Below are 72,089 nucleotides of genomic sequence, written 5' to 3' on the forward strand. Positions count from 1 at the left end.
AAGAAAATAGAATGCATCCCACCCGAAAGTTTTTTTTGTTTTTTTTGTTTTTTTTGTTTTTTTTTTTAAAAGTAAACTTCATTCACAAACAGCCGGCCCAAATCGAGCCGACCAAACAAAAGCTACAAGAAAATTACATATTTACAAAGGACACCCACTCCTCCCAGGAAATACCTTTGTACTTAGATCTATTTGAAAACCATAAGAACCCTAGAGACTTTATTTCACTAAAAATACCATCAATTTTGACCAGAGTATTGGAAAAAATCAGCTTGTTCCTAGTCTGCCAAAGGCTCCAGCAGGTAATGATTATTAAACCTTGAACCGCCTCCTTCTTCTTATCTTAGCCGAAGCCGAAAGATCCTTATGAAGACAAAGAAGATCCTTTATAGAAAACGCATAGATGCCAGGGATCCTACACCACTCGCTAACCAAATTCCAAACAATTGAAGAGACATAGCAAGCCGTATATAAGTGCTCCGCGGACTCATCTGTCACACCCCAACCGATGGCGGAAACATCGGGATGAGACGAACAAATTGCTCAAAACAACATAACACTATTGTGACGATAAATATTAAATTCATTTCATAAATTGTAAAGTGGGGTACATAGTTTCAAATAAATAAACATAACATTCACGATAATCAAAATGCTAAGTGGGTTTCTAATGTCCATCCTAGCTTGATTCTTGTTTTCTTGATCATTCAACCTGCAATATGTATTAAAATAAAATCAACAAAAGCATGTTGGCGAGTATACAAGTTTTCATACATAGCATAATACGTGTTTAAAATGTTGCTCATATCCAAATGTGAAATACAATATCATGTCAACAGTATACTCGAAACGATGTTACTCTATATGTCCAAACCAAAGTTTAACGCAATTAACGTGTCCAACCCAAAAGTGTACGGGTGGTTTTTAACATAGTTTAACCTAACAATACCCGTTAATATAACGGGAGGGGCGTTTCTCAACCTATAGCGCTACCATTGTTAGGGGAGGCTTGTACGAAGTTAATGAACACATAGTCATGAGTGTTTACAATAGCATAACATGTCTAACATGATTAAAATGTGTAACACCCCAAAAATGGTAAATAATAAGTAAAGGTAAATAGTAAACTTAACATAGTTAAGTATGTATGGTAAGATGGTAGCTAAATGTGGGTTAACATTATGAATTGTAATTAGTAATTAAGTCTAAGGGGGTTATGTGTTAAATGATTAAATGTAACACCCCAAAATTTTATGACAAAAATTATATTGAATAGTTAAATGTTTTCATGATTAAATAAGATATTACAAATAATGAAACTTAAAAGAGAAAGGGAAGAAATATATATGTGATGTACCAGAATGAAAAACACAAGTAACTTGAGGGGCTGAACTGTAACTTCATTACTAACAAAATTAAAAATAAAAGAACCCAGTGTGTGGGTGTCTGGGGTCGCGCACAAGAGAGAAGGGAAGGGAAAACCTTTCTTCAACCCTAGTTCATCAAAAATCTAAGAATTGGATGTGTTTATGGGTCAAATTCGAATGCATGTGATGAAATTTCCAACCATCTAACCGTTTTCTACATAGGGTAAGTAAGATTTTGTGATTTAATGATAGTTAGTGAACAAGAGTTTTGATTAATCAGTAAATTAGTATGAAATTATGCTTGTGTATGAATTAGAATCATTGTTAAAAGGTGTTTTATGCTTGATTTCGTTGTATTGAAGGTTTGAATGAAAACCCAAATTGTTTTAGTAGTATGATAGCATTGAAGTTAGATAATTGAGTAGTTTTTGGATTGATTAATGGATATGTATCTGAAAATTTATAAAGTATTATGTTGTAGAATGAATAAGTTGTGTAAATTTTAGTCGATTAAAGAGTTATGAATATTGCTAGTGGGTTAATACATTGGGTACATGTACATAAAGCCTAAAGTGTTGTATGCACACCTTGTGTTCGTTAAAATGCCTCAATGAAAAACTATGAAATTTTTATATGAGTTGGAAGGTGTTGAATGGTATAATTAGGATATAGTTTTGATGGATTTCGAGATATGAAATGGAATGTGATCGATGCGTGAATGCGATGATTATGTAGTGGATGAAACAAACTAAATAAGAATGAATTATGTGTAGGAGTGAAAGAAGAAGAAGCTAGTTCCGGTTCACAAACAAAGGCTCAAGATCGAGGTAAGTTCTTATGAACTTCGTTTTACTCTACTAGTGGATTTATGAATAATATTAATGTTAATATGAATTCGTACTATTTCTCCGTTGTGGATTAAAATTGATTTAGATGTAAGGAATTATATCGAAGAGGGTTTAGAAGTTATGTTGTAATGAATGCGAAATAGCAAATCCATTGCGGATTTGGTTATGCTAACGAAGGTTACGATAAGCTATGCGAGTCGACCGGTTCTAGTTGAACTAGTCGAATAAGAATAATGCTACCATCCGTTTCGAATGGGTGGTTTTGAATGCTATAACGAATGCTAGAAGTTTAATCCGTTATACGGATAGAAAGAAGAATTTATGTTGAAAGCAAATAACCCAACTAAACGAGTCGAATGTGTATGCTTAACTCTCTCATTGAGAGTGTTTATGCCATACCCAAGTATTTGGGTAGTCGAATGTGTAAAAAGGATGAAAGCTCATATGCGGATGGAACTAAAATGAAGGAACTATAATTAACAAGTGTGATGACTAACTCTTAAATATTGTTGTTGAATGTAGGTAAATCCTCAACTTAGGCGACCCGGCGAAATGGAGCGAGCACGTGTCCATGTCATGTTATACCAAATGCTTCCGCTAGCTTAGGTTCATATTTATGGTCCATGACTTGTTATTTGTCCAACTTTGTTAGTAGTCGTACATTTGTAAAGCTTGTCGTCTTGCTTTGAGTAGTTTAATGTCAAACGGATCGTAGTATGTTGTTTAGTTTATTATGTTAAAACAGGGGGCACGTTCGTTTTACGAACGGGTCATGCCGAATTTTTGTAAAAATTTTACTTTGTATCAAAGTTGGTATTTTTGATGCCTTTAAATTACTCTTGTACATAAATTACTATTTATGGAAAAGCGGACGTTACAAAATGTATCACATAGTGTAATGGATAGAGTGTGCATAAAATGTTTGATGTGATTGTGATGTTTGATATAGAATACATATTGCACCCAAAAGTGAAAAATAGAAAATGGGTCATGTATACTCACATTGATTGCGTTGCGATTTCTTGTAATAACGCACGAGTAAAGATGGAGAATCCAAGAGTACGTTCGAGATACGTTTATCCTAGATACAATGATCTCGTTAAATCAAGTTCCAATATTTAAGGTTTACGGGTTGCTTAATTAGATATCTCATTATTTATCTTTTTAGAGTAACAAGAAATTATAATAAATTATTAATTATTTATGTTGGTATTAAATTTAATGGTAAAATAAATAAATAAATAAATAAAACCAAGTGTTAAAAGAATTTTAAAAGAAATAGTAAAAATAAAAGGAATTTTAATTTAGAAAGTGGTTAATTAATTGAAAATAATAGAATTTATATTTATATTAAAAGAAAAGGGCAGTGCCTTGTTCATCAAATTGTAGCATTATTTGAGTTTAATGTGATTTACACTATTCTTGTCAGACCCAAAACCGAACCAATCTCAATATCCCAAAACTATAATATGTTTTATAATTATTAAAGAACAAAGAACTAAGGGTGTTATTAATCAAAATGAACAGATGGAGGAGGTTATACCGAAATGGTGACAACCCGAGTCCGATGAAAGACGTGGATCCGACGTAAGCTTCGACGCCGATACGCGTTCTCCGGCGAGATTGCCATCTTCTTCTTCCGGCTAGTTATTATCAAAACAGAAAGGGTGCGTAAAAACTAAGATTTTAACAAAATTTTAATCCAGAAGCATAAGGTGACGGAAAGGTATACCGTAATGATGAAAAAAAAAGGTGTTTCCCGTCGTGAACTCGTAACGTTTTTCAGCGAACCCGATCTCCGGCAAACTTCGAACTTTTCGGCGACGATTGGATTCTCCGATTTGTTCTCCAATCTCCGGCGAGTTACGAATGCTCCGACGTGTTCCAAAGAGTTCCGACGGCAGACGTGGTTGCATGGGGTATCACAGTTGAGTGTCGAGAATTTGTTTAGAGGGTGATGAGATGTGTGTGAGGTATCGAGAATAGACTGAAGGTTGTGGACAACACGGTGAAGAAGGCTTCGGTTCTTATAGGCACTCGCATGACTCGTAAGTTTGGTAACCGAAGTGCGATTGATCGAGGAAGAGGAAAAGGGAAAACGCGTAATCATTCAGTCAATCCCGACAAATCAGTTCGATTAACAGGAAAGGAAAGAAGACAGCAAGATGTTTGCTGTGTTTGGGCGGCAAATATAAAAGAAGCAATCCAATTTGTCGCGTGTTTAAAATTTAAAGGTTATAAAGTTCTCTCAATGTCAAGGTCACAGTGAAGCGGTTAAGTTGTTTTGTGTTGTACGTGAGGTGTCGGGTCCGAATCTGGGCAGCGCCCATTTTTGTTCCCTTTTTTTATTCATTCAAATTTGTTTTATAAATGCACAAATAGCCCCTGTTGTTAGTAAACGTGCCACCAGGTCCCCAAAACATCTAAACACAAAAGGGTTGTTATTATTTCAATTCCAGTTTCAATAGATGTCATAATAAGCCCCTCACATCTAAACACAAAAGGGTTGTTATTATTTCCTAAAGCTAACCATATTAACTTTTTAACATAGTTTAATTAAGTTATTTTTTATTTTTTTATAAAAGTAAAAACTTTTAATAATAATATTAATTAGTTTAATTATTTAAACGAATAATAACCATCGACTTAAATAAAATCTTTATTTCGCGAAAGATTTCCGTGGTTTTAAAGATTAGGATCCAAAATTCAAAACCGGTCGGATTTTGGAAATCCATTTTTGACGAATGTTACAGTCTCCCCTACTTTAGGAGATTTCGTCCTCGAAATCTAAGAGAAAGTCTTCTAAGGATTTAAAAGAATAAATAAGACTTTGATCAGAATGTTTTGTTTAGGAAAAATTGTTTTCATGAAAGAGTCACATAGCACGTAGTTTCACATAGCATATAAAATGTTCAATTAGATTCACATAGCATATAAAAGGTCCAACTAGTTTCACATAGCATAAACATGATTTCGCATAGATAATGAAGACATCATAAATTTAGTTCGTTCACGTGAGATTATTATTAATTGTTTTAGATTGCGAAGATAGTGTGTAACGTGTCTTCAACTTGAAATGAAAGTAGCGTTCAAATATAAAGTTTAATTGATAACGAAAAAGAGTTGGCAACTACCTCTGAGGTAAGGAAATCACCCCTAGCTCATTGGTGAAGTTGAAAATTGAGCGAAGCTCGTTGTCAAGGTAAGGAAATCACTCCTATCTTGATGATAAGCTTCCATTTTTGGGAAATATGAGTATTAGCATAAAAATTTAGAACAATCTACATCACATGTCTAACATGATTAAAATGTATCACATAGTGTAATGGATAGAGTGTGCATAAAATATTTGATGTGATTGTGATGTTTGATATAGAATACATATTGCACCCAAAAGTGAAAAATAGAAAATGGGTCATGTATACTCACATTGATTGCGTTGCGATTTCTTGTAATAACGCACGAGTAAAGATGGAGAATCCAAGAGTACGTTCGAGATACGTTTATCCTAGATACAATGATCTCGTTAAATCAAGTTCCAATATTTAAGGTTTACAGGTTGCTTAATTAGATATCTCATTATTTATCTTTTTAGAGTAACAAGAAATTATAATAAATTATTAATTATTTATGTTGGTATTAAATTTAATGGTAAAATAAATAAATAAATAAATAAATAAATAAATAAAACCAAGTGTTAAAAGAATTTTAAAAGAAATAGTAAAAATAAAAGGAATTTTAATTTAGAAAGTGGTTAATTAATTGAAAATAATAGAATTTATATTTATATTAAAAGAAAAGGGCAGTGCCTTGTTCATCAAATTGTTAGCATTATTTGAGTTTAATGTGATTTACACTATTCTTGTCAGACCCAAAACCGAACCAATCTCAATATCCCAAAATCATAATATGTTTTATAATTATTAAAGAACAAAGAACTAAGGGTGTTATTAATCAAAATGAACAGATGGAGGAGGTTATACCGAAATGGTGACAACCCGAGTCCGATGAAAGACGTGGATCCGACGTAAGCTTCGACGCCGATACGCGTTCTCCGGCGAGATTGCCATCTTCTTCTTCCGGCTAGTTATTATCGAAACAGAAAGGGTGCGTAAAAACTAAGATTTTAACAAAAGTTTAATCGAGAAGCATAAGGTGACGGAAAGGTATACCGTAATGATGAAAAAAAAAGGTGTTTCCCGTCGTGAACTCGTAACGTTTTTCAGCGAACCCGATCTCCGGCAAACTTCGAACTTTTCGGCGACGACTGGATTCTCCGATTTGTTCTCCAATCTCCGGCGAGTTACGAATGCTCCGACGTGTTCCAAAGAGTTCCGACGGCAGACGTGGTTGCATGGGGTATCACAGTTGAGTGTCGAGAATTTGTTTAGAGGGTGATGAGATGTGTGTGAGGTATCGAGAATAGACTCAAGGTTGTGGACAACACGGTGAAGAAGGCTTCGGTTCTTAGACCATGTGTAGTGGTGAAGAATTATAATGCCCCCACCATGGGGCATTATCCGACACGTGTCATTCCAGTCAGCATGGGGCATTATAGCAAAAGTGGTGTAGTGGGCATAATGCCTAATAATGCCCCTTCCAATTATTAAAAAGGATTAAAAAAAATAAAAAAAAAAACCTTATTCATAGTCATCCACTAATATGTTTTCCTATTGGTGAGTCAAAGTTCAACCCTCATCCCTTTGTTTGCTTTGAGCGTTATAAAGAAAACGCCGAACGAAAATTTTTTCCAAAATTTAGAAAAGTAACGCCCCATGTAATGGTGGGGTAGGCGTTATAGGGCGTTTTTTTTGAATTTTTTTTTAAAGAAAACGCCCCACTACACATGGTCTTATAGGCACTCGCATGACTCGTAAGTTTGGTAACCGAAGTGCGATTGATCGAGGAAAAGGGAAAACGCGTAATCATTCAGTCAATCCCGACAAATCAGTTCGATTAACAGGAAATGAAAGAAGACAGCAAGATGTTTGCTGTGTTTGGGCGGCAAATATAAAAGAAGCAATCCAATTTGTCGCGTGTTTAAAATTTAAAGGTTATAAAGTTCTCTCAATGTCAAGGTCACAGTGAAGCGGTTAAGTTGTTTTGTGTTGTACGTGAGGTGTCGGGTCCGAATCTGGGCAGCGCCCATTTTTGTTCCCTTTTTTGATTCATTCAAATTTGTTTTATAAATGCACAAATAGCCCCTGTTGTTAGTAAACGTGCCACCAGGTCCCCAAAACATCTAAACATAAAAGGGTTGTTATTATTTCAATTCCAGTTTCAATAGATGTCATAATAAGCCCCTCACATTTAACTTTGTCAACTTTTTAATTTGATTATTTCCTAAAGCTAACCATATTAACTTTTTAACATAGTTTAATTAAGTTATTTTTTATTTTTTTATAAAAGTAAAAACTTTTAATGATAATATTTATTAGTTTAATTATTTAAACGAATAATAACCATCGACTTAAATAAAATCTTTATTTCGCGAAAGATTTCCGTGGTTTTAAAGATTAGGATCCAAAATTCAAAACGGGTCGGATTTTGGAAATCCATTTTTGACGAATGTTACATCATCAACAGAAGAACACAACATACAAGTCGGCTCACCTTGCAAGATATTTCTCTTCCTTAATGCGACCTTGGACGGGATTTTTTCCATTTCCGCTCTCCACACATGAATATTGCATTTATCAGGAACCCAATCACACCAATCCATAACAACACTATGTCTCACAAACCTGTCCAAATAACACAGACCCTTGACGGACTTAACCGAAAAAATACCTTCGTTATGGGGAGACCATCGCCACTTGTCTTGTCTGTCAATGATCAGGACCGAGCCAAGAATACCGAGGAGCTGCTGCAGATCCGAAATCAGCACTGAATCAGTCAAGGCCGATTTCCAATGCCAGAGAAACTCCGGACCCATACCAAAATTTTTGACTCTATCAGCTATAAAACATTTTTTTCTCAGCCTCCAAGCACCCCACCCGAAAGTTTTAAAACCAAATCTGGACATGAAGCACTCTATCAGAATTTAGAAACATAGAGTACTTCTCACGAAGCTAAACAATAGAAAACAGAAATAAAAATATAGTATTAATAAGGTACCAATCAATGTTTTAAAAACCAGTTTTTAAATCATACCGGGATGACCTTAAAAATGGTTCAACCGGTACAACCAGGTTGTACCGGGGGGTTCAACCGGATGAACTAGTTAACTCTATAACTTAATAGAGATACATACGTACATTAATTATATTGACATAACTTATCAGTTTTTTCACTAACATAATAAATTATAACATAACTATTATCATGTCCGCTTTCTTTTTCAAGTTTCAAAATACAATCTTTCACATAACATTGCTTTACCCGTATAGACATACATATATTTGGAGAGAGAGAGATACATCGAATTGCTTCAAGTGTTTCACTTTTTGACCCACTTGTGGATCTATTTACTCTAAGATTATTTTACTGAAATAAGTAAAACTACCGATGAAGATGGAACTGGAAGCATGATGAAGATGGAGCTGGATCTTGTGGATGAAGTGATGAACCGTAATTGATGATGGTTTTGAATGTCAATCGATGGTATATGTATTTGATGAAACTCTAGAATACTAAAAATCCAAACCAAAATAACCATAGGCCGGTACCGGTATTACGGTTCAAACCGGTATACCGGATTTTACCGCCGGTACGAATCTTATACCGTTTCACTTATTTACCGGGGTGTTTCGTACCGGATTTGCATCCGAAACCGGTAATACCGGTATAACCGGCCGGTTTTACCGGTTTTTAAAACACTGGTACCAATAACAAAAATGAAACTGTAAAATATATAATAATAATAAATAAATAAATAAATAAATAAATAAATAAAACATCGCATTAAGACATGATAAATACTTGAATTTAAAAAAAAAAAACTATTTCTTAACCTTACTAAAAACTACCTTTTTTAATTTTATGATATGATGTAAAAAAGTTATAATGTATATAAACATTACTAAAGATAAAAACACTTAGTAAAATGAGATTCAATTAAAAAGTTAACAATAACAACCAAAGAGTCATAGCCTGAGAATATGAGGGTATATATGTGTTAGGGGCCGTTTGGCAACATTTGAATGGTTAAGTGCTGAATCAGTAAGAGGTCTGAATCATTAAGTTCTGAACAGTAAGAGGTTTGAACCACTAAGAGCCTATATAATGCTAACCGTTCAGAGGCAAATGTCTGACCAATTCAGATTAGAGGTCTTAACCATTCAGACTCTGTATAAATCTTAATCATTCAGAGGCAAATGTCTGAACCATTCAAACATCTGCTCGTGAAACAAACAGTCTAAACCATTAAGTGTTGAACCAGTAAGAGGTCTGAACCATTAAAAGCCTCATTAAGAGGTAAACAAACAACCCCTTAGTCGGTAAAGAAATCTTAACAATAACAAATGTATTTGTACCAACTAAATAAATTGATTTAATTTAATTTTTTTAAGCGTAAATTTGGATAACTGAAGGACCACTAGAGTATTATCGTGTCATCAGCGGAACCATCCAATCATATCCATCTCCACTATGCATGATGCCTATACACTAATTCAAAATGAAACCCAATAAATATGAAAAAACCCCTTTATGTGAATTAAACCTAGAACCTATTGGACCCCTAAGACCATGTGTAGTGGTAATGCCCCTACCCTTGGGCGTTTTACGTCATGTGGCAGCCCAGCAAGCAATGGGGCATTATAGGACGTTTTCTAAAATGGATGTAGTGGAGATGTGGGCATTATGTTAAAAGATGTGTAATAAAATTAAATAAAAAGAAAACCCTCAAAAAATCTTATTGGACAAACAAAAGAAAGATTAATGGTGATTGGCCAAAACCAATGAAGCAAGGCGTGGAAAAAACACGCCAAAAGCAAATTTCTTGGAAAAAAACGCCCCTAAGGGTGGAATTTGGGTGTGGTGGGGCGGTTTTTAGAGAAAAAAACGCCCCAAAAACTCTACTACGGATGGTCTAAGATCCTAAGATGTTCCTGGACTATAAATCCATGACACTAAATTGATTTAATTAGTAACTCAAATTTTATCAAACTAATTTTTTTAAGCCATTTCATCAGTCTTCTCATCGGGATTGTGAAAATTATGTTATCATTTTTATATCGACTAATTACAATGAAATCGGCAAAAGTACCATCACACATTATGTTGTCATACTCTCTTGAACAACCAACAATATTATTTTGACCACCGTTTTCCACAGATGAAAACGACAAATATGACATCCTACTTTTTCTTTACAAAATAGACGCAACTTTTAACAATATTTTTAAAACTTAAACATCTTTAATTTTAAAAAAGCATCCCACTTTATTCATTACTCAGACCTCAGCTCATTACGCCATTAATCAACTTTTGTCTTCAAAACCGTACTTTATGCACCACATGTTGTACATTTTCACTCTATATATATTCCTACTTTCTCCCACACCATAACTCACAACACACAACACAAAACTCATAATATTGGGGTAAAACTTAAAAGGGACGGCACCCTGGTAAATTTTATAAAAACGTATAATGGGATCGTCCGAAGCGTCGTTGTGGAGCTTCGATTCGCCAATGATATATCTCTTCGGAGGAATATTTGTAATACTTGGTCTGATAACCGCGTCGTTGATAATTCTCGTGTGTTCTCAACGAAAGCGACGATTGGGTGGCGATGGTGGCAGAGACATCGAAAGAGGTGATGATGAGAAGGCTGCAACGGTGGCGTACAACGGTGGTGATTGTTCAGATGTCCGCCCCAAACTGGTGGTTATCATGGCCGGAGATGAAGTTCCGACATATTTAGCGACACCATCTGATGTTGTCACCGGAGATACTCATGTTTGTTAGAATCTAGTTGTTCTGTTGGTGTTCGTGGATTCCGAGGAACATAAATTCTGGGCTTGAGAGTTGAGTCCCCCAATTTTGTTTTTTGTTTTTTATTTTCGGGATTATAATTTAGATATGTGAGTTATCAAATATCAATCAGCTTGAATGAATGAGAATTTTGAGATCAGTTACGTAATTCTGTATATGTTATATTTTTTTAAGAACCACAACTCACACATTCTCTAATTTTATTGCTAACTATCATTTTTTGTCCGCTACGAAAATTGAACCCTCACTATATTGTTTTGTTATGTTATAATTCGTTGAGAAAACATTATCACGGCGAGTGAACAAGTTTAGTGGTGGAGGCACAAGCAAATATATATATTTAAAAGTAGGGAACATCTTTAAACAAATGTGTGACATAAAATAAATCACATAAAGCAATGTGGGGATAACAACACAATAAATTATAAATGTATATTATATGTTTTAACATCAAAATTATTCTAACTACTCAGTTGATCTAGAGATTTTTTTTTACCATGTCGCTTTTCGAATTATTTTATAAATGGATGTCACTCAAGTATCAAATACGTATCACTTATGTAGTGAATTGGGTATCAGTTTAAGTTTGCCTTTTTTAGGCTATATGGAGTGGGACGGCATGAAGAGAGGCCCCCACGCCAGTGAAAAATATCTCGCCCTTACCAGTACGCCACCTCACGGGCGTGTTCCCAGTGTGGCGGAGCCACCACGTCACTTTTCCACGTACGTCTACTCCGTGTGATCTTATGTACAACTTTTTAATGGCAATTTACATGCGATCATTTTCTTGCGGACCGGTCCCTGGTCATAGACTTTCCGTTCTCAACTCTTGTTCACGCCTGTTGCCTCTCTCCTCTACCTCGCCGCCTGAAGCTTCTAGAGTTCTAGAAAATAAATGTAAAATTGAAAATATTATGGGAATATTTTTTTGAGGTTTTAAGTTAATTGAAATTAAGGGAATATTCTTTTGAGGTTTAAAGCATAGAGAAGGGGGTTGTTTGAAATTTTGGGGAACCAGAGATGAAGCACATCGTAAACGTATTAATAATGTCGGTGCGACGCAGCTATTCGACACCGCTTTCTCAGCATCATCTGTTTTCTGCTGTGCACAGCTGGCATCCACAAGCCTCTCTCATGTCAAATATAGATTCCATATTAAATATTTAGATATCGGTTATCGAGAGGTTATTTTTACCCAACAACAATAAATAAAGTAACGTATAAATAGACACGTATATTAAATTTTGATTCATTTAATGTTTATGTAAACTTACTTGTTTTTTATTTTATATATAAATTTTACCTCTTTTAATTTTAATTACCTATTAGCTTGGTGGATGTGGTATAAAGCCCTTATGGGCTTTATCATAGCGTATCAGCACCGTATCACATAGAAGCCTTTAAAACCCTTCTCTTTAACTTGCATTCAATAGTTTAAATTCCTCATCATTATTACCTAATTATTACTTTTTATTTAAATTTAAATATTATTTAATTTTGATATATTAATTTAAATTTAAATAACATGAAAAAAATATAAAACTCATAATGTTCAAATAAAAAAATAAAGTGTCACTAAAAAAATACAATGCTTAAAAGGTTAAACTAGGTTAAACTAAAAATAAATATCTTCACTCGTCGTCTCCTCCATGTTCACGATCAAACCACAGGTGCTTGGTCAGATCAGCTCGAAGGTTAAGGTGTGTGTCCCTATCACGTATCCTCGCTTGGATAACTTCTTTTTGAGCGTATGTGAGTAGTGGGTTCGTCGCTTGGTTACTTTCATTATAACTCTCTGCACAATGTCACACCCCATTCTGCGACGGAAGCACGAGGTGTGATCATGAAAGGTTCTCATTGCATACGAAAGGTAAACATACTACATGCTCAAAATAACTTCAAACATTACATTACTGAAAACATATGTCAAGTGTTTACAACACAAGATAACATGTTGTCCTAAAAGTTACAACTTTATTTAACGATAAACAAAGCGACATCCACGAGCACTAGTGAGACCACGCGCACATCCATCCTAGTTACCTGAAATACATGTGAGTTTTGGAAAAAAAACGTCAACATAATGTTGGTGAGAATTCATGCAGTTTTTGTATTTCACGTTTGTATACTTTGTATGAAAACATAGTTTGTGTCATATATAAACCAAGTTTTCATATATAAATCAAGTTTTCATGTGTACCCCACGTACTCATGTATAATTCAGGTTTACTTGTGTACCCCACGTACCCATGTTTAAATCAAGTTTTAGTATGGTATGAATTTTTATGTAAATAAAGTATTCCTGTAAGTATCAGGATTGTTAATGGGTTGCAAAGCCATTAACATGTGACACGACATAGGAAGTCACCAAACCTTAGGCATTTTTCTAGTTGGCATATTCTGAGACACAAAAGAACTATTCGATTCTCGCCCTCACCGAGAGTGTGGCTGCCCGGCACCCGTTAGATCTAACATTTTGTTCTGCGGTCTAGGTATATTGTTGATTAATGGTGCTTATGGTACCCTGTTCGTGACACGATTTCTCGTATCATTTCTCATATCACATAATACTTGGTTCTCGTCCTCACCAAGTGTGTTTCTTGTTATCATACCACTTAAAAACATAGTAATATTTGTACATGTATTTCACCCCCGAAGTTATAAAACTGAAAACAGTTAAAGAAAAGGGGGAGCATGAACTCACAACTTTGCGTTCCTGTGCGTCGTAAACTTCACCGGATTTGCTTAATTAACGTCGTGACCTATGCGCGTTTTCTTAACGTTAGTCACTAGACTTGCGTCGCACAAGTACAGTCACTCTCTTTTGTATTCGTATTGTTATGTTAAAAATATTTTATATTTTTAACTAAGTATCTTACTTATATTATTTTCTCAAAAATTAATATAAGTATCTCGTGTTTTGCACTTTGCACCCGAATTATGTGTCTTGTATATTGTAAGTGTATTTTTATGTTTATACTCCTCATGAGTCTTTGGTGTATTTTTAAGTCTTAATACACTAGCACGTATAACACATACTATATACACTTAGCACAAAAGTTGGTGATCAAATAATATATATTCTAGATATATATTTAACAAGTTTCGTTTACGAAAACCCACCTCCGACACTTGGAAATTTTGTAACAAAGTCATGGCGAGATTTATTTGGAAAAGCAAGTTAAAATATATTCATAACACTTGTCGTAAAAATATTTCCAAGTGTTATATTTCTGGAAAAATTTCGCCAGAGTTTCCTCTGTAACTGGAGGTGGCCACGCTTTCTAGCGTATCATTTTCTTTTCAAAATTTAATCAATAATTTTCCCAACATCAACAAACAATATTTCAACATCAACTAGTCAAAATATACATAAATCGCAAACATATGAACTTGTGGGTTATGTAAAAGTGTGTAGTAACTTTCCATTATTTTTAGTAGATCTTTCCATCTTTATAAATAAAGTCGGTTCCTTGTGATCTTTATTCTTGAAGAAAATACATTTTTACAACTTCTAGGTCAAATATTACAAAAATAATTCTTTGATAAAACCTTCGTTACACAAGTGCCTACACACTTGTTTGTTCACAAAAAACATCTTTTGTTTATAAAAGATCCGGCCTTAAAACATGATTTCATCATACACTTGGTTCTTCCAAAATACCACTTGTAGATCTTTAGATCTACTAGTTTAGAACTTCATTTTACAAGAAAAATTACTTTTACATAAGTTCATGTTATTATGTAGTAGTGTTCATCATCTAGCCCCTTTCATACTTTAACATACACTAGTCCATGTTCTATGAACATGACTTAGCCGGGTTAGATGACGTTCCGAACTACTACTAGCAACTAACAACACAAAATAATCATAACAAAACAAGTTTAACAAGTTTTACACCAATATTCATTCTTTAACCACTTTGTTCATCATTTTACAAGACTTTTAGTTTTGTTCTTGAGTGTTTATGATTTTCAACCGACAATTCTCTTATTAACCACTTTAGACAAGATCAAGAAGGTGATTAGAAGCACTTACAACTAGTTCAAGGCTAGGGAAGAAACTAGACGAAAAACGGGTGGTTAATAGCGTTGTGGTGAAGTCCTTGGCAAACCGTAAGCACCGAGATTCCTTATACGTGATCCTTCACCCTCGTATGTGCTTGAAATAGCAAGATCGAAATCGAAAAGTGGTGGTGGTGGTGCCTATGGTTTCGGCCGAAAGTTCAAGAGAAAGGAGAGAGATGATCAAGTTTTGTTAAGTGTTGTGAATGTTATGGAACTCTTACCCTCCAAGTTACTTATAGGATTAGTTAGTGGTTTTAACCACTATATAACATGTTTCCTAGATATTAAGATCCCAAATATAATATTTAAAAATTGTTGGGTGGTGTCCCCTCATTCTGACCGAGTTCGGTTATGGGGGGTGGGTTAATAGTTGGTTTCCAAGTAAATGATTAAGTTAGTTAGTTAAGTTAGAGATTTAAAAAATGGTTACTAGCATGTAGTGTCTTGTGACAGGTGTTAGGGTATTCGGGGACCCTAACTAGCTCAGAAAAAGAAAAACAAAGTTATTGACATTATTTTTATGTTCCGGGTAGAGTCCGGTTGTTCGGTTGGATACTGATCCGTTAAAGTGCTTAATAAGCATTTAAAGTGTCGCTAGTGTTATTTTTAGTGACACAAGGAATTTCCGTCACTTAGGGAAATATTCTGGATGATAAAACGACATTTCTGCACAATATTTATGTTGTTAAAAGCTGAATTGTGCTGAATTTAATAAAATTCTGCACTTAAAGTGCGTTTCGGGTGCCTTTTACTGCGTATTTTAGCTTTCGTAACGTTTATACATAAACCCTTCTTGGGTTTTAATGTATTCTTGTCGTTGGACCTACACCTAGGCCCTAATTCTAATGTCTGACTGCTTTCTGCAGTTTTATTGACACATTGTGTCTTACCGGTGAGTTTACTAGTATTTCTGACGCAACGCTCTCGATATTCTTAAAGCAATACTTAGTAGTATACAACGTGCATGAATTCACTTGCTTAGCATGTATTCAGTCGATACTGACATTTAAGCACATAATTGCAGTCACTAAATAAGAATTAAAGTGTACGGAAATTACCGGTTTTGTGCCAGTTGTCACAGTCTCCCCCCGTTAAAAGAATTTCGTCCCGAAATTCAGGCTGAACTAACTCTCGCAGGAGTCTTCTTGAATAGGTGGGGATACTTTTCTTTGAACTGGTCTTCACGTTCCCATGTGTACTCGGGTCCATGCTTAGAGCTCCAACGTACTTTGACAAGTTTAACAGTGCTCCTCCAGGTCTTATTGACTTTCCAGTCGGTAACCTCCACGGGTTGTTCCGTAAATCGGAGGGCGTCATCAATATGCACTTCATCCACTGGGATGATCACGTTTTCTTGTGTTGGGCTCTTCTTGAGATTGGATACATGGAACATATCATGTACTCCATTAAGTTCTTCCGGTAACTCCAACTTGTATGCCATGGTACCAATTCTTTCTAGAATCTTGAATGGTCCGATGTATCGTGGATTTCAGCTTTCCACGTTTTCCAAATCTTACTACGCCCTTCCAAGGTGAGACCTTTAACAACATTTTGTCTCCCACCTCGAATTCTACTGGTTTTCTTTTCAGATCAACGTAGCTCTTTTGTCGATCTCGAGTCGCCTTAGTGCGCTCTTGGATCTGCGCAATCTTGTCGGTTGTCTCTTGTACAAGTTCAGGACCAACCATACGTTTATCTCCAGCGTCTGCCCAACATAAGGGCGATCGGCACTTGCGGCCATACAGAGCTTCGAATGGCGCGGCCTTTATGCTTGTATGGTGACTGTTATTGTAGGAAAACTCAACTAAAGGTAGGTGAGTATCCCAGCTGCCGCCTAGATCCATGACACATGCGCGAATCATATCTTCTAATGTTTGTATAGTCCGTTCGCTTTGGCCGTCTGTTTGAGGATGGAATGTCGTGCTTAGATCTAACTGGGATCCAAAGGCTTCCTGAAATGATTGCCAGATTCTTGAGACAAAGCGTCCATCTCTGTCTGAAATAATTGAGATTGGCACTCCACGTCGTGCCACAATTTCTCTTAAGTATATCTCTGCAAGCTTTCCAGTGCTGTCTTTTTCTCGGATCGGTGGGAAGTGCGCAGACTTCGTTAACCGATCGACTATCACCCATATCATATTGGGCCCTCTCGGGGTCCTGGGTAATTTCGCTATGAAATCCATCGAGATTTGTTCCTACTTCCACATGGGTATCTCTGGTTGTTGTAGTAGGCCAGACGGTTTCTGATATTCAGCCTTAACCTTAGCACAGGTTAGGCATTTTCCAACATGAACAGCAACATCGCTTTTGAGTCTTGGCCACCAATAGTATTCTCTTAAGTCTTGATACATCTTGTCCGATCCTGGATGGATTGAGTATCTTGATTTATGCGCTTCATCAAGGATGACTTCTCGTAGGCCACCATAGAGCGAAACCCAAATACGCTTCTTAAAGTGTAAGGCTCCCTCTTCATTTGGCGCCATGTACTTTAATGCACCCCGGAGGTATTCAGCTTTGCGGTTTTCCACCTTAAGGGCTTCTTGTTGTGCGTCACGAATACGTGAAGTGAGGTTCGTTCGGATAGTCATTTCCAATGCTCGAACCCTTAGGGTCTTAACCCTCTCTTTCCGACTTAAAGCGTCCGCTACAACGTTTGCCTTTCCAGGATGGTACTTAATCTCACAGTCGTAATCATTTAGCAGCTCGACCCATCGCCGTTGGCGCATGTTCAGTTCCTTCTGATCAAGTATGTGTTGCAGGCTTTTGTGATCTGTGAAGATTGTACATCGAGTACCATATAGATAGTGTCGCCAGATCTTCAAGGCAAATACCACCGCGCCCAGCTCCAGGTCGTGGGTGGTATAGTTTCTTTCGTGCACCTTCAATTGCCTTGAAGCGTAAGCGATGACTTTCTGGCGTTGCATGAGCACGCAACCCAAACCTTGTCGTGAAGCGTCGCAATATACCACGAAGTCATCTGTGCCTTCGAGTAATGATAGTATTGGTGCATCGCATAGCTTGTTTTTGAGTAGCTGAAAGGCTTCTTCCTGTTTAACACCCCAGTCGTACTTCTTGTCTTTCTGTGTAAGGGCAGTTAGCGGCTGAGCTATTTTTGAGAAATTCTCGATGAATCGCCGGTAATAGCCCGCTAAGCCCAAAAATTGCCGAACTTCAGTCGGGGTTTTGGGAGCTTCCCAATTCTTTATGGCTTCAATCTTGGACGGGTCTACATGAATGCCCTTCTCATTCACCACGTGACCAAGAAATTGTACTTCGCGAATCCAGAATTCGCACTTTGAGAACTTTGCATACAGTTTCTCTTTCTTCAGTAGTTCCAGTATGGTTCTGAGGTGTTGCTCGTGTTCTTCTTTCGTCCGCGAGTAGATCAGGATATCATCGAGAAATACAATCATGAATTTATCGAGATATGGTTTGCATACGCGGTTCATCAGATCCATAAAGACCGCTGGAGCGTTCGTCAATCCGAATGGCATCATAAGAAACTCGTAATGCCCATAGCGTGTTCTGAATGCAGTCTTTGGTGCGCTTTCTTCTTGTATCCTTAACTGATGATATCCAGATCGAAGGTCAATCTTGGAGTAGTAGCTTGATCCTTGCAACTGATCCAATAAGTCGTCAATCCTCGGTAGTGGGTACCGATTCTTGATAGTGAGCTTGTTCAGTTCTCTGTAATCGATACACATCCGCAGAGTTCCATCCTTTTTCTTCACGAACAATACTGGAGCTCCCCAAGGCGAAAAGCTTGGCCTTATGAACCCTTTATCCAACAGCTCCTGGAGTTGTGTAGATAATTCTTGCATCTCGGATGGTGCAAGTCAATAGGGTGCCTTGGCTACAGGGGTAGCTCCTGGGACCAAGTCTATACGGAATTCGACTTGACGCTGCGGAGGTAGTCCTGGCAGATCTTCGGGAAAAACCTCAGGGAATTCCTTCACCACAGGAATGTCTTCGAGTTTTGGCTCCTCAGCCTTCTTGTCTATAACATGTGCCAGGAAAGCGACACATCCTTTCCTTAAGCACTTCTGCGCCTTCATGCAACTGATGATTCGAAGAGGCGCGTCTTGTTTTTCTCCATGCACAATGAGAGTTTCATCGTTCGCTAAAGGGACGCAAATGATTTTCTCATGACAAATAACTTCAGCTTTGTTCTTGGACAACCAGTCCATTCCTACCACTACATCGAAGCTACCCAATTGGATAGGTAAGAGGTCGATGCTAAACCTTTGTTCAGCAAGTTCTAGTGTGCATCCTCTAACAACTTCGCTCGACTCAACAATTTTACCATTGGCTAATTCTATGGAGTATGGAATATCCAATCTACTAGACTCTATCCCAAGCGTACGTTTAAATTCCACAGACATGAAACTATAATCGGCACCAGTGTCAAATAACATGGATGCAAAGTGATTGTTAATGAGAAACGTACCGGTGACCACGTTAGGGTCCTCGCGTGCGTCCTTTGCTCCAATCACAAATGCTCGAGCCTGAGCATTGTCTTTCTTTGGGCAGTCTTTCATGAAATGATCATTGCTTCCACAATGGAAGCATCCTTGGTTCCGCCCCTTCCCATTACCGTTCTTGTTACCAGCACCGTTTCCATTTCGATTCTTTCCCTTACCCCAACAGTCTTCCGTTTGATGACCCAATCTACCACATTTGTCGCACCTTGGAATGCGGCAAGCTCCATCATGATGATACTTACATTTTTGGCAATTAGGCATGGTGCCTTGGTACCCTTTGGCTGCAGTATTTGCCTCCTTAGGGGGGTTGGTGTCACGTTTCTTGTTGGAACCCTTGTTGTTGCGAGTTGCTTGATTCAGGTTTGCATGTTTCCTTTTCTTGTCCCCAGACGACTCAGAATTGCGTCTCGGTGTTTTCTGTTGGGTTCAGTGATAGCTTCTGCATGCGAACACAGTCTTCAGTAAGGCTGACAGCCAGAGTTACAGCCTCAGTGATTGTTTGGGGTTTGGCTGAAGTCACCATGCCGTGAAATTCCGGGGCCAGTCCCCAAATATAGCGTTCAACGCACTTAAATTCCGGAGTTACCATGTAAGGAATCACCCTAGACAAATCATGGAACCTTCGAGTATACCCAGTGATGTCAGCACCTACCATAGTCAAGTGCCAGAACTCTGTCTCCAACCTTTGGAGTTCGGCACGAGAGCAGTACTTTTCTCTCATTTTCTCCTTCAGTTCATCCCAATTCATGCCATACGCGGCATCATCACCCAGCGTTTGAACTTGCAAATTCCACCATGTCAGTGCTTCATTGACAAACAGCCCAGTAGCAAAGGTGACTTGTTGATCCGCGGTACACTTGCTCATGCGGATTGTGGCTTCAGTCTTTTCCGTCCAACGCACAAATGCTACTGCTCCTCCAGTGCCATCACAGTTCGTTGGTTTGTAGTCGAGGAACTGTTTGAAGGTGCAGCTTGTAATTAACCCAACCAATTCAGATATGAGCAATCGAAGAAACAATTAAACAAGGACCGTTCATAAATTTCTCCATGCTTGGTAAATTGTCTTAAGGTTACCTTGAGCTGCATTTCCTCCAGACGAATCTCCATGTCCGTTACGTCTAGCATTGCTTGGTCCTCCACTGTCTTGAGTACGGTTCGCCTCGTACTGGGCGATAGCAGCAGAGATCCTTTCTTCCAGTAGAGCGTTCAGCTCTTCAGTAGTTTTCGGCAGTGGGGGAGGAGGAGGTTGATCTTGAGCGTTCACAGCTCTTCTTGGTGCCATGTTCTGAAGGAACACAACACAATAGGGTTAGACATTTGTTTGATATCGTCATACGAGACAGTAGTAGTATATGTATATGCAGGCATATACCACATAAGTGACATCAAACAATCCGCGCAATACATGAATCCATTCATACATCAACAAGCATGTATAATTGGGTAAACACCTTAGTTTACATTGGCGGTTCTTGTCTTTATACCCTAAGTCATTACTCCAAAAAGTGTATGTTTGACCTTTTTCATTCACTGAGGGAATGTATACGCGACCAGACTTGCTGTGGTATCTGTGCACTGAGTTCCATAATTATGTATGCATCCATAATTACGTAACTCCTTGCACAGTCCGCACAGTTCGTTTCATCCTCGTATTTCTTCCTTCAGTTAGGCCATTGTTTTTCAGGTAAAGTCATGTATACTAGTGGTATTCTACATCTAGTACATGTATATGCTAATTATCTCACATAATTGCAAGTAATCCTTAATCATAGACAAGTGCTACCCCAGTGCACCCTAAGTCACGTAGTGTCTTTTCTAGACCCATGTAAACAGTTTCAGGCAGTGGATGTCGCGGGAAGTTTTATGCAATGAAAACTTTTTGAAAAATCGTTTTCGTGATAGGATCCTAGAGATTGTAGACTAGACTCGAGAAGGAATCCTGGTTCACTACAATCGCAGCTCTGATACCAATCTGTCACACCCCATTCTGCGGCGGAAGCACGAGGTGTGATCATGAAAGGTTCTCATTGCATACGAAAGGTAAACATACTACATGCTCAAAAATAACTTCAAACATTACATTACTGAAAACATATGTCAAGTGTTTACAACACAAGATAACATATTGTCTTAAAAGTTACAACTTTATTTAACGATAAACAAAGCGACATCCACGAGCACTAGTGAGGCCACGCGCACATCCATCCTAGATACCTGAAATACATGTGAGTTTTGGAAAAAAATGTCAACATAATGTTGGTGTGAATTCATGCAGTTTTTGTATTTCACGTTTGTATACTTTGTATGAAAACATAGTTTGTGTCATGTATAAACCAAGTTTTCATATATAAATCAAGTTTTCATGTGTACCCCATGAGTATAATTCAAGTTTACTTGTGTACCCCACGTACCCATGTTTAAATCAAGTTTTAGTATGGTATGAAATTTTATGTAAATAAAGTATTCCTGTAAGTATCAGGATTGTGAATGGGTTGCTAAGCCATTAACATGTGACACGACATAGGAAGTCACCAAACCTTAGGCATTTTTCTAGTTGGCATATTCTGAGACACAAAAGCACTACTCGATTCTCGCCCTCACCGAGAGTGAGGCTGCCCGGCACCCGTTAGATCTAACCTTTTGTTCTGCGGTCTAGGTATATTGTTGATTAATGGTGCTTATGGTACCCTATTCGTGACACGATTTCTCGTATCATTTCTCATATCACATCATACTTGGTTCTCGTCCTCACCAAGTGTGTTTCTTGTTATCATACCATTTATAAACATAGTAATATTTGTACATGTATTTCACCCCCGAAGTTATAAAACTGAAAACAATTAAAGAAAAAGGGGAGCATGAACTCACAACTTTGCGTTCCTGTGCCTCGTAAACTTCACCGGATTTGCTTAATTAACGTCGTGACCTATACGCGTTTTCTTAACGTTAGTCACTAGACTTGCGTCGCACAAGTACAGTCACTCTCTTTTGTATTCGTATTGTTGTGTTAAAAATATTTTATATTTTTAACTAAGTATCTTACTTATATTATTTTCTCAAAAATTAATATAAGTATCTCGTGTTTTGCACTTTGCACCCGAATTATGTGTCTTGTATATTGTAAGTGTATTTTTATGTTTATACTCTTCATGAGTATTTGGTGTATTTTTAGGTCTTAATACACTAGCACGTATAACACAAACTATATACACTTAGCACAAAAGTTGGTGATCAAATAATATATATTCTAGATATATATTTAACAAGTTTCGTTTACGAAAACCCACCTCCGACACTTGGAAATTTTGTAACAAAGTCATGGCGAGATTTATTTGGAAAAGCAAGTTAAAATATATTCATAACACTTGTCGTAAAAATATTTCCAAGTGTTATATTTCTAGAAAAATTTCGCCAGAGTTTCCTCTGTAACTGGAGGTGGCCATGCTTTCTAGCGTATCATTTTCTTTTCAAAATTTAATCAATAATTTTCCCAACATCAACAAACAATATTTCAACATCAACTAGTTAAAATATACATAAATCGCAAACATATGAACTTGTGGGTTATGTAAAAGTGTGTAGTAACTTTCCATTATTTTTAGTAGATCTTTCCATCTTTATAAATAAAGTCGGTTCCTTTGATCTTTATTCTTGAAGAAAATACATTTTTACAACTTCTAGGTCAAATATTACAAAAATAATTCTTTGATAAAACCTTCGTTACACAAGTGCCTACACACTTGTTTGTTCACAAAAACATCTTTTGTTTATGAAAGATCCGGCCTTAAAACATGATTTCATCATATACTTATACTTGGTTCTTCGAAAATACCACTTGTAGATCTTTAGATCTACTAGTTTAGAACTTCTTTTTACAAGAAAAATTACTTTTACACAAGTTCATGTTATTATGTAGTAGTGTTCATCATCTAGCCCCTTTCATACTTTAACATACACTAGTCCATGTTCTATGAACATGACTTAGCCGGGTTAGATGACGATCCGAACTACTACTAGCAACTAACAACACAAAATGATCATAACAAAACAAGTTTAACAAGTTTTACACCAATATTCATTCTTTAACCACTTTGTTCATCATTTTACAAGACTTTTAGTTTTGTTCTTGAGTGTTTATGATTTTCAACCGACAATTCTCTTATTAACCACTTTAGACAAGATCAAGAAGGTGATTAGAAGCACTTACAACTAGCTCAAGGCTAGGGAAGAAACTAGACGAAAAACAGGTGGTTAATAGCGTTGTGGTGAGGTCCTTGGCAAACCGTAAGCACCGAGCTTCCTTATACATGATCCTTCACCCTCGTATGTGCTTGAAATAGCAAAATCAAAATCGAAAAGTGGTGGTGGTGGTGCCTATGGTTTCGGCCGAAAGTTCAAGAGAAAGGAGAGAGATGATCAAGTTTTGTTACGTGTTGTGAATGTTATGGAACTCTTACCCTCCAAGTTACTTATAGGACTAGTTAGTGGTTTTAACCACTATATAACATGTTTCCTAGATATTAAGCATCCCAAATATAATATTCAAAAATTGTGGGGTGGTGTCCCCTCATTCTAACCGAGTTCGGTTATGGGGGGTGAGTTAATAGTTGGTTTCCAACTAAATGATTAAGTTAGTTAGTTAAGTTAGAGATTTAAAAATTGGTTACTAGCATGTAGTGTCTTGTGACAGGTGTTAGGGTATTCGGGGACCCTAACTAGCTCAGAAAAAGAAAACAATGTTATTGACATTATTTTTATGTTTCGGGTAGAGTCCGGTTGTTCGGTTGGATACTGATCCGTTAAAGTGCTTAATAAGCATTTAAAGTGTCGTTAGTGTTATTTTTAGTGACACAAGGAATTCCCATCACTTAGGGAAATATTCTGGATGATAAAACGACATTTCCGCACAATATTTACGTTGTTAAAAGCTGAGTTGTGCTGAATTTAATAAAATTCTGCACTTAAAGTGCGTTTCGGGTGCCTTTTAGTGCGTATTTTAGCTTTCGTAACGTTTATACATAAACCCTTCTTGGGTTTTAATGTATTCTTGTCGTTGGACCTACACCTAGGCCCTAATTCTAATGTCTGACTGCTTTCTGCAGTTTTGTTGACACATTGTGTCTTACCGGTGAGTTTACTAGTATTTCTGACGCAACGCTCTCGATATGCTTAAAGCAATACTTAGTAGTATACAACGTGCATGAATTCACTTGCTTAGCATGTATTCAGTCGATACTGACATTTAAGCACACAATTGCAGTCACTAAATAAGAATTAAAGTGTACGGAAATTACCGGTTTTGTGCCAGTTGTCACACACAAAACGCTCTTCCCGAGTCCTCAAATATCATGTTATGCAAGATGATGCACGTATACATGACGTTTCTCATTTTACTCTTTTCAAGTATCCTCGACGGTTGGGCAATGATAAACCATCTCTTTTTTAATACACCGAAAGCTCGCTCGATATCTTTTCTTGCTGACTCTTGTTTCTTTTTGTAATACACCCTTTTCTCGTCATCTGGACACGAAAGAGTTTACACCTACGTCGCCCACCCCGGATAAATACCGTCGACAAGATAGTACCCATACTTATACTCTACGTCGTTTTCATAGAATGAAGTATTTGGTGCAACACCATCTATGACATCGTCGAAAAGACTAGAAGATTGTAAAACAACGTTGTCATTGTTTGCACCGGCTATGCCAAGGTATGCATGCCAAATCCATAAATTTTGAGACGCGACCGCTTGTAGTATTAGGTTAGGACCCTCGTGGTCACCACGATGGTGTTGCCCTTTCCAAACGGTTGGACATGCCTTCCACTCCCAGTGCGTGCAATCAAGACTACCCAACATCCCAGAAAACTCGTGTATCCGCTGATGGGCCTCGTATAAAAATGGAACGTCGGTAGCGGTCGACATCCTCAAATATTTCCTCCCGTAAAGAAAATTAACACCTAATATAATAGTGTTAATAAACTACAAATGAACATAATAATAATAATAATAATAATAATAATAATAATAATAATATCTTCACAAAAATTTTCAAGACAGTCAAGACAGTCAAGACAACTTCTGGCTGACATCCTTATATATTCGTCCCACGCATCACTCGCTGTGCCGTATGCAAGTTGCCTAATTGCGGCAGTACACTTTTGTATTCCATAGAAACCAATTTTGCGACTACCACTTTCTCTTTGTGTGAAAAATGGATATTGGGCCGCAAGATCATTAGAAATTCTTAAGAAAAGACGACGGCTCATACGAAACCGACGCCTAACTGTGCATCGTCGTACAAAAGATTTTCATCAAAGTAATCACGCATTAAACGTTCATGAGCACCTAACCGATCTCATTCAAGAGGCGCTTGTCTGGTACGCATTGTAGACGATTCGACTTCTTTTCGCAAATACTGAATTGCCTTCTGTGTCCCTGCGATAAGCATATCGTCGATCATTCCGCTAGATGAAGAGCTGGATGAATCAGATGAAGAATGGGATGGAATTTTTGTTATACAAATGATTGGAGAGAATGTGTATGTTTTAGTGATTGGTGGTGTCTTCATGGGAAGATTGTGGTGTCTTCAATCTTAAGGTATCTTCATCTTGTGGCGTCTACATGAAAGATTGTATTTAGGCTTTCATGAGGAATCGATTGGAAGAGGAAGAAGAAGGCCATGGCCATCGCGATGAGTAACGGAAGATGAATTGGCGTTGGTAGGGTTTCTGATGGAGTAGATATTGGGTTTGGGTTTGAATTTTGAAAGATGGGACTCTGGATATATGAAAGATAGAAGAATTGAAGCTCGATGGCATTAAATACAAATTACATATCTCTGTAAGTTTTAAATTTCAAATTACCCTCCATTTTAATGAAACATCAGAAGTTTGAAATTTGAATGAATCTTTGAACTTTGAATGTGGGCCAGACCTTTGAAATTTGAATGTAGGGCAGTGGTTTGAAATTTAAAGTGATTTTAAATTAAGACTTATGATGCAATAATGACATAAGAAAAGCATTGTTGGACAGCCACTATGGCTGCCACATCAGCTTTTCTTATGTCATGGGATTTCTCCTATTATAGAAAGTATAGATAGATAATAGATGTGCATTTGTATGTGTACGCTCAAATACATACATATTTACGATAATCACCCAAAAATGTACATTTTTAAACTACTTAAAAGCGACAATTTCTTAACTAGTTAAGTTATCTGATTGTCATGAACTTAATGATCTAACGATGAAAATTGATTGCGTGAGACAATACGGTGTGGATGTCGTTTCTCGGCGTTCTTGTCAGTCAACGCCCACCTTCCCACACCATCCCTCACGGTGTGCACGACTGTGACAACTCGACCTTTTGACTCGTATTTAATGCACGTTGACTTTGACCATTGACCTTGACTGTTTGACTTGCTTGACTTGTAATATGGATAATGTGCACTTGATGTAATATGAATGATATGGGTATGAACTTGTTTAGAAAACTTAGACTTAAACTATAGAACCCATTAAGGATCCATATGTGTTTTGCCGTACAACACCCCGACGAATCAGATTATGATTCGCCAAGAACCATTCGACGAAACAGGTAACCTGTTTCGCCAATCCTGTTTCGCCGGCCCAATCAGTTTCGCCAAGGCCCAGTTCGGCCCAGTAGGGTGAAACGCGTATATACACACGCACAGACCTATGTTCGATACTTTTTGGCAAAACAGAAACCCTAGAACTCCTGTGCGCAGACGGCAATTGTGTGTGTGTTCCCGAAACCCGCTAGCGATTTACTCATCTTTCCCTCTACTCGGTTAGTTATCTATGTGTTCATGATTCCTTGATTCATGTTACATCTATGCTTGATTTCCTGGATTTCTCTATACATATTGGGTATGCTTGATTTACAATCGGATGTGAGTACATGTACTAGATAATATTGCTTCGTATGCATGACTAGTCGGTTACGTATTTCTATGCGAATTATGATGTTGATTTAGGAATACTATTAACTGATCGGATTGATATGATTACGTGATGGGTAGATCTAGAACTAACGATGTTCATGCCGGTTTAATGTCGTTAAACTTTGTTGATTATGATTTCTGGGTTACGATAGTTGTACGTTTATCTGATGATAGTATGATGATTGTTCTTGAAGGTGTTCTAGGCGGCTGCTAGAATGATTAGGGTTTCCATGATTGATTGCATGATTTTCCGTAACTGACATGTTGACGTAACTGATACCTTAACGAATCTGAATGTTTGTCGAATCAGAATGTTGACGTAACTGAATGCTTGACGAATGTGAATGATTGACGAATGTGATTGTTTGGCGAATTAGAAGTCTTGGCGAAACAGAATTAGTTTCGCCAAGGATGATTGACGAATTTGAAAATGTGTTTCGCCAAAGGAGGTTTGACGAAACAGAATGTGTTTCGCCAACCCTGTGTTTCGCCAATTGATGTGTTTCGCCGAACTGGATAACCTGCACAGTAATCTGATGTAATTCTGATGTAATTCTGTTGAGTGTTCACTGAGTTAACTAACTGATGTTAAACGCTATGCATGACTGGTGTAATGTTGAATAGTGATGTGTACTACTTGATGATCATTGTTGATGCTTATACGTGAACTATATGAAATCAAACTGATTTGAATACGTGCATACTCTAGGACGTGATTGACTTTCTTTGAGCACATACTTAGCATACCGAGCAAACCCCAGGTGAGTTCACACAGCCAAGGCATGGGTTCCCGGGTGGGGAATGGGATTTGATAGATTGATGTGCATACTCAGATGGTAGAACTTAACGAATACGAACCTACTAGACTAGTAACACTTATTGAACTGATCTTCGCACACCTGCCACGGGTTGGCCGCGATACTATGACATCTTCGCACACCTGCCTTTGGAAGGCCGCGAACTAAACTTACTAACCTTCGCACACCTGCCTGGGAGGCCGCGATACAAATAAACCTAGTCTAGAATAATTGGGATGAACATCCCGTAATATCTTCGCACACCTGCCTGGGAGGCCGCGATGGAAATATGATACATGATATAAACGAACGAACTTGCTATTACTCATACCATACTATTATTGAACTGTTATCTGTGAACTCGCTCAACTAGTTGTTGACTCTCTGCTGCATGCCTTGCAGGACCTTAGGTATTTATGGAGCTTGCACTGGAGGAGCGGGTCGTTGTGGGAAATGGATCATGAACACTATGTTTAATACTTCGAATATTTGAACTTATGATTTTATTTGGGTTATTTACTTATGCTTCCGCTATTGATACTACGCTTGGTTTGGAACATCAATTGTATTGAATGGGGTTTACGAACTATTTACTTATATTATGCTATGTTCAATATGATTGATGGCTTGATTCTGGTCAGTCACGCTCCCAAGCGGTGGTACTCCGCGTGTGGATTTTGGGGGTGTGACAGATTGGTATCAGAGCCATTGGTTATAGAGAACTTGGTTTTAATATGGGAAAACATTTTTATTAAAACCAGACTATAACCAGAACAGTGCTCTCAACGATCCACAACGACACTTCGCTCCACGTGCAAGACTCGACATACTAGGTAATAAGGTTTATGTTTATTACCTGCTTGCTAGAACTGCTTAGAACTTTGCTCGTAGTATGCTTACCCTACTATTGCTCGCTATCTGTTACTGTTTGAGAACACTTATGTGCTTACACTCTTCTGTCATCGCACTATTCGCGAACCTTTCTCACTTATGTTGCCTTTGATGTGAAGATCAATGGCCGCACGAATTAACATGACTCAAGCCCAGCTAGAGGCTCTCGTTGCTGCGGCAGTTGCAGCCGCTCAAGCAGGTCAACACGCGCAGCAACCTGTCTGCACATTCAAGAACTTCATGGACTGTCCTCCAAATTCTTTCAGTGGCACCGAGGGGGCAGTGGGACTCCTCCATTGGTTTGAAAAGCTAGAGTCAGTATTCGAAATGTGCGAGTGCCCTGAGGCTCGCAAGGTCAAGTATGCAACTGGCACCTTGGAGGGAATAGCGCTAACCTGGTGGAACGCGCAGGTGCAAATTCTGGGGTTGGCAGCTGCTAACGCCACACCCTGGAACGATTTTAAGGAACTTATCAAGAGAGAGTATTGCACGCGTGAAGATATTCACAAACTGGAAGACGAGCTGTATAACCTGAAAATGACTGGGTCAGAGATTGAAGCATATACTAAACGGTCAAATGAGCTGGCCGTGCTGTGTCCAACTATGGTGGACCCTCCATACAAGCGTATTGAGTTGTATCTCAAAGGTTTGGCGCCAGAAATCCAGAGCCACGTAACATCGGCTAATCTTGACGACATTCAGGCTATTCAGCGCCTCGCTCACCGCATCACAGATCAGGCAGTGGATCAGAACAGACTGCCAAAACGCATCAGTGCTACCACTACTGCTACTACTACTCCAGCTGCTACTACTTCTGCCACAACCAGCGAGAACAAAAGAAAGTGGGATGGGGATTCCAGCAAGGGATCAGCTTCGGTTCAGTCCCAAACTCAGCAGCGTCGCACCAACGATTATCAGAGCCCGAATCAGCAATCATCGGGCAACCAGGGGCAGAGTGGTTATAGGGGAACTCACCCGTGGTGTAACAGGTGCAACAAACACCACAGTGGAAGATGTCGCAGGGAACGTTGTCAAAGATGCCACAAGCCGGGCCATGAGGCTAAAGATTGTAGAAGCTCGCGACCAGCAAACCAAAACCAGCAACTCCCACCGCCAGCTCCACAGAACCAGCAGCAGCAGCCACAGCGTGGAAACCGGGGATGTTTCCAGTGTGGGGCTGAAGGCCACTACAAACGCGATTGCCCACAGTTGAACCAGAATCGCAACAACAACAACAATCAGGGCAACGGGAACAATAACAACAACAACAACGGGGGAAACAACAACAATGGCAACGAAGCTCGGGGTCGTGCTTTTGTGCTAGGTCGGGGTGACGCAGTGAATGATCCCAACGTGGTTATGGGTAAGTTTCTTCTCGACGATATTTACGTTACTGTCTTATTTGATTCGGGTGCTGATACAAGCTATATGTCATTGAAAATGAGTAAATTGTTAAAACGTACACCAACACCCCTAAACACCAAACACGTCGTAGAACTGGCAAATGGTAAAAGTGTAGAAGCGGCACATGTAATCAAGGGTTGTAACATCGTTCTAGCTGGTCAGACTTTCTCGATTGATCTTATACCCATAGTTTTGGGTAGTTTCGACGTTGTCATCGGTATGGATTGGTTATCCCAACATCACGCAGGGATTTTATGCAAGGAGAAGGTTATTCGTATTCCTCGCTCTAGTCAGGAACCTCTCGAAGTCCACGGCGACAAGAGTGGTGCTGTGGTTGGCATCATTTCTTTCTTGAAAGCTCAGAAATGTTTACGAAAGGGGCACACTGCCATTCTGGCACTTGTCACTGACGCATCAGCTAAGGAAAAGAAACTGGAGGATATTCCAGTTGTACGCGACTTTCCTCAGGTGTTTCCTGAAGACTTGCCTGGTTTACCGCCTCATCGCCAAGTCGAGTTTCAGATTGAGTTAGCTCCTGGAGCAGCACCAATAGCCCGCGCACCGTATCGTTTAGCTCCAACCGAACTGGAAGAACTGTCGAAGCAGCTACAAGAGCTCTTGGAAAAGGGATTTATTCGTCCAAGCTCTTCGCCTTGGGGAGCTCCAGTACTTTTTGTGAAGAAGAAAGACGGTACGTTCAGAATGTGCATCGACTACCGTGAACTAAACAAGGTGACGGTGAAGAACCGTTATCCTCTTCCGCGTATAGACGACTTATTCGACCAGTTGCAGGGGTCGAGTTACTACTCCAAGATAGACTTGAGGTCAGGGTATCATCAGCTGAGAGTCCGGGATGAGGACGTCTCCAAAACCGCATTCAGAACTCGTTACGGCCACTACGAGTTTCTTGTCATGCCATTCGGGTTAACGAACGCGCCAGCCGTATTTATGGACCTCATGAACAGGGTGTGCAAGCCGTACTTAGACAAGTTCGTCATTGTTTTCATCGACGACATCTTGATTTACTCCAAGAGTCAAGAGGAGCACGAACAACACCTACGATTGATCCTGGAACTTCTTAGAAAAGAGCAATTGTACGCCAAGTTTTCTAAATGTGACTTCTGGCTTCGTGAAGTCCACTTCTTAGGCCATGTGGTGAACAGGGATGGGATCCATGTCGATCCATCCAAGGTAGATTCGATCAGGAACTGGCCTGCACCGCGTACACCAACGGAAATACGCCAATTCTTGGGTTTGGCGGGTTACTATCGGTGATTCATCAAAGACTTTTCAAAGATCGCTCAACCGCTTACACTGCTGACACAGAAGGGTGTCACCTATCGCTGGGGAGAGTCCCAGGAAACCGCCTTTCAGTACTTAAAGGATAGGCTTTGCAGTGCGCCTATTCTCTCGTTGCCAGAGGGCACGGAAGATTTCGTGGTTTATTGTGACGCATCAATACAGGGTCTTGGTTGCGTATTGATGCAGCGGGATAAAGTGATTGCCTACGCCTCTCGTCAACTCAAGGTTCACGAACGGAACTACACGACGCACGATTTAGAGCTGGGAGCAGTTGTTTTCGCGCTTAAGATATGGCGACACTACCTGTACGGTACCAGGTGCACGATTTACACCGATCACAGGAGTCTCGAGCATATCCTTAAGCAGAAGGATTTGAACATGCGTCAACGAAGATGGGTGGAACTACTGAATGATTATGAATGCGCTATCAAGTACCATCCAGGCAAAGCCAATGTTGTGGCTGACGCCCTTAGTCGGAAAGACACTATACCTAGACGCGTACGAGCTTTGCAGCTCACTATTCAGTCTAGTCTTCCTGCACAGATACGAGATGCTCAGGTGGGAGCATTGAAACCGGAAAATGTAAAGGCTGAAGCCTTACGTGGTTCAAGGCAACAAATGGAACAAAAGGAAGACGGCGCCTACTATGTAACGGGGCGTATTTGGGTCCCACTGTATGGCGGTCTACGCGAACTTGTGATGGACGAAGCACACAAGTCTCGCTACTCGGTACATCCAGGGTCAGATAAAATGTACCACGACATCAAGACAACATATTGGTGGCCTAGCATGAAGGCCCACATCGCTACTTACGTCGGCAAGTGTTTGACATGTGCAAGGGTCAAAGTGGAATATCAGAAACCAGCGGGTCTACTTCAGCAACCCAAGATACCGCAATGGAAATGGGAAGAAATTTCCATGGATTTCGTTACAGGCTTACCTAGATCCCAGCGCGGAAACGATACCATATGGGTGATCGTGGATCGACTCACCAAGTCTGCACACTTTCTGGCTATAAAAGAAACAGATAAGTTCTCCACTCTCGCAGACGTTTATCTCAAAGAAGTTGTTTCGAGGCACGGGGTGCCCATCTCTATCATTTCGGATCGCGATGCACGATTCACATCAGAGCTATGGCAAGCGATGCACAAATCTTTCGGCTCAAAGTTAGACATGAGCACGGCATATCACCCTCAGATGGACGGGCAGTCTGAGCGAACGATTCAAACTCTTGAAGACATGCTTCGAGCATGTGTCATCGACTTCGGCAACGGCTGGGAAAAGCACCTCCCTTTAGTGGAGTTCTCATACAATAACAGTTATCACACCAGCATTCAAGCCGCTCCATTCGAGGCATTGTACGGGCGTAAATGCCGGTCACCTCTCTGTTGGGCAGAGGTGGGGGATAGTCAAATTACTGGTCCAGAGATCGTAGTGGACGCCACGGAAAAGATCGCACAGATACGACAACGCATGGCGGCAGCACGCGACCGTCAGAAAGCCTAAGCGGACAAGCGTAGAAAGCCATTGGAATTTCAGGTCGGGGACCGGGTTTTATTGAAAGTTTCACCCTGGAAGGGTGTGGTACGTTTTGGCAAACGGGGCAAACTGAATCCGCGATATGTTGGACCATTCGAGATCATTGAGAAAATCGGCAAGGTAGCCTACAGATTGAACTTACCAGCTGAACTCGGGGCAGTTCACAATGTCTTTCATGTATCGAACTTAAAGAAGTGCTTATCAGATGAAACCCTCATAATTCCTTTTAAAGAACTCACTATCGACGAGCGATTGCAGTTCGTCGAGGAACCTGTTGAAATTACGGACCGGGATGTGAAGGTCCTCAAACATAAGAGAATCCCTCTTGTTCGAGTTCGTTGGAACTCCCGACGTGGCCCAGAGTACACCTGGGAACGCGAAGACCAAATGAAAGAAAAGTATCCCCAGTTATTCGAAACCAATACAACCACTGCTGAGGCTGAAGCTACTACCACGGAATTTCGGGACGAAATTCCAGATCAACGGGGGGAGGATGTGACACCCCAGGAAAACCAGTGAACGATGCAACCTATCTAGCTTTCTCAGTAAGTACGTACCAAATTTCGGGACGAAATTTCTTTCAAGTTGGGGATAATGTGACAACTCGACCTTTTGACTCGTATTTAATGCACGTTGACTTTGACCATTGACCTTGACTGTTTGACTTGCTTGACTTGTAATATGGATAATGTGCACTTGATGTAATATGAATGATATGGGTATGAACTTGTTTAAAACTTAGACTTAAACTATAGAACCCATTAAGGATCCATATGTGTTTTGCCGTACAACACCCCGACGAATCAGATTATGATTCGCCAAGAACCATTCGACGAAACAGGTAACCTGTTTCGCCAATCCTGTTTCGCCGGCCCAATCAGTTTCGCCAAGGCCCAGTTCGGCCCAGTAGGGTGAAACGCGTATATACACACGCACAGACCTATGTTCGATACTTTTTGGCAAAACAGAAACCCTAGAACTCCTGTGCGCAGACGGCAATTGTGTGTGTGTTCCCGAAACCCGCTAGCGATTTACTCATCTTTCCCTCTACTCGGTTAGTTATCTATGTGTTCATGATTCCTTGATTCATGTTACATCTATGCTTGATTTCCTGGATTTCTCTATACATATTGGGTATGCTTGATTTACAATTGGATGTGAGTACATGTACTAGATAATATTGCTTCGTATGCATGACTAGTCGGTTACGTATTTCTATGCGAATTATGATGTTGATTTAGGAATACTATTAACTGATCGGATTGATATGATTACGTGATGGGTAGATCTAGAACTAACGATGTTCATGCCGGTTTAATGTCGTTAAACTTTGTTGATTATGATTTCTGGGTTACGATAGTTGTACGTTTATCTGATGATAGTATGATGATTGTTCTTGAAGGTGTTCTAGGCGGCTGCTAGAATGATTAGGGTTTCCATGATTGATTGCATGATTTTCCGTAACTGACATGTTGACGTAACTGATACCTTAACGAATCTGAATGTTTGTCGAATCAGAATGTTGACGTAACTGAATGCTTGACGAATGTGAATGATTGACGAATGTGATTGTTTGGCGAATTAGAAGTCTTGGCGAAACAGAATTAGTTTCGCCAAGGATGATTGACGAATTTGAAAATGTGTTTCGCCAAAGGAGGTTTGACGAAACAGAATGTGTTTCGCCAACCCTGTGTTTCGCCAATTGATGTGTTTCGCCGAACTGGATAACCTGCACAGTAATCTGATGTAATTCTGTTAAGTGTTCACTGAGTTAACTAACTGATGTTAAACGCTATGCATGACTGGTGTAATGTTGAATAGTGATGTGTACTACTTGATGATCATTGTTGATGCTTATATGTGAACTATATGAAATCAAACTGATTTGAATACGTGCATACTCTAGGACGTGATTGACTTTCTTTGAGCACATACTTAGCATACCGAGCAAACCCCAGGTGAGTTCACACAGCCAAGGCATGGGTTCCCGGGTGGGGAATGGGATTTGATAGATTGATGTGCATACTCAGATGGTAGAACTTAACGAATACGAACCTACTAGACTAGTAACACTTATTGAACTGATCTTCGCACACCTGCCACGGGTTGGCCGCGATACTATGACATCTTCGCACACCTGCCTTTGGAAGGCCGCGAACTAAACTTACTAACCTTCGCACACCTGCCTGGGAGGCCGCGATACAAATAAACCTAGTCTAGAATAATTGGGATGAACATCCCCCAATATCTTCGCACACCTGCCTGGGAGGCCGCGATGGAAATATGATACATGATATAAACGAACGAACTTGCTATTACTCATACCATACTATTATTGAACTGTTATCTGTGAACTCGCTCAACTAGTTGTTGACTCTCTGCTGCATGCCTTGCAGGACCTTAGGTATTTATGGAGCTTGCACTGGAGGAGCGGGTCGTTGTGGGATATGGATCATGAACACTATGTTTAATACTTCGAATATTTGAACTTATGATTTTATTTGGGTTATTTACTTATGCTTCCGCTATTGATACTACGCTTGGTTTGGAACATCAATTGTATTGAATGGGGTTTACGAACTATTTACTTATATTATGCTATGTTCAATATGATTGATGGCTTGATTCTGGTCAGTCACGCTCCCAAGCGGTGGTACTCCGCGTGTGGATTTTGGGGGTGTGACAACGACGTTGTTGTGTGGGCGAGAGATATTCCACCGACGTGGAGGGCTAACACGAGTCGACGTGGAACATGGTTATTGGTGTCACACCCCTTTCTAAGGCGGAAGCACGAGGGTGTGATACTGAAAGGTTCTCATTGCATACGAATGGTAAACATACTACATGATCATAAAACAAACTCCACAATGCCATTGATAGTTCACATTCCAAAATAAAAGTTAAGTTAAAGGTTTACATCACACGGAAGATAATTGTTTGAAAAGTTCACAACTTCGTTTCAAAAACAAGTATCAAGGTTTTGATCATTATGTCACCATGGGAGGTGGAATATAACAACCAAATCCTACAAAAGTGGCATTAGAGCCTCGACACAAGATAACTGAAAACATAAATAACATCCTTGAGCAAAGAGGGACCGCGCGTACATCCATCTAGTTACCTAAAATGCATGTAAGTTTTGGAAAATTGTCAACATAAGTTGGTGTGAATTCATGCAGTTTTGTGTAAAACATTTAAGTATTCGTTGTAAGAATCATGGTATGTAATTTGTACTTGAAAAAGTATTCTGTAAACGTAAGGAAATCGAGATCGCTAATGGTTTGCAAGGCCATTAACATATGTAACGACATAGGAAGCATTCAAACCATAGGCATTTTACTTGTCGATTCACGACTAGAGACACAAAATCACTCTCCGTAAAAATGTGGCCAAGAGTGTGGCTGCCTGAAACCCATTAGATCTAACATTTTATTCCGTGGTCTGGGACTTACGTTGATTAATGGTTCTTATGACACCCTATTCGTGACATGATCTATAGTATCATTCCTTAGTTTTGTTTCTACATACCACAGTACATGTATTTTCCCCAAGTTTAGAAAACAAGAAAATGTTTAAAAGCGGGGACATGAACTCACCGTTTTGTGTATCTTGCGTCGTAAACTTCACCGGCTGGTTTTTGTATGCGTCGTGACCTATATGTGTTCTATGTACGTTAGTCACTAGACTTGTATCACACAAGTACAAGTCACCATCTTAAGTTTATGTATTTGTCTTTTGTATGTTCAACTCTTGTGAGGGTCATGCCCTTGCTTGTCGGGTCTTTCCTGTACGTCGTGTCTTTGCACTTTGAATTTGTATTGTTTATTTGTAAATATATATATTTTACTTCTCAAAAATATATATTTGTTTATGTAGTCTTTGCCAACATAATAAGTGTTAAAAATTAAACTACATTTTTAACTTGTCCATATATGTTACTTATATTATTTTCCAAAAATAACTATAAGTTTTTTGTTAAATAATATTCTCAATATTATCTTTGTGCAAGTATACTTAGGAAAGTATACTTGTATTTCTATGTAAATACTTGTGTATTTTACATTATTTGCCAAAAATCAGTACTTTGATTTTTATTACTTCCCGGAATTATATTTCTTAAAAATAATATATTTTTAAGATTTGTGTGGAATATATATATTTTGTCATGCTTAGAAATATATATATTTATTTTTGTTATTCACCCAATTTTTGTATAATTTCCATTACTTGGTAATAGTTATATATTTGTCCAAATATGTATATTTATGTCCAAAAATTGTCCAAAGTCCATATGTTTGTGGAATATATTTATACAAATATATTTTCTTGTATTTGTCCATATACTCTTCTTGAGAGGAATTTTGTATACTTGTATACTGAAGTATCCTTATGTATTTGTATGTGTATTTTGGTAGTTATACTCCTTGGGAGTATTTAGTATATTTTTTAAGTTCCTAATACACTACTACATATAATACACATAATATACACTTAGCACAAAATTTGGTTATCCCTAAATATATATATTTTGTCCTAAAATATACATACTTAATATTAATTTTAAATTGAAGAAATCATCATTTCTTAACTTGAAATTTCATATATAAAATTAGGAAACCTTGGTAAATATTTTTAGATGAATTTTTGGAGAATAAGTTTCATCAAAACTTATATTTTTCTAAGTGTCAAAATTTTATAAAAATTTTGACATAGTTTCCCCTAAAAATGGAGGTTTCTCATGTTTTCAAAACATGTGTTTATTTTCTTTTCATCACCAAAAATAATTTTCTAACAAATTTCACAAGTAACATACACTAATTACTTCATGTAAAACATTATGATGAACTTGATTTTTGCTAAAAATGTATAGTCTTTTAGATCTACACTTTACATACCATGATCTTTCAAAATCAAGTGTTCTTTTAATTTTATAAACTTTTTATGAAACTTTAATTTACTAACCAAACCATCCATGAGTTTTATGGTTTCAAAGTCTTGAAAATCATGTTCTAAAACCGTTTTTATATTCATTAAAAAGATCTTTATGTTTAAAAACCATGTTTCATCATGGATCTTTCAAGACCCATGCTTAACATCCTTGAATCTTACATAAACAAGCTTCTTGATGAACCCTTAACAAACTTTTCATGGATTTTAGTTTCAAAAGTTAGTTTTACATACATTTAGCGACTTCAAGAACACCAGATCATGCTTCAAAAATCATCTTTCAAGTTCACATAAAGGTTTCACAAGTTCATCTTCAAGTTTAACCATGGATCTTTCAAGATCCAGGCTTAAACTTGTTAGATCTAAGCTTCTAACAAGCTTAACATGATAGATCTAAACATACACACAAGATTCAACAACCACAACTTCATCACAAACACCAAATAACACTAAAATCACTTGTTTTCCTCATGATTATTGTGACATCCCTCACAATTACAGGTACTATACAATTAATTAATCTTAATTATGTGCTTAATGAATGTGCTTGATTACAACTAACAACTCAAACTGCTTTATGATTTCTGCATCATACATACATATGCATTATATTTCATACTGTCACTCCGTATATTTCACACAAACTTTAGTGACATACTTGATCCACAAAGCACAGTTAGCACACTAAACGGATAATTCAGAAATATGCTGACAATGCCAGCAATAGGCAGACAATGTCTGTAAGGCCCAGTATGGTCCAGGGACAGGATATTACACTAGTATGGAGTGTAGGGAAATGAGGACCATAAAACTGCGTCACTAGGTGATAGTTACAGTGCCGGGAAGTGACTAAAACACACTTTAAATGCAGAATTCTGCACTCATTAATAAAATTTAGCATTTTAAAATACTAGTGAAGTGCAAAAATATGTCAGAATGGTCCTATATACTTTCCTAAGTGACGAGGATTAATTGTGTTGCAAAAATATATATAAAAGTCACTTTAAGGAATAATTAAACACTTTAACGGAACGGTATCCAACCGAATAACCGGACATTACCCGGAACACAAAATTTTTGCGAAACACATTGTTTCACTATTTCTTGGCTTGTCGTGATCCCCAAACACCCTAACACCCACTAAAAAGCAACTAACTAACATATAACATCACAACACTTGAAATCTAACTATCCATTTCTCATTAGTTGGAAAAGTTACAACCAACCCCCCCTAAAACCGATTCGGTCACAAGGACCATACCCACCACACTCTCAAATCTTGCCTAAGATTATATTGTATTATTTTATTAGATCTTTGCTTGTAGTACTCACTAAAATATGTGAAATATCTATATAAGGCATGGGCAAAGATCACCACAACCATACTTCATCATTCACTGCCTCGCTTCACTCTCTCCCTCCCTCTCTCGGCTCACACCCAACCGCCACCATCACCACCCTTCCACCACCCCATTCATCCATCTTCAAGTCCCATTCAAGCTTAAAGGTTGATACAAGAGGCTTGCAACTTGTGGAACTTCAAAGGAGCCTTGTTCTTGCTTCTTCATCATCTTTTGTCATCATCTTCTTCACTAGATTCTACCCTAGCCTTGTGCTAGTAGTAAGTTACTTGCACACCTTTGTTCATCTTGCTTTTGTGATCAAAATTGTAGTGTGATGAATATGTTCAAATCACTAAAGAAACAAGAACACTAAAAGATGAACATGAAACTTTACATGAAATCTTACATTAAAAGTTTACTTGAAGATGATAAATGCTACTAGTTTGATGTTGTCATGAGTATGTTGTTAGTTTTATGGTGATCCTTGATTATGTGGTGTTAAACACCATGTGAATCTTGTTAAATAATACGTAAAAGTATGATTTAACAAGACTAGAAAGTGGTTTGTGTCACATAAAAAGACCACTTTCTAACTAGACATGAACTTGATAAAAATGATTTTTCACAAAATATAAAGTAAGTAGTAAGTTGATGAGCATGTTAATCCAAGTTTTACAAAAGGTTTTTGCAAACAAACCAAGTTCAAGAAATGATCTCTAAAAGTTTATGACTTTTACATACTCTTACATAATTTTTGTAAGTAAAATAAGTGTAAAAAGCTTTTATTTACAAGAAGAGTTCAAGAGTTAAATTTTTGTAAAAATTACTTACAAGTTGTAAACACTAAATTATTTTAAGAGAATGATTTTTAAAGAACTAAATACGTTTCGGAAGGTAACTAGGTCTACTAAAAGTCTTACCAAGTTACTACGCGTTTTCGAGGTATATCAAGTTCATGACTAGTGTGAAACGCATATATTTTGCTCTTGGTGATGTAAAAATGATTCAAGGATTGTCGTTGATTGATTTTGAAAAGAAAATGATATGCTTAATAGCATGGACACCTCCGTTTTTAGGGGAAACTCTGGCGAAATTTTCTAAAAATCTCAAGACTTAGAAAATATTTTTCTAGCAAGTGCTTACGAATATATTTTTAACCTTGTTTTCAAAATAAACTTCGCCATGATTTTTATTACAAAAATACTAAGTGCCAGAGGTTGATTTTCGTAAGTAAAATTTGATAAATATATATTTCATACTAAAACTCTCGTGTGATTATTTGTTTATTTTGAGAACTAGTTATATTATTTTTAGGGTAAAATAATATAACTTATGTATACCATGAAAATTACGACTCCAAAAAAATACCAAAACTCTCGCGAAATAAATATTTAAGTTACGCAATTGTTATTACAATACGAAATGCTAAAACATAACTTATGTGATATTTCAGAAAAATATTTTTACACGTATATTTTGGAAAATTTATGTAGTAAAATATAATATTTTTGGGAAAAATATATATATTTTAAATTAAAATGTTTTAGACAAACTTGATATAATGACAAAGTAACGTAACTCAAACCCGTAAATACAAAGGCAAGGCACGGCCCGTTCGTCTAATAAACATTAGCACATTGTAGGGGGTCGTATTTGCTGACAAGACCAGAGATTTGAGTACGATTTCAGGAGACACACTTTTGTGAGTTCATGTCCCCCTTTTCTCTTTACTGTTTTCCGTTTTATACTTCGGGGGTGAAATACATGCGACAATTATTACAAACATTTATTTACATGGTATGGTTAGCATAGGGAGGGTTTACTACTAGATCATGTGAGGGGTGGGTACAACACTTAAGGCCATTAATCCTCGTTGTTAGGACCGAGGGACACAAGAGTGATAGATCTATTTGGGTGTAGCGAGCCCACACCCGTGAGGCCGGGGCGGCCCATAGAGGTGACCGTGTCTTACCGCCGAAGCCCGGTAACAAATTTGCTAGGTTTGAGTTTTCCTGCACCTTCTCACACATACCAGTGGCTTTGCAACCCATTGGTGATCTCTTTTTCCTTATTGCTACATACCAGGGACTTTTATTCGTACATGAAAGGTTTATTCATACTCACTTTTACATGAACTCGCTCAACTTTTGTTGATTTTTCAAACTACATGTATTTCAGGAAATTAGTGGATCTGGCGAAGTGTGCAATTGTGTCAAGCTGCGTAGGGAATAATGATGTCATCCAGGTTTAGGAGGTGTGACCCTTGCCTGGACGGGTTACAAGTCTTAAACCGTGTTTTTGTTAAAACCTTTTGTTGTGTCATATGAACACGTTTTTAACTATGTCATGGTTATATTTTGTTTTGTGTGTCGACAATGTAAACAATGATGTTGTGGTAACTTTTAAAATTTAATGAATGGATGATCATCATGTGTTTTAATTTCATATAGCATTGTTATGATTGTGCTATGGTATTAAGAAGTCACACCAAAATAAACCCACACTTCCGTAAAAGCCAGGGTGTGACAGCTTGGTATCAGAGCCTCGATCATAGCGAACTAGTAATCTTTCTCGAGTCTAGACTATGATCATTAGGGCTCTCACGAAAACATTTTTACATTGCATACGCTAAACGTCTAGATCCAGGATACAAAATATTTTTACAAACAAAAAAAAAGGCACAAATACACTTTCTTTTTCAAAATTCATGGTTCAGTCTTAGAGACTGAGGGAGTTCAGCCTTAGAGGCTGGGGAGGTTCCGCCTTAAAGGTTGGGGAGGTTCAGTCTTAGAGGCTGAGGGAGGTTCAGTCTTAGAGACTGAAGGGTTCAGTCTTAGAGATTGGGGAGGTTTAGTCTTAGAGACTGGGAGGTTGGTCTTAGAGACCAGAGAGTTAGTCTAAGAGGCTAGGGAGTTCTGTCTGAGAGGCTGGGAGGGTAGTCTAGGGAGACTAGGAGAATTACTTGTTTGCTTTATTGTGACTTACATGTTTATTTGATTTCATGTTGATATATGTGCATATGTGTGGTTGTGTTACAGACACCATGGTTTCTTCTTCCGACACAGGAGTATCAGACACAGTGGACCCCATGGCGGTTGTGTTAGATGATGAGATACCATCTGAGGGAGATGTTTATACGTCAGATACCACGAGTACAGATGACGATGATTTTCAGCCGTTCGCTCTGCCAGACATCGGAGTTGAGGTTCGGCCTGCTGATGGCATTCCTGCTCGGGATCTACCTCTTGCGGTGATCCCTGCTCCCGTTCCACTTGCTGCTTTCCCCGTGGCGGATGTGCCACTCGATGTCGTGTCTGATGACGACATTGATCTATTCGAGGAGGGTCCCCCTGAGGACGACTATGAGGGCGGGGCCCCGATTGATGTTGATGCTATCCTTCCTATTGCTGAGGCCCCTGTAGAGGAGGCTCCTATTGGCTCGCCTGTTCTAGACTCGTTGGAGTCTGTAGCATCTGCGTCTTTGCACGACCAGGGCGTGCAGCACCACTCTCCGGACGTTGAACCCGACGTAGCGATGTCAGCTGCACCTGGTCCGTTACACGAGTTTGAGTTTGACCATGAGGTCGATGACGATTTTGATCCACTTTTTCCTCCTGATTTTGAACCTGATCATGAGATCGAGTCTATTCATATGGACCAGCCCTTAGAGGTGCCAATGGCTCCCATTGATCCGTTGTTTGACATCCCTGCCGACTTTGATATGGACCTTGTTGACCCTGAGCCTGTCATGGTCCCAGAGCCTGTTGTTGCTCTTGATCCTGCACCGGAGCATGACCCTGTTCCTGATGATGCACCAGCCCTTGTACTACCCATTGCTGATCTTCCCATTGTTGCACCACCATTGGTGGATGATCCTATTGTTGATGCACCTTTACCTGATCCCGTGCCGGCATTGGTTGACCGTGCACCTTTCATCGCTCACATAGATCCTCGTTATGCTGACACCCGTAACGGGTGGATCGAGGATGATGATTACCCACCATTTGTGCTACCTGTCACTCCTCCCGTAGCACCTGTTTCCGCACCCACTGAGTTCCCATTGTTCCACCCACACACCACTGACGTCCACCGCACTGATCTTCTCATCACATTACTCCAGGACATACCGCCACCTCGTCTTGGGGAGGGTTCGTCGAGGCAGCCGCCTGTTTCCGTTCCACCTGTACCGTCATCATTTCCGTTCATGTCCTAGTTACCCCATACTGCACCATCGTCCATACCATCGGGCGAGCCATTTTTGTGGACTACGCCCCATGTTATGTCACTATCTGACCTGTACCACCCATTTCATGTAGGGTACTCTACAGAGGATATACTTGCGTCGATGCAGCTATAGCAGGACACACTGAGCCGTCGTATTCAGGAGTTGGAGAGAGCTCCACGTCCGCCTTGTCACTGTCAGACCCCCTTTGCAGCACCACACACTCCCCGTCCGCTTTCCCCTGATTCGGATGTTCATTTCTTTACGTCTGAGTAGCAGATTGCATATTTGTTGTGCGTCTGTCGTGCACTTGAGGAGGACTGGTTGCACATGCGCCGCTTGCTCTTCTCTCATTTTCCTCCTCCTCCTCCTCCGCCATCAGCATAAATATTTTTGGTTTGATGCAGCTCGATCATTTTGGTGAGAAAGTCGCGATTGAGCCAGCATACGAAGACTTTTGAGAGACCACACTTTTTGTATATGATATGTGTAGTTTGACTTGTATTTTGAGGGTGATGTGACCCTATGATTACATTTGGATGTATGGTGTACTATTAAACATGTAAAACAATATTGTGGTCGTGATTAATGAAAAGCTCAATGGCAACGTTCTCACTACATGCTTTGTTAAATTATATGTTTTGATTTTATAACATGAGATGTTATGTGCTTGATGGATGTTACTATATATGCATATTTATTATACTTACTATGACCTGACCAACATGATCATCTTTCAGAAGATGCCTCCAAGACGCGACCCGCGCATGCCTACTACTGAGGCGGAACGCCAAGGGATAATTGCCGCGGCTATAGCCCAGTATGCGGCCTCCCATGCAGAAACAAGCGGAAATATCTCGAACAACAACGACAATAACAATCCACCTAATGGTAATGTTAAGTCGTTTGAGATATATTACAATACATTTGGATATTTCTAGCACGTCCGCTAATACCATTTGTAAATTCTAAACGTATGTGCAGGGTGCACCAACAAGCAATTCCTCGACTGTAAGCCCGTGAATTTCGACGGCACTAGAGGTGCTGTTGCGTTTGTCAGGTGGGTTGAAAAGACAGACTCTGTCCTAAGGATGAGCAAGTGTGCTCTTGAGCAACAAGTGACCTACATCTTAGGGCTGTTTCTGGATGGTGCCTTATCGTGGTGGAATCTGCAAGTGCAAACTTTAGGAGAAGCGACAGCTTATGCGTTATCATGGAATGAGCTGGAGGAGCTCATGAGGAGGAAGTATTGTTCACGTGCTAAAATACAGAAGTTAGAAACTGAGTTCTGGCACTTAAGGATGGAAGGTTCTAAGATTGCAGAATATGTTCAAAGGTTTCACGATTTGTCCCATGTAGTGTCGTACATGGTTACGCCCGAGTTTAAACGTGTTGAGCGCTTCATCTGGGGATTGGCACTCCAGATCATGAGCATGGTTACCACGTCCAAGCCTGTAACGATCACGGAAGCCATCGATCTCAGTGTGGCACTTACTGAGGAAGCTATTAGATTGAACAAGTTTTCAGTATCTGAACCAAAGAAGAAAGAGACTCATGTGGGGTGTCTGGTGAAAACAAACGGAAATTTTCCAACTTCAAGCAAGGTACCAGTAATGTGAGCAAGAAGGGTGAGTCGAGCACACCGGCCAGAGCCACCACCGGTGTCGAAAACAAAGGAAAAGGTTACATGGGCACTCTGCCCAAGTGTGATACGTGCCAGCGCCATCATTCTGGCCAGTGCAGATTGAGGAAATGCAAGTCATGTGGAAAGAACGGCCACTCCAAGGATACGTGTTGGGCCGGAACTGGTGCTGGGCGTGGTGGTAATCGAGGTTATGGGAATGGTAATGGAAACCGCCAACAAGGAGGAAATAGTGGAAATGGAAACGAGGGAATGTTGCGAACCAAGCTGGGAGTGGAAATCGCAACCAAAACAACACTCAAGGTGGAAATGGAAATGGTAATGGTCGGGGACCGGGATGTTTCAATTGTGGGGATGTTGGGCACTTTAAGAGGGAATGCCCAAAACTGAATCAAGCTCGTGGGAGAGTATTCAACATTAGAGCAAGGGAAGCGCGCCAGGATCCAAACGTTGTCACTGGTATGTTCCCTATAAACCAACGCTTTGCATCTGTTCTGTTTGACACTGGTGCCGATTATAGTTTCGTATCGTTAGAATTTAAGAAAATGCTTGGGTTAACTGCTAGTAAGTTAGACATTCCGTACTCAATTGAACTGGCTAATGGGAAGCTAGTTGAAGCAAATGAAGTCGTCCGAGGATGCGTAATAGAGTTGGGAGGACACGAATTTACGCTAGACCTACTGCCAGTCGAGTTGGGAAGTTTCGACGTGGTAGTAGGAATGGATTGGTTGTCAAACAACAAGCCGAGATTGTTTATCACGAAAAGACCATCCGCATCCCAATAGAAGATGGAGTGACGATCGTAGTCCATGGCAAAAAGCGTGATACGCCTCTGAGAATCATTAGCTGTCTGAAAGCTAGAAAGTGTTTACAGAAGGGATGTGTTACCTTCTTGGCACACATCGTGGATAAAGAAGCTGCTGAGCCAAAGATCGAAGACATTCCAGTCGTAAAAGAATATCCTGAAGTCTTTCCAGAAGACTCGCCAGGATTACCGCCCCAAAGACAAGTCGAGTTCCACATTGACTTAGTTCCAGGTGCCGCACCTGTGGCTAAGGCACCCTACCGACTTGCGCCTTCAGAGATGCAGGAGTTGTCAACGCAACTCCAGGAGCTGTAAGATAAAGGATTTATCAGACCAAGCTTCTCACCTTGGGGAGCTCCAGTTTTGTTTGTTAAGAAGAAAGATGGTAGTTTTCGCATGTGCATCGACTACCGAGAACTGAACAAGTTGACAATCAAGAATAGGTATCCTCTGCCGAGAATTGATGACCTATTGGATCAATTGCAAGGTTTAAGCTGCCACTCAAAGATCGATTTGCGATCAGGATATCATCAGTTGAGAATTCAAGAGGAAAGTATTCCCAAGACTGCTTGTAGAACTCGATATAGACATTACGAGTTTCTGGTGATGCCGTTTAGGTTGACAAACGCGCCAGCCGTTTTTATGGATTTGATGAACAGAGTTTGTAAGCCGTACCTCGACAAGTTCGTGATTGTGTTCATTGATGACATTTTGATCTACTCGAAGACGAAGGATGAGCACGAACAACATTTAAGAGCTATTTTGGAGCTACTTAAAAAGGAGAAGTTGTATGCCAAGTTCTCGAAGTGTGAGTTCTGGTTACGCGAAGTCCAATTTCTTGGACATGTGGTTAATGGAAATGGAATCCACGTGGATCCCACAAAGATCGAAGCGATAAAGAATTGAGAGACTCCAAAGACGCCAACCGAGATCCGACAGTTCTTAGGTTTGGCTGGTTACTATCGAAGGTTCATTGAGGATTTCTCAAAAATCTCTCAACCTTTGACTTCCCTTACCCAGAAAGACAAGAAGTTTGATTGGGGAGATAAACAAGAAGACGCGTTTCAGTTGTTGAAGAACAAGCTTTGTGACGCACCGATATTATCGCTACCCGAAGGAACAGGCGATTTCGTGGTATATTGTGACGCCTCGCGTCAAGGTTTGGGTTGCGTATTGATGCAGCGACAGAAGGTTATAGCATATGCTTCTCGCCAGTTGAAGGTCCACGAGAAAAATTATACCACGCATGACTTGGAATTAGGCGAGGTGGTATTTGCATTAAAGATCTGGCGACATTACTTATATGGCACGCGATGTACAATCTTCACTGATCATAAGAGCCTGCAGCATATATTTGACCAAAAGGAGCTTAACATGAGACAAAGACGCTAGGTAGAACTGTTGAACGACTACGATTGTGAGATCAAGTATCAACCAGGGAAGGCGAATGTGGTCGCCGATGCCCTAAGTCGAAAGGAAAGGATCAAGCCCATAAGGGTTAGGGCTTTGGAAATGATTGTCCAGACAGACCTCTCATTGTGCATTCGTGCCGCGCAGAGAGAAGCTCTAAAAGAAAGGAATATTGAGGACGAGTATCTCCGGGATGGAGAAGCAGTTAGTACCAAACGAGGAAGGAACTTTATGTTTCATGAAACGAATTTGGGTTCCTCTGTTTGGTCGATTGAGAAAGGTTATTTTCGATGAGGCTCACAAGTCACGGTAATCGATTTATCCAGGAGCAGATAAAATGTACCAATTCCTTAAGGATTTCTATAGGTGGCCAAGGATGAAAGGCGATGTTGCGGTATACGTTTGCAAGTGTTTAACTTGTGCCAAAGTGAAAGCCGAGTACCAAAAGCCTTCAGGTCTTCTACAGCAACCTGAAATACCCAAATGGAAATGGGAACATATTTCAATGGATTTCATAACAAAACTGCCAAGGACGCCCAAAGGTCACGATACGATTTGGGTAATAGTAGACCGATTAACGAAATCTGCGCACTTCTTGCCAATCAAGGAAAAAGACAACACGAGTAAACTAGCTGAGATATACATGAGAGAGATTGTTGCACGACATGGATTGCCTCTCTCAATCATCTCAGATAGGGATGGAAGATTCGTGTCAAGGATTTGGCAATCCTTTCAAGAAGTGTTTGGTTCTCAGTTGAATCTGAGTACAACATTTCACCCGCAAACTGATGGACAGAGTGAAAGAACAATTCAGACATTAGAAGACATGTTGCGAGCCTGCGTAATGGATTTAGGTAGAAGTTGGGACACTCACCTACTATTGGTTGAATTTTCATACAATAACAGTTATCATGCAAGTATTCAAGCCACACCGTTCGAAGCTCTTTATGGACGCAAATGTCGATCACCAATTTGTTGGGCTGACGCGAGTGATAGACAACTAGTTGGTCCGGAATTAGTCCAGGAAATGACAGACAAGATTGCACAGATCCGAGAGCGCATCAAAGCGGCTCGCGATCGACAAAAGTGTTATGCGGGCCGAAGAAGGAAACCTCTGGAATTTGAGGTAGGAGATATGGTGTTATTGAAGGTTTCACCCTGGAAGGGTGTGGCACGCTTTGGAAAGCGTGGGAAGTTGAATCCCAGATACATTGGTCCATTTAGAATTCTGGAACGAATTTGTTTGGTAGCATACAAGTTGGATTTACCTGCTGAACTTAATGGCGTTCATGATACATTCCATGTATCAAATTTGAAAAAGAGTCCAACACAAGAAACCGTAGTCATTCCTGCCGACGAAGTTCATGTTGACGACACACTCCACTTTATTGAAGAACCAGTTGAGGTTACGGATTGGAAAGTTAAGAAGACACGCCGGAGTAGTGTCAAGCTCGTCAAAGTTCGATGGAATGCAAGACACGGACCAGAATTCACATGGGAACGTGAGGATCAAATGAAGGAAAAATACCCACATTTATTCCCCAAGACTCCTGCAACTAGAAGCAGAACCTAAAATTTCGGAACGAAATTTTCTTAATGGGGGGAGAATGTGACAACCCTCACAATTACAGGTATTGTACAATTAATTAATCTTAATTATGTGCTTAATGACTGTGCTTGATTACAACTGACAACTCAAACTGCTTTATGATTTCTGCATCATACATACATATGCCTCATATTTCATACTGTCACTCCGTATATTACACACAAACTTTAGTGACATACTTGATGCACAAAGCACAGTTAGCACACTGAACGGATAATTCAGAAATATGCTGACAATGCCAGCAATAGGCAGACAGTGTCTGTAAGGCCCAGTATGGGCCAGGGACATGATATTACACTAGTATGGAGTGTAGGGAAATGAGGACCATAAAACTGCGTCACTAGGTGATAGTTACAGTGCCGGGAAGTGCCTAAAACACACTTTAAATGCAGAATTCTGCACTCATTAATAAAATTCAGCATTTTAAAATACTAGTAAAGTGCAAAAATATGTCTGAATGGTCCTGTATACTTTCCTAAATGACGAGGATTAATTGTGTTGCAAAAATATATATAAAAGTCACTTTAAGGAATAATTAACACTTTAACGGAACGGTATCCAACCGAACCGGACAATTACCCGGAACACAAAATTTTTGCCAAACACATTGTTTCACTATTTCTTGGCTTGTCGTGATCCCCGAACACCCTAACACCCACTAAAAAGCAACTAACTAACATATAACATCACAACACTTGAAATCTAACTATCCATTTCTCATTAGTTGGAAAAGTTACAACCAACCCCCCCCCCCTAACCGATTCGGTCACAAGGACCATACCCACCACACTCTCAAATCTTGCGTAAGATTATATTGTATAATTTTATTAGATCTTTGCTTGTAGTACTCACTAAAATATGTGAAATATCTATATAAGGCATGGCCAAAGATCACCACAACCATACTTCATCATTCACTGCCTCACTTCACTCTCTCCCTCCCTGTCTCGGCTCACACCCAACCGCCACCATCACCACCCTTCCACCACCCCATTCATCCATCTTCAAGTCCCATTCAAGCTTAAAGGTTGATATAAGAGGCTTGCAACTTGTGGAACTTCAAAGGAGCCTTGTTCTTGCTTCTTCATCATCTTTTCTCATCATCTTCTTCACTAGATTCTACCCTAGCCTTGTGCTAGTAGTAAGTTACTTGCACACCTTTGTTCATCTTGCTTTTGTGATCAAAATTGTAGTGTGACGAATATGTTCAAATCACTAAAGAAACAAGAACACTAAAAGATGAACATGAAACTTTACATGAAATCTTACATTAAAAGTTTACTTGAAGATGATAAATGCTACTAGTTTGATGATGTCATGAGTATATTGTTAGTTTTATGGTGATCCTTGATTATGTGGTGTTAAACACCATGTGAATCTTGTTAAATAATACGTAAAAGTATGATTTAACAAGACTAGAAAGTGGTTTGTGTCACATAAAAAGACCACTTTCTAACTAGACATGAACTTGATAAAAATGATTTTTCACAAAATATAAACTAAGTAGTAAGTTGATGAGTATGTTAATCCAAGTTTTACAAAAGGTTTTTGTAAACAAATCAAGTTCAAGAAACGATCTCTAAAAGTTTATGACTTTTACATACTCTTACATAATTTTTGTAAGTAAAATAAGTGTAAAAAGCTTTTATTTACAAGAAGAGTTCAAGAGTTAAATTTTTTGTAAAAATTACTTACAAGTTGTAAACACTAAATTATTTTAAGAGAATGATTTTTAAAGAAATAAATACGTTTCGGAAGGTAACTAGGTCTACTAAAAGTCTTACCCAGTTACTACGCGTTTTCGAGGTATATCAAGTTCATGACTAGTGTGAAACGCATATATTTTGCTCTTGGTAATGTAAAAATGATTCAAGGATTGTTGTTGATTGATTTTGAAAAGAAAATGATATGCTTAATAGCATGGACACCTCCGTTTTTAGGGGAAACTCTGGCGAAATTTTCTAAAAATCTCAAGACTTAGAAAATATTTTTCTAGCAAGTGCTTACGAATATATTTTTAACCTTGTTTTCAAAATAAACTTCGCCATGATTTTTATTACAAAAATACTGAGTGCCGGAGGTTGATTTTCGTAAGTAAAATTTGATAAATATATATTTCATAATAAAACTCTCGTGTGATTATTTGTTTATGTTGAGAACTAGTTATATTATTTTTAGGGTAAAATAATATAACTTATGTATACCATGAAAATTACGACTCCAAAATAATACCAAATCTCTCGCGAAACAAATATTTAAGTTACGCAATTGTTATTGCACTACGAAATGCTAAAACGTAACTTATGTGATATTTCAGAAAAATACTTTTACACGTATATTTTTGGTAAAATATTATTTTGGAAAATTTATGAAGTAAAATATAATATTTTTGGGAAAAATATATATATTTTAAATTAAGGTGTTTTAGACAAATAATTTAAATATATTTTGCTAAGTGGGACTTAAATTATATTTTTCGGAATTACAAGTGTATATGTATAAACACCCCTATCCTTGGGAAGGAAATACGCGTATAAAATACTTGAGAAATTCGGATACAAAATAGTTGCCTAACTATTATTCCAAAACCCTAAAAATAAAATTTAAGTTAAAATAATTATTATTATTTTAACTATTAGTCAAAAACTTGATATAATAACAAAGTAACGTAACTCAAACCCGTAAATACAAAGGCAAGGCATGACCCGTTCGTCTAATAAACATTAGCACATTGTAGGGGATCGTATTTGCTGACAAGACCGGAGATTTGAGTACGATTTCAGGAGACGCACTTCTGTGAGTTCATGTCCCCCTTTTCTCTTTACTGTTTTCCGTTTTATACTTCGGGGGTGAAATACATGCGACAATTATTACAAACATTTATTTACATGGTATGGTTAGCGTAGGGAGGGTTTACTACTAGATCATGTGAGGGGTGGGTACAACACTTAAGGCCATTAATCCTTGTTGTTAGGACCGAGGGACACAAGAGTGATAGATCTATTTGGGTGTAGCGAGCCCACACCCGTGAGGCCGGGGCGGCCCATAGAGGTGACTTTGTCTTACCGCCGAAGCCCGGTAACAAATTTGCTAGGTTTGAGTTTTCCTGCACCTTCTCACACCTACCAGTGGCTTTGCAACCCATTGGTAATCTCTTTTTCCTTATTGCTACATACCAGGGACTTTTATTCATACATGAATGGTTTATTCATACTCACTTTTACATGAACTCGCTCAACTTTTGTTGATTTTTCAAACTACATGTATTTCAGGAAATTAGTGGATCTGGCGAAGTGTGCAATTGTGTCAAGCTGCGTAGGGAATAATGATGTCATCCAGGTTTAGGAGGTGTGACCCTTGCCTGGACGGGTTACAAGTCTTAAACCGTGTTTTTATGAAAACCTTTTGTTGTGTCATATGTACACGTTTTTAACTATGTCATGGTTGTATTTTGTTTTATGTGTCGACAATGTAAACAATGATGTTGTGGTAACTTTTAAAATTTAATGAATGGATGACCATCATGTGTTTTAATTTCATATAGAATTGTTATGATTGTGCCATGGTATTAAGAAGTCACACCAAAATAAACCCACGCTTCCGCAAAAGCCAGGGTGTGACAATTATGTTAGATCTTTACTTCTTCATCTTTAAAGTTTAGTTTCTTAGATGGTGTGACTTGTACATAACATAAACATGAACTAAAATAGTGTTTAGGAGGCTTACAACTAGCTCTATTGGCTAGGGAAGTGGCACAAGAAGGATGAAGATGAAGAATGATGAATATGAGAGGTTAATAGCTCCTCCAAGTGGTCCTTTAACTCCTTGCACTTCACACCTTCTTTGATGACCTTCTTGCACCTTGTAGTGACCTTGGATTGCTTGGAAAGTGAATGAAAAATGATGATGTGTGGGTATGTGTGGTCGGCCGAGAGCAAGGGAAGAGAGGAGAGAAAAAAGGTGAAAATTTTGAAAATGAATGATAAGTGTTCAACTCTTACTAACTTGTTCCCTTTTAACCTCCATAAAAACTTTAACCATTATATTATGTGTTCAATATCTAGCTAACAAGGTGAATTTTATAATCAAAAAGGAAATGGGGTGCATGGGGCTGACCATGGATGAGGGGGGGGGTAAAGTGCACAAATTTGGAAGTTGGGGGTTTTAAATGTAAACTAGAAGGTTTAACATAGTTTAAGTGTGTTTAGGTGTTTTTATTATTTTTAAGGTGTTTTATCACCATAACTAGTTTAATATCATAAAAACAATGCTTCTAGTCTAATTTTGATGTTTTGGGTAGTGTTCGGTTATTCGTTCGGTTAACGTTTCGTTAAAGTGCTAAATTGCGCATTTTACTAGGTATGAAGCACCTTTTGTGACAGTTTTAATTCCTGACACTTTGTAAGTTATTCTGGACACTAAAACATCAATTCTGCATAATCTTTTGGTGTTAAAATGCTGTTTTTTTGTTGTTTTCTGCTGAATTCTGCAGAATTCAGCATTTAAAGTGAGTTTCGGGTGTTTTTTAGTGCGTATTTTAGTTTCCGGAAAGTGTATATGTTAACCCTTGCATCCACACTTGGGTTTTAATGTGTTTTTGATGTTGGACCTACTCCTAGGCCCTAAATCTGTTGTCTAACTACTTTCTGCAATTCTGCGGAAGTGCTAACACAGCGTGTCTTACCGGTGACTTTACTAGTCTTTCTAACGCAACGCTTAATGTAATGCATAATGCAATATTTGAAGTATAAAACATGCATGAATTCATATGTAAGGCAAGTAATCACACAATGTTGGCGTTTAAGCACATAATTGGAGATAATAAATAATAAATAAATAGTACGGAAATTACCAGTTTTGTGCCAGTTGTCACAATTGGTTGCTTCAAGCTAGTCGTTCAACAGCTAGTTTGACCTTTAAAAAACTTATTTAAAAAAACTATATATACTAACATATTTACACCATTTTTTTAAAACCACACACACAATCATCCATTTATCTCTTCCCAACTATCTATTCTCTACCATTTTTTAAAAAAATTACAAAATTGGAAGGCTCAAAATTTTTAAGCTAATGTAATTTTATTATTTTTAAGTTTATGATGTATTTTTTTTTTTTATTTTTAAGTTATGTAACTTAAATTTTATGTGGTTTTTAAAATTTATGTTTTTTATTCAGTTAATATTAACTAGAACTTTTACCAGCTGCGCGTTGCGACGCGGCGACATAGAAACTTAAGTAACGCAATAGCGACTCGATAGGATTTGTTGTACATCGTATATAATCTATTTGTGGCATGATTTTTGTCATTAAACTCGAATCCACTGTGAGTGGTTATAATCTTCACCGTAAATAAGGAAACCATGATTGCGCGAAACCGAATCAAACCACAAATATACAATATGTTCACTTCATGTTATTCTTATTAAAACATATTCTCATAAATAACTAAATCTCATGTGTACAACAATTCAACAACATTTCAACTCAACACACAAAACCTAAACCCTAAAACCCAAAAGTTAACAGTGAACTTCAACTTACCGGTGCATAACGTAACTTCCGCCTCGACCTCTCTTTTGCGAAGTACTCCGAGCTGCTGGAGCAGACAGAACCGGATTCCACCGGATATGTGACAGAAGAAGAGAACCACCATCGTTTCTTGAAGCTTGTTGGTCTCCTCGCCCCTCGATTCTTCACGGTCGTCTAATCTAGGAAGAGAACCACCATTGAATCCCTTAGCCTAAGGGTCAGCAATCAACTAACCAATCTAATAAACATTCGATATGAGACCCAAGGAATTACTTTTGTTGCCGGAATTCGCAGGCTCTATCTTCTATCAATATTATAATAATACCTAAGCATTCAACCAAACACAAATTGGCAATACTAAAGTAACACAACAACAAACTCAAGTTACAAAGGCCTACGAAATTACTAAATAAACAAAGCCTACAAAGTTCTTACACAACAGATGTCTTTCAGAATAAATACTGTCACATAAAATTAACAAATGAGCTTAACTCAAAGGAGATGTATATTATGCATAATAACAGTAAAACATGTATATGTAATTACAGTCGACCTAAATGAAGCATGTAATTACAACTTCTAAGCCTATTATGTTATTTTAAAATAAAGAACAAACCCACTAAACACTTATAAGAACCACAAATGAAGTAAACACGTTCAGATTTGTACTTCAAACAATCGTTGATAAGTGCATTTGTTTGATACGTGGCTCATATTAGCTAAATGCACCAAAAGGGTACAGAATTCATGCTAGTATGTGCCATTAACTTTCAAATGAAGATAAACACGTTCAGATTTATAAATATTTAACGCGACCAATATAAATTGTAAATGCACAATCGCAATATGAAGTGGTGAATTAGTATGACTGATTTCAGCAATAACAACCTGCATTATCTTTATTATCGTTCACCGTGTCCTGCAATGCTCTAAGAGCACAATCAGCAGCCATCCGATAACCTGGAAAAAATGACCATGCATACCGTAAATACAAACACTCAGCAACTGAAATTAATGAAAAATATGAAATTAATGAAAAAAAACTGAACTCAACAAACAGAGAAAGAAAGGCAGAAAAGAAACCTGAAATTATTGTCATTGGATGAATTTTTTATCCTACTAACTTTTCAGCTTCCCACTAAAGCTCACCAGCCAAAATTACCACTTGCACTTTTTAGATGTCTAATTTTTTTAATTAAGAAACTTCAAAAACCTTGATTTAACTTTCTTTTTTCTGAAAAATCTCAACTTAAGAGCACCCTTCACCATGTCCTTAATTATATTAGATATTAACATCGCATATGAAACTTTTTAACACATAAACAGTTGACAATGATTCTACATGTGTTGCAAAGATTAATTAATAGAATAAATACGAAACACTAGACGTTACTACAATTCAAAGGATACCAATAAGAACCTTAGAAGCAGTGTTATCAATATGAAGAGACTATAAGATAGTGGCACCATCGTTAGACCATGTGTAGTGGCAAAGGAATTGGGCGGTTTTTTGCCCCATAATGCCTAACCACTCCCACCACACTGCCCCCTAGGCGTTTTCTTTCAAAAAGTGGCTTGTGCGTTTCATTTAAAACGCCTATTGATCAAAAAGTTAATTGAATGGGCCAATAGGAAATTAGAAAATAGATATGGGTAATCATTGGATGGGGCATTGTTTATACCCACTTTAAACTAATGCCCCGTAATGCCCCAATGCTGACTGGACTGTCACGTGTTGCTTCATGCCCAAGAGAGGGGCATTAGTTTCAAGCCCGCTACACATACATATGGTCTTAGTGACAGTTACACTGTGTCATCTACCTATAGACTGTAGTATTTTATCCTGTAAAAAGGATATAAATGCAGATGATTAATTATACAAATAAGCAGACCAAAATCTAGTAGCTAAGCTACACATGTTACAAAATAGAAAAAAAAAAAAGACAGCCCCTTCCTTTAGGCCCTAAGGTTGTTTTGACCAAGTCAGCTATTGCCATGGCTCCAACATTCAGACCGGCGCTTGCACTATAGAATAATCAACAAACAATTTGTAAACCCCAAAACAATAACTGAAGGGGAACCTCCTATCACAGGAGGGTAAATGGACCGAACTCCTCCTTACGGAATAATGCAATCACACAAAATCGAGCAACAATTGCAATATACAAATCAGTCTACATACCTCAACACTGCTGCCGTGAATTTTAGGTAGGATGACTTTTTGTCAACCACTGAATTGATCTCCACTTTTTCTCGCTTGTTTACATCTTCGTGAACTACCACCCCCACCCCCAATATCTCGATGAAAACAGTTACTGTCTTGATCTTTTGAGTTGATGTGAATAAACGACAAAACCCTCCACCCCCCAAGCCACCGTCGCTCCGTCATAACCGGCAAATGGAACATCTCAGATCTCTTTATTCCCTGCCGCTTCTCCTTTTCTCTCTGTCACTCTTTCTCTCTCTCTTGGTTTTAAAACAACAGTCCTGGTATTACTTGCCAAAGCGACGTGTAAGCCTTGTGTCAAAGTACAAACAAAGCATAAACACGTACAATAAAGAATAGCATGTAAAACCCTTAATGCATAGCTTACAACAACCATAAGCATAACAATGTTACAAATTCATAATATTTAAATTTAAATAAATTAAATTACCTTAGCAAATTTGCCTCTTGAAACAGAAAGGGCAACCTTCTAGAAGGCTGGTATGTGATGCACAATGACAGCAGTTAATCTTCGTATGTATCTTCCACAAAGAGCATATCAAAGATAAGGTATCTGTATCACACAGCTTACCCCAAATTGATTGATTAAGTGCATAACATAACGACCGTTCATCTAATGGTCCATACCATAAGCACCGCGGCGGGTCGTGTGAAGAGTGGAATGCGGGTTAGCTAAGGGAAACGGGTCAAATCAGTCACGACTGTAGGTCATTTGTGTATTTTAAATTTACCGGTTCCCATCGAACATGACTAAAATTTTCATCTAATGTATGTATTGTATCTAGCAACCCAAACTCTCTGGGTAAGAAATCAGCACCAAATCTCAGACTTCTTATAAAAGAAATGGTTATAAACAACTTCAAATCTAAACAAAGCGTTCGCCTATTTTATAAGGTTAATGTTTCTGTACCAAACTCTTTCTACACTGAAAATCCCCAAGTTTTCTTTTAGGTTATTTAAAATTTTGAACAGAGCTTTTATGCATACATTGATTCAAGAATAGAACAAAAATAAATTCCCGATTTTAATATACCCATAAGTGTTTCAATAAAACACTCAAAACCCATGTAGTTTATGCAAAGCCCAATGAATCACAACCCTAAACCTAAATATGCAAAAGCAACAAACCGTAATATGTTTTCCATTACTTTAAGGTTTTTAATCACTGTTGCGACCATCTTTCATCCTCAGCCCATCATCATACTAATCCGGTATTCAGTTGATACTTAATCTGCAATTAGGTCAAATAATTAATAACAGTCAAACCTAGATACGCAATTCATAATGGTATAAACAATCGAACCTTGGTCTTCATCGATTGCATCAACGGTGAATCGACGAGTCCATTCGTAACTCCGGCACTGATGCTACCGTTCCAGAATACGTTGTCTGACCATCGATTATAACATCAACTCCAGCCTGACAGTTCCGTCGTCAGAGAAGATGGATTGTGAGGGGAACTGACGTCTGGGTGGATTTGTGGGGTTTAGGAGGTGTGCGTATGGAATTAGAGAGAAGATGACGCAAGGTATCTTATGAAAAGAGGAGCACGAGACGCGTGTTATAAGAAAAAAGTTAGAAACATTGTACCTAAAGTTACTACAACAACTGCTACGAACACCAATTAAGCTATTGGTACAACAACATATTGCCAAATCATGTTACAAAATTATAATATATAAGGTTCTTAAATTAAATTTAATTGATTTTATATCATTTTTAAAAAGAAAATAATAATATTAAATATGTGCCAGGTGTCGAATAACGCACCTTCTTCCACGCCCCTTTCTACACTACACCTCTTTTTCTCCACCACGCCATTTTTCTGACGCGTGCTTACATGTCATTCACATGTCGCATAATACATATTTTTCAAGTCCCTCAACACCGTGTGATCTGACATTTGTTTGAGAGTGTATTTAAATTAATGATCACCTCATACCAGTTGGGTTTTATTAGCTAGTTTCTGCATTTTTAACACCGTTCCCCCTACTTCAAATCAGGTACTATTATATATTTGAGTGTGCAAGATGTTATATTCCGTGTTTTTTTTTAAACCGTGTTATATGACCTATCTGCAATTTTTTTTTATATTTGTGGTAGATGACATAATCACCACACCCAATGACACACTATATAAATATTTCGCTTAAATCATAAAGCTAACCCTCTTTTGTAAAGAAATAGATAAATAAAAAGTTCCACTAATAATTAAGCACTTACAGTTTAAAACAACTTTAATTAATTAAATATTTAAAAATGTTTATTTCTAAATACATAAAATGAGCATATGTCAATAAAAGTAATCACTTGAGATATTTTGAACAAAGTGCACCCTCTATTGATTTTCTTAAAGATTTGATTTGAGAAAAAGAAAGTGCATACATAATGACCTTTTTATTTGTTTATGCATAGGTTGTGAATTTAAAAGCTAAGTAATAAAACGAATATGCCCACGATTTACAAGTGGTCTACCCCTTCACGATTGTATTGGGACGATTTTAGTGTTACCTCTACTATTTATATTTGAAGAATTCCTACATGGTCATGATACATAATGTAGTTTGAATCTCTACTATTTATATTTGAAGAATTCCTATATGTTCATGATACATAACGTAGTTTGAATAGGTGTAATATAACATTTGTATCATCTCATGCTTTATATAGTAATAACTGTTTCCAGTTGTGTATGTGATATAACATAACCCTATCGTACTAGCTAATAAAATTTGAAGAGAAAAAACGAACGGACTCTATTAGGCTAGTCGGTATTTGGGGGGGGGGGGGGGGGGGGGTTTCTGGGGCGTCTGGGCCCGTCGCCGGCCCTCAACACCATTTCCGGTGGGGCGTCGGCGTCTTCAACGTCCTCCCCAAAACGTCCATGCCGGGCCTCCCCCTTCTCACGCACACATATACATACAACACACACACACACACACACACACACATATATATATATATATATATATATATATATATATATATATAGGATAAGGATCATTACAGAACACTAATTATTGCGAGAACAAAAAGAACAACTCTAAATCACTAAAATTTAGGATTTAAGGTTCATATTTCTTAAATTTTATGTTTCTTACATTCATGTGTGTATTATATATACATAAAAAATCATATATTTTCCCTATACATAGTCTATATACATGTAGGTAATTTAGCCTACACATAACCTATGAGTGTAGGTTATTTAAAAACTGAAGATTTTTCATTTTTTGTTTTAAATTCTAGTGTGAGAAACAATAAATCTTACATTTATAACAATTTCATTTACTTTTTAGGTTTTTAGGATTGAAAAAATGAGTGATTCATTTTGTTCTGCGTGTTCTCGCAATATTTAGTGTTCTGTATAGAATCTTCCCATATATATATATATATATATATATATATATATATATATATATATATATATATATATATATATATATATATATATATATATATATTAGGCTTATTCTTCATTTCCTTAGGTCCAACCTCTTTGTCACAACCTCACATCCATCCTATGTGGCGGAACATTCTTTGAAGACTACCCTCCTTCCACACCGAATAGCCTTAGAGCATTCGCAATGAATCCCCTATTTATATCCATATATTTCCACTAAAAACAACTAATTTTTCTCTCTGCTTTTCAATTAAATAATATTTTTTTTATAACTCTATCATTACCTTTTATTTTTTCTTCACTAACATCCATTTCTAAAAGGTACTATACCAATCCCATCCCTATATATATGTATATATTTTAGGCTTATTCTTCATTTCCTTAGGTCCAACATTTTTGCCACAACCTCACATCCATCCTACGTGGCGGAACATCCTTTGAAGACTACCCTCCTCCCACACCGAATAGCCTTAGGCTATAGGTTGTGGGGATCATGGTTGGGACATGATTTGCCACCTAGGAACATGAATGGAAGACTACACCACCCCATTGATTGATCCACCATGGTTTGCATGGATTAAACCATGGCAACCATGGTCCTCCTTTCCATTTTTCAACAAATCATTTCCTTTTTCTTTAGACAAAGATAATAAATAAGGGGTTAATGGTTTGGGTCATGACCACACCCTTAGGGTAGTGATTTTGGATTGTGAATTAGAGGTGAGTTACATGGCACTAACATGGAGGGTCATGGTGGTCATGAGTATCATGACCACACCCTATAGCCTTAGAGCATTCACAATGAATCCCCTATTTATATCCATATATTTCCACTAAAAACAACTAATTTTTCTCTCTACTTTTCAATTAAATAATATTTTTTATAACTCTATTATTACCTTTTCTTTTTTCTTCACTAACATCCATTTCTAAAAATAATAAAAAATTTATAAAGTTTTCTCTCTCTAGATTTTTTCCCCATATATTTACATATGAACAGTAACTTTCCCATATATTTTATTTCTCCTTCACTCACAACCACTAAAAAATACTAACAACAATTTCTTATAATATTACTAAACTCTCTCACATATTTTTAAAGTTTTCATAGTAAATGCTCTTAGAAGGAGACAATTGATAACCTTAAACATGTCGACTTCTAACTAGCAGCCGGACAACATTCCAGTTCATTTTTTAAAATGCGTAGTAGAACTTTTTGTAGGTAGAAGAACTCTCTAGAAGAGTTAAATATTGTGTAAAGAAATTAATTAGGAAAATGTTATTTGTCACAAATGTGGTCATAAATTCATAGTACAATCAAAATATCAATGTTTCAAAGTAAAAACATTATAGAGACCGGTTACTTAGTAAACATCATATACCATTACTTTTTAATTTGTTTGAACTATATCACTTTTGTAATGGTTTAGTAAGTTGGTGAGTGAGGCTTTCAATGTCACATAGTGATGCAGGGATATCAGATATTATTTTATATTTATTTGAATTTCAATTTCCTAATATTTTGTTATTTAGTTTCCTATTTGAATTGTAATGCCCAACTATAAAATGGGATCTAGGGTTTATTGTTTACTCAGTTTTTGAGTTGATTATTATAAAAAGAACTTTGTTCTTGGAACCGTTGATTCAATTTATCGTCTTTGATTAATCGATTGTTCTTGAGCCATTTGAGTACGCTTCCGATCCGTATCATTTGGTATCAGAGCTTTTGGTTTTCAAATGGCTCTACGTGGAAAAGAAGAAACTTTCGTTCGTAGATTCGCCGCCGGAGACAACGACGGAGTTCCTTTTAATCCGCGAGGATATGGTGATCATTCTCGTAGATTCGCCGCCCGAGGCAACGAGATTGTGGACCATGAAAACTTTCGTGAATCATGTGATGGTTATCATCCCCGTAGATTCGCCGCCCGAGGCAACGAGGATCCTGACCTGATCTATGATTCTTCTCCCGTATTTGATGAGTATGAGGATGATGAATGGTATTCTTGGGCTACCGGTAGTGGTCTAAACTTACCGGGTGGAAAGCTTGTTGATGTCGGTAAAGACGCAGGGGAAGAGGATTTGAAGATTGCTGTTAATTTTGATGAGTTTTTTAAGGGTGATACGGTGGTTTATGGTGGTTCTTGTTGGGTGACTCCGGTGGCTTTAGATGGGATTGTGACATTTAGAGAAACTAGTCAATATGAGGTGAGACTTCCTTCTCCATTGCCTAGAGATGTACATGGTTTGAAGAACGCACCCATAATCTCGGAAATTAAAGTTGGAAAATATATTCAAATTGTTGATAACAATATGGTTGCCACAATTAAGGGTGATGTTGCTTTGACGGCTACTGACACGATATTTTCACCTATTGAGTCGAAAATCATAGAAGAATCAAATATCTTTTCGTTAAACAAGGAAGGTAAAGATATAACATCTCCATCTTTTAATTTGAAAATACAAATTGTTAGTATTAATGAGGTTGAACAAATTGTGGATAAACCGACTCAACAAATAAAGAATCAATCATCTTTTGGAATCATGGTGGGTCCCTATGATGACATTGATTTAAAGGCTTGTGTTGAGTTTAAGAAAAAACAATATGGTTATGGAGTTCCATGGGATAGAACGTATGGGGAGGCCCAATCACCTACTAAATACGTGCCAAATGAAATTGATAGTGTATCGAATTTTATTGTGTCTGTTAGTGTGAATGGATTGATCCAACTTGGTTTTCTCCCTGTTGATTTAAAATTCCGAATCGTAAATACATTATCAATGATGGAAGTTGGAGTTAATAATTTTGAGGGGGTTGAACTGATAGTGAACCAAAAACGGTCCAATGCTCCATTCGACCCAGGTGATACAAATTTAAAGTCGGGCGAGATGATTCGTGAGGTTGAATTTTTTATGCGGGTCATGATAATAAAAAAATGGAATCGGGTTGATGTTCCTTTTGACCCAGGTGGGTTTGGTTTGAAGGCAAAACTCGAGGACAAGTTTTTTTCGAAGAGAGGGAGTATGATGCAGGGATATCAGATATTATTTTATATTTATTTGAATTTCAATTTCCTAATATTTTGTTATTTAGTTTCCTATTTGAATTGTAATGCCCAACTATAAAATGGGATCTAGGGTTTATTGTTTACTCAGTTTTTGAGTTGATTATTATAAAAAGAACTTTGTTCTTGGAACCGTTGATTCAATTTATCGTCTTTGATTAATCAATTTATCACTAAACCCTAACAAGGGTCCAGTCGTAATTAAGTGAAAAGGTGGGTAATGTGACTCCATACGGTTGACAAAAAAAATGTTTAATTCTCTCTCTCTTACTTCATGCTCGTTACTCTCCTGCCTCCCATCTAACGCCATACCTGCATGGTCTATGGCGACCAAATTTGATGACATAGAAGGGGCCTAACGTCTACTACGAATAGTGTAGTTTTATTTGACCGAGGTCTATATGTTTAAGCTCTAAATTAGATTCTAAAATTCTTTAATTTTAAACTGAATTACTTCTGTAGTAGTGTTCTTTTTTGGTAAAACTTATGGTGGTTTAAATTTTCTATTTGCAAATAAGAAGCAAATCGATACGCAAAATTTAAGTATTGTATAAATAATAAGGCATCTGATATAAGATAAATTCAATTTTAAGAATTCGCAAAATTTAAGTATTGTATAATAAATAATAAGGCATCTGATATAAGATAAATTCAATTTTAAAAATTTAAATTATAACTGATTTATAGATGATAATTTATAATAACAATCTGACCAATCAAACTTCTTTTGTTTTTTTTTTTCATTTTCATTGTAAAGACAATTATACTTATGAAAATGAACAATTGACTAATTCTATTCCAATAAAAATGTTATAAATTATTTTAAAAGCCTTTAAATGAAAGCTAGGAGCAAACACCTTATTTCTTTGTTAGGGTAAACTTGAATACAGCAATGGAAGTAACCATTATGTATTAGGGGAAAATTCATTAGAGAAAAAAATTAAATTAAGAAGAAAAAAATAATAAAAGGTACAAATGTAAAATATTAAATAGTTCTCTTAACTAATTTATTAATATCTTTGACTAATTAATTAATCATAAATACTATCATCCTCCACACTTAAATTTTTGCTTACACACATCAAAATTTATCCTACACGTTTTGAAATTTATCCTACACATATTGAAATTTATCCCACACAGCTCGTAATTCATCATACACAACTCGTAATTTATCCTACACTTAAAATTATATATTTTTTCTTTTTTTAAAAATATATATTTTTTTTTAAAAATAAGTTACAAATTTAATGTAGTTAGCTATTAAAAAGGAAGACTACCAATTAATGATCCATCTAAGTTTACCAATATACCCTTACACTAGTATTAAATACAAAAATTAAATGAAGTAAAATGAAGCATTCTTATTGGTTGAAATTTCTTCTTTTTTATTCTTACACAAAATTTTTTCTCATTTGAACTCTCCACTTATGTATTATTATCGGTTAAAGAAAAGTATTAATCCCATTGAAAGTTTAACAAGTGTAAAAAAATTATGTTTTCTTTTTGAGTAAATTACAAATTTTGTCCTTTATGTTTACATCAAATTGTAGGCGCTGTCCTTTAGGTCAAAAGTTTACAGGCGGCGTCCTTAATCTTTCAAAATCTTGTGCGTTTTGTTCTTTAGACCAAACTTGGTTAGAAATCTCAGTTAAAAACTTTCATGTGCAATGCACATGAGGGTAAAACAGTAATTTCCCTCTCAACCCCATTTAAAATAAAAAGAATTTTATTAAAACAATCTCATCTACCTATCACTTAACCCCACCATCACACACCATCATCTGTGCAAAACTCCACCCACCTTCTCTTCTCAAATCAAACTCCCCCTCATCGGTGCAATTTGAAACCCTAGATCCATACTTCTTTTCTTTATCAATTTGAAACCCTAGATCCTACCCAACTGCGTTTTTCGATCTGGGTCTCCCCTAATTTGGATGAATATCGATACCCACTTCACAAAATGTATTTTTTTTCTTTACTTTCAATGGTTTTTAAGAATGTCTGCTTCCTTGGCGCCGTTCGAGCGGCCCCGAATTGGATCTTCAAATACGGTACTGTTTGTTTTCTGACATTTTGTTCTCATCGATTATGCCGATCTTTTTCGAGTATGCTTATGTCGTTTCAATTGAAATCGACTAGGGTTTTGGTTACAGCTTTATGAAGTTCAATGTAGGTTTAATTTCTTTGAAAAAAGGTTTAATTTTTATGCGATTTGTGAAGTGAAGAGGGAAGTTGTGTGATATCCCTAGATGTGACTGTAATCTGTTTTATTTATTGTTCATGTTCACAAAAAAGATATATTTTTAATTGTAGCTCGATGATGAATTATAAATTAGCCTAGCTGGATTATGAGGTTGTGGTGCTGAATTTTTTTATTACTTGATGACGATCTGTCGAAATTATCTACAGGTTTTTAGAAGCTGTTACGCTGTACGAAGGTTGATTCGAAAGGTGACGTGTCGGCAGTTGATTGGAGACGATCGTGGAGATTCCGGAGGCGGTGGAGTTTGATTAGAGAAGAGAAGGTGGGTGGAGTTTGACACAGATGATGGTGTGTGATGGTGGGGTTAAGTGATAGGTAGGTGAGATTGTTTTAATGAAATTCTTTTTATTTTAAATGGGGTTGAGAGGGTAATTACCATTTTACCCTCATGTGCATTGCACATGAAAGTTTTTAACTGAGATTTCTAACCAAGTTTGGTCTAAAGGACAAAACGTGCAAGATTTTGAAAGATTAAGGACACCGCCTGTAAACTTTTGGCCATAAGGACAACGCCTGCAATTTGATGTAAACATAAAGGACAAAACTTGTAATTTACTGTTTTTTTTTTCAATTTATTAGGCAAATGAAATATTTTTTCAAGTAATATTTTATTTTTCAATCTAAATCTTTTGAGAATTTCGTGGACATACTATGTCTGATGTACGTACGTCCTGCCTTTTTCTTGACTCACCTGAAGACCTAGAAAGAATGACGACTCGCCCATCACGCTCATTTCAAATTTTGACTTCATCACCGCCTCAAACTCACGACATAATTCTTCATTTGAAGACCCAAAAATTATGTCATTAATGTAAATTTGCACGAGCAGAAAATCTCCCCCTTTCTTCAATATGAACAACGTGGAGTCGATCGCGCCACGCGAGATACCGTGCTCCAAGAGATGTCTTGATAAAGTCTTGTACCACGCTCGAGGAGCTTGATGGAGACTGTAGAGATTTGTCCAACAAGTACACTTTGTTCTTAGACCTAGAGCTTCGAATCTCGATGGTTGGGATACACACACAGTTTCATGCAATTTTCCATAAAAGAACACACTTTTCACATCCAACTGATAGACTTTGAAACGCATATGTGCAGCAAAGGCTAGAAACAAACGAATGGCTTCCAGTCTTGTCACTGGTGCATAAACTTCTGTATAATCAATCTCTTCCACTTGATTGAAGCCTTGTACAACCAACTATGCTTTGTTTCTTACGACCACATCCTTATCGTCCTTCTTGCACTTGAAGACCCACTTCGTGTTGATTGCATGTTGGCCCTTCGGAAGATCAACCAAATTCCACACCTTTAACTCGTCGAACTGAGCTAACTCTTCTTGCATCACCTCACACCAAGAATTATCCTTTAGAGCCATCTGATAGTTTTTCGGCTTAGTCTGAGAGAAAAAGCATTCGTGTAGGCTAAGATTATAAATATCTTCTTTCTTAATTGAAGAAAACAAGCACTGCATCTCTGAAACGCTCCTCCGCGTTTGCACTCCTGCATTTGGATTCCCAATAATATTATCAACATGATCATAAATATTTGTTCTCGGAACTGGGATTGCTGGAGCTTGAAGATTGTTTCCCAAATTAGATTGAATCCCCCCCCCCTCAGCATTTGCATTACTACTAGAAGCTTCAGAATTACTAGGACTAACTTCATTGGGGATCTGCACAGCAACGACTTCGTTGACGATCGAAGAATCAACGACTGGATCTCCTGAGAGGGAACATTTAGGGTCACGTTTGTAGGAATACTCGCTCACCAACTAGCATCCACTTCATCTTTGTTCACGAGATGCGTGTAAACAACATCTCAATCTTCTTCTGAAACATTAGGAAGATCAAATGAATCAAATAATTTCTCATAATCATACCCGCTTTTAGGACCAAATTTGGATGGTGGAGGATCATAACCCAAAGGAGTTATATCAAACACGATCTCCACTGTACGCTTTTTAATGTTATAAACGCGTTTGTTCGGAGCTCTATTAGTGTAACCCAGAAAGAATCCGACCTCTCCAAGTTCCCCCATCTTAGGAGACTCTTTAGGATTACATTGATATCTTGCTAGAAAACATGTGGAAAACATTATGATTTGTCTGCTGGCTGTTAAGTATAACAATGAACCTATCATTCCCCTATAAGTTTTTATATCAACAGATTTTCCTTCAACATCATAGTTAAGTTTGTTTCCTGTTGCCATGGGAGTTCTTGAAGATGAGTAGTTTTCAAGTGAGTTTTTTTTTTTCAAAAAAGTTCTGACATATTTTGATTGACTCAAGAATATGCCATCACTTTGTTTTTTTACTTGCAATCCAAGGAAAAAAACTTAACTCACCCATCATGCTCATTTCGAAATGGCTGGTCATTAATTTCTCAAACTTTTTGCAAAATTTCTCATTGGTTGACCCAAATATAATGTCATCAACATAGATTTGGACCAACAAGGTATCCCCTTAGTGTGTTTTAATAAATATTGTTGTGTTAATTATACCTTTGGTGAATCCTGAATTGATTATGAAGTTTTAGAGAGTTCCATACCATGCTCTTGGTGCTTGCTTCAACCCATACAAGGCTTTGTTTAGTTTATAAACATGTTTTGGAAATTGAGAATCAACAAATCCTTCTAGTTGTTGCACATAAACTTCTTCTTCAATCTTAACTGATGTACTACAAAGTACATATGTTTATAGTGTATATTTTGGTCAGTTTTTGGTTATTTTGAGTCTAGTTTATGTTAGAATTTCGATACTGTTGATGTTAAGCTATGATTTCAGGTCCCGTTGCTTAAAGTGATGAAAAACGAGCAGTTTGGAGGAAAAACGGGATTCGAATGCGAGTCGGATAGCTGAATAAACAAGAAAATAAAAAAAATTGCAGAAAGGGGGGCGCACCTGTACACCTAGCCCCCCGTTGCGCTACACCTAGCCCCTATATTCGCAGAAACGTGGTTTTTCAGCTAGGTTTTGATGAGATGTTAGGGTATATATACGAAACGAAATTGCCGTCATAAAGGTTATGAGTTTTTGGAGTTGAAAAGCTTATTTTGGAGATTGAAGTGCTGCGTTTGAAGAGCTTGGATCACGGGAATCATTGGTTCGAGTTCGGTTTGAAGATTGAAGACTTGCACAGGTTCTTTAGTTCCTTGTTTGTTTGATTTCTCTCTTTCGAAACTTGTTACCATGAATTCTTGTTTGAACAACTTTGTTTTGTTTTCATTGTTTAACATGCTTGGCTAAACGTTTAAACCGCCTAGACTACGATGAATGGATTTGAATAAAGTTTGAACCTTTTTAGTTAATTGCATGTTTTTATGGATTAATTGTGTTTTGTAAAAAGTTTGGCTTATTAATTTGGTATGTATGCGTACTTTAATTTGGTTAATTATTATCAATTGCTTCGTGTGAATCTAGGTGGTTGTTTGCTATGGAATAGGTTCATTCTAGATCTTTGACCTTGTGTCTTCGACCTTTAGGGTGAATTGGCCAATAAACCTTAGAAGTGATAGTTAATAATTTGCTAGATTTCAGTATTCTACTAGTCCTAATAGCTGGAAGGTGCAGGGCTATTGGTAGGTCTTACCCGGTGAATTGCTTTAGACAGTCTTTGGAAAGAGTCGTGCCTTAGTTGCCCCGTCGGTTTATTAGTCTATCAAGTCAAGTTAAGAAATTCAAACTACCCTAGATCTATAATTGGAAAAGAGTAGGTCAATATTAGGGTACTTACACGATAATTAGATAACTGGAAGGAAGTCTAATAATCGGTAGGATTAACGGCCTAGGTAGTGCCATAAGTTTCACCTTGAGAAGGGTTGAGGGGCTTAGTTGGTGTCTTACTAGGTTTAGTATCATAAGATCCCGGTTCCATAAAACATGCAGTAAACTCAATTAGTAAATTCTCTTCACATTATTTCGTATTAGCATAGTTCTAGTTTAATAATTAGTTTATTAGATTTTCTTAGATTTTCAGTAACCCCCCCCCCAACAATTAAACAGTTTGAGTCGTGTCTGTCAGAGTTTATTAGAGTCTAGTTAGCGTGATTAGTAGAGTCTCGTGGTTCGATATCCAGACTTCCTTAGGTCATACTACAGTGATCGGTACACTTGTCGATTGTGTGGTTTAGGTCGAGTCTAGATTTAAAGCTTTTTAGTGTCTAGCTTAGAGAGTCTAAAGTAGTTAATTTTAGTAGTCTGTTTAGCACACATCAAGTTTTTGGCGCCGTTGCCGGGGACTCTTGGCAATTGCGCTTATTAGCTTTGATAGACTTTATTAACATATACGTGCTACGTGTTTTGTTTTGTTTTGAGTCTTTTATTTTAATTTTTATTTTGAGTCTTATTGACTAGTGTCTGTTTTTCTCATATTTAGGTTTTTGCTTATAGTGGATGCCACATCTGCGCTCGCACGAACCGCCGCCGAAGCCACCAGTCACAGAGTTATCATCTCGGTTGGGCCAAGGCCCACAGGTTAGTACTTCATCCTCTTCTCATTTGCCTAATTTCGATACCACTCCGTTACCCACCCCACCCACATCACCACACCGTTCACCTAAAGTTTCCCCACTTGATAATCCCACTTCTAGCACCTCTAGCGCCCCAGATAACATAGATTTAGAACAAATGGCCAATGCAAGACAGACCATCCATCAACAAGCCACCCAAGGCTTCACCGGTCTTGCTTCACCCATCACCGTTCCACCCATAGTAAACGAGAACTCATGGCAGATTCCATCGTATGCCTTGCAAGCCATCACCAATACCATCCAGTTCCACAGCCGTGAGGACGAGGACTGTCACACCCTGACTTTTGTGGAAGCGTGATTATGGTGTGACTTTCTTAATATCATTGCATTCAATCATAACATCAACTATATGATAAAACCATGGGTTTGTCATCCATTACATATGTGTAAAACATAACAACATCGTTTTAAAACGTAGACTTCAAATTCAGGTTTTACAAATCATACAAATTGTTTATGAACTTATTAAAGACTCTTCAAAAGGTAATGATTAACACCAAGGTTTGGAAGACATGTCTCGTCCAGGAATAAGACACATTAGCTGTGACACCTCGGATCTTTCCGGATAACCTTTCGATGTAACAAACGTGTACGTAATCGACTAACAGTAAAAATGTATGAAAAACTATTTGTTATTATGTGTTATGTGCCGATTTACTTATGTGTATGTATATATATATATAAGTGTTATATATATGTGAACCAAACCCGAGACCCGACTCGAGACCACGGTCTCGAGTGAACAGTAAAGCACTTGGGCCGGTTAAGGCCTTGTAGCCGAAAACCCAATCCGGAATCCCCCTAAGCCCACTCGGAACATTATATAAACCCAACCCCACCTCCCTTAATCATTTTACACACTCTCTTCTCACACTCTCCTCTCATCTTCTTCACTAAACCCTAAAACCCTAAATTTCTAGCAACCAAAATCATCTCCCCATTCCTTCATATCTCTCGGATCAAGTGAGCTATCAACAAGGAAGATCGGCCGAACCAAGAGACCACCCGAACACCCCTTTTCTCTCAACCCCGAGTAACCGGTTAGTGTCTTTTATGTTCATGATTGTTGATGATTGCTATGGTTTTATGCTTGTTGATGTGATTAGAGGTTTTAGTATGAATATTAGGCTTGTATGTTCATAAATATGCTAAGGAAGGTGGCTACTTGATGATGTTTGTTGTGAATGTTTATGATGTTTGTTGTTATGATATCCGGTTTGTGGTTTGTTATGGTTTTGGTTAAATGTTTCGGACCATGATAGGAAGTGTTATATTGTTTAAGTTGATGGGTTTTGCTATCCGATGATGTTAAAAGGTTTATGCTTGATTGTTAGTTAATGTTCATGATTGTGGCTATTAAAATGCATGTTTGGGTTTAATCTTGTTTATGATTTTGTCCGAAAAATAAGTAGGAGTTTTAAACAGGATTTTGGGTTGTTTATGAATGAAATTTGATTATGGCTGATGAATATATGATGAACAGCTTGAATGT

At 37.9% G+C, this 72,089-nt stretch overlaps 2 protein-coding genes and 2 long non-coding RNA genes across 11 annotated transcripts; 3 read left to right on the top strand and 1 right to left on the bottom strand.

Moving 5' to 3' along the window:
• The first annotated feature begins 1,351 nt into the window (after nt 1-1,351).
• LOC110905670 lies at nt 1,352-3,043 on the top strand. The gene is made up of 3 exons (XR_002573327.2): nt 1,352-1,590; nt 2,141-2,194; nt 2,738-3,043. It is a non-coding gene; the product is annotated as an uncharacterized LOC110905670 (long non-coding RNA).
• A 7,767-nt stretch (nt 3,044-10,810) lies between these two features.
• Nucleotides 10,811-11,128, top strand: LOC110907035 (protein GLUTAMINE DUMPER 2). Its single transcript, XM_022152068.1, has one exon. It carries the CDS (start codon nt 10,811-10,813, stop codon nt 11,126-11,128), a length of 318 nt encoding a protein of 105 aa, XP_022007760.1.
• Nucleotides 11,129-42,935: 31,807 nt separating this feature from the next.
• Nucleotides 42,936-44,105, top strand: LOC110907036 (proline-rich extensin-like protein EPR1). Its single transcript, XM_022152069.1, has one exon. It carries the CDS (start codon nt 42,936-42,938, stop codon nt 44,103-44,105), a length of 1,170 nt encoding a protein of 389 aa, XP_022007761.1.
• A 10,858-nt stretch (nt 44,106-54,963) lies between these two features.
• Nucleotides 54,964-58,989, bottom strand: LOC118487303. Of its 8 annotated transcripts, none has more exons than XR_004881256.1 (6): nt 58,643-58,989; nt 57,770-58,570; nt 57,295-57,599; nt 56,196-56,955; nt 56,001-56,072; nt 54,964-55,286 (listed from the first exon to the last, which is right to left on the bottom strand). It is a non-coding gene; the product is annotated as an uncharacterized LOC118487303 (long non-coding RNA). The 8 variants fall into 8 exon arrangements; XR_004881252.1 differs by lacking the exon at nt 54,964-55,286 and having other exon boundaries at nt 55,747-56,072; nt 56,196-56,294; nt 56,523-56,955; nt 58,643-58,986; XR_004881255.1 differs by lacking the exon at nt 56,196-56,955 and having other exon boundaries at nt 54,971-55,286; nt 58,643-58,981.
• Between the last annotated feature and the right edge of the window lie 13,100 nt (nt 58,990-72,089).

Source organism: Helianthus annuus, chromosome 15, assembly GCF_002127325.2.
Source record: "Helianthus annuus cultivar XRQ/B chromosome 15, HanXRQr2.0-SUNRISE, whole genome shotgun sequence".
Taxonomy (NCBI): Eukaryota; Viridiplantae; Streptophyta; class Magnoliopsida; order Asterales; family Asteraceae; genus Helianthus; species Helianthus annuus.

What these genes read in the sequence shown, in the direction of transcription:
- LOC110907035 (XM_022152068.1), top strand. Translation starts at nt 10,811, where the DNA reads ATGGGATCGTCCGAAGCGTCGTTGTGGAGCTTCGATTCGCCAATGATA.
- LOC110907036 (XM_022152069.1), top strand. Translation starts at nt 42,936, where the DNA reads ATGGTTTCTTCTTCCGACACAGGAGTATCAGACACAGTGGACCCCATG.